The sequence below is a fragment of the Agelaius tricolor genome, unplaced genomic scaffold (assembly GCF_023055355.1).
Source record: "Agelaius tricolor isolate 1412-34295 unplaced genomic scaffold, bAgeTri1.0.p SCAF_31, whole genome shotgun sequence".
Taxonomy (NCBI): Eukaryota; Metazoa; Chordata; class Aves; order Passeriformes; family Icteridae; genus Agelaius; species Agelaius tricolor.
Window position 1 is genome coordinate 2799680 of NW_027269291.1, and position 66367 is coordinate 2866046.

At 56.7% G+C, this 66367-nt stretch overlaps 6 protein-coding genes across 7 annotated transcripts in view; 4 read left to right on the forward strand and 2 right to left on the reverse strand.

Moving 5' to 3' along the window:
• Positions 1-6716: 6716 nt before the first annotated feature.
• TNS4 (tensin 4) lies at positions 6717-17177 on the forward strand. Its single transcript, XM_071450571.1, has 12 exons — positions 6717-7209; positions 10555-10981; positions 11132-11541; positions 12349-12435; positions 12875-12994; positions 13244-13336; positions 13590-13667; positions 14060-14131; positions 15114-15282; positions 15579-15647; positions 15868-15894; positions 16422-17177. Exons 1-12 carry the CDS (start codon positions 6717-6719, stop codon positions 16549-16551), a joined length of 2175 nt encoding a protein of 724 aa, XP_071306672.1. The 3' UTR covers positions 16552-17177.
• A 1724-nt stretch (positions 17178-18901) lies between these two features.
• On the reverse strand, positions 18902-27668 carry IGFBP4 (insulin like growth factor binding protein 4). The gene is made up of 4 exons (XM_071450599.1): positions 27233-27668; positions 21457-21611; positions 21206-21340; positions 18902-20899 (listed from the first exon to the last, which is right to left on the reverse strand). The coding sequence occupies exons 1-4, from the start codon at positions 27606-27608 to the stop codon at positions 20771-20773; spliced, it is 795 nt and encodes a 264-aa protein (XP_071306700.1). The 5' UTR covers positions 27609-27668; the 3' UTR covers positions 18902-20770.
• A 2049-nt stretch (positions 27669-29717) lies between these two features.
• On the forward strand, positions 29718-35790 carry LOC139601534 (collagen alpha-1(XVIII) chain-like). Its single transcript, XM_071450660.1, has 21 exons — positions 29718-30030; positions 30186-30364; positions 30681-30749; positions 30928-30981; positions 31068-31133; positions 31350-31565; positions 31734-32096; positions 32299-32418; positions 32495-32548; positions 32700-32726; positions 32991-33092; positions 33268-33312; positions 33462-33542; positions 33648-33689; positions 34172-34306; positions 34435-34497; positions 34624-34692; positions 34775-34843; positions 34994-35188; positions 35369-35472; positions 35580-35790. Exons 1-21 carry the CDS (start codon positions 29718-29720, stop codon positions 35788-35790), a joined length of 2577 nt encoding a protein of 858 aa, XP_071306761.1.
• A 965-nt stretch (positions 35791-36755) lies between these two features.
• TOP2A (DNA topoisomerase II alpha) lies at positions 36756-54794 on the forward strand. Its single transcript, XM_071450873.1, has 35 exons — positions 36756-36842; positions 37147-37290; positions 37451-37541; positions 37966-38029; positions 38476-38621; positions 39196-39293; positions 39580-39792; positions 39995-40168; positions 40339-40440; positions 40911-41048; positions 41160-41298; positions 41579-41736; positions 42128-42253; positions 42686-42796; positions 42888-42993; positions 43375-43484; positions 44218-44310; positions 44786-44900; positions 45200-45321; positions 45894-46042; positions 46351-46582; positions 46712-46846; positions 46942-47142; positions 47698-47893; positions 49133-49224; positions 49411-49554; positions 49674-49757; positions 49860-50057; positions 50982-51087; positions 51383-51523; positions 51956-52100; positions 52229-52290; positions 52415-52534; positions 53504-53703; positions 54149-54794. Exons 1-35 carry the CDS (start codon positions 36810-36812, stop codon positions 54284-54286), a joined length of 4626 nt encoding a protein of 1541 aa, XP_071306974.1. The 5' UTR covers positions 36756-36809; the 3' UTR covers positions 54287-54794.
• Positions 54795-56445: 1651 nt separating this feature from the next.
• GJD3 (gap junction protein delta 3) lies at positions 56446-57339 on the forward strand. Its single transcript, XM_071450920.1, has one exon. The coding sequence runs from the start codon at positions 56446-56448 to the stop codon at positions 57145-57147; it is 702 nt and encodes a 233-aa protein (XP_071307021.1). The 3' UTR covers positions 57148-57339.
• A 759-nt stretch (positions 57340-58098) lies between these two features.
• Positions 58099-66367, reverse strand: part of RARA (retinoic acid receptor alpha) — a 22402-nt gene continuing 14133 nt past the window's right edge. For both annotated transcript variants that reach the window (XM_071450724.1, XM_071450726.1), the window contains 7 exons: positions 62435-62583; positions 62189-62330; positions 61179-61339; positions 60916-61092; positions 60019-60223; positions 59692-59850; positions 58099-58691 (listed from right to left, as the gene is read on the reverse strand). In XM_071450724.1, coding sequence (XP_071306825.1) covers positions 58480-58691; positions 59692-59850; positions 60019-60223; positions 60916-61092; positions 61179-61339; positions 62189-62330; positions 62435-62583 — 1205 coding nt within the window. In that variant the 3' untranslated portion in view covers positions 58099-58479. The remainder of the gene's footprint in view (positions 58692-59691; positions 59851-60018; positions 60224-60915; positions 61093-61178; positions 61340-62188; positions 62331-62434; positions 62584-66367) is intronic.

Sequence of the window (66367 nt, forward strand, 5' to 3'; positions counted from 1 at the left end):
GGCCCCTCTCCAGCCCCGGCTCCCACCCCAAACCCCGCGTCTGGGGCTTCCCTCTCGCACCACACCTGCGGGGCACGGAGGGGAGGCGAAGCTCGGCCCAGGTGGGAGGGACCGGGCTCCCGTTAAATCGCAGCTCCCGGAGGAGCCGCTCCTTGCACGGACCCACCCTTGTGGTTTATGAGCTCCAGGTGCTGGAGGTGCTGCAGAGGAGCTGCGCAGGAGTGGGGATAACGAGCCCAGGTACCTCCGAGTGCTGATTGCCAGGGCCAGCTCTGCCTTTGCCATGCCTCTTCCAAGTCCTTTTATTTCCCTTTCAGTTCTCATGCTAATGCTGCGTGCAACTCGTATCAATTCTTCCCTTCCATCGCTCCTCTTGCTGCTGCTTTGCATTTAGCTGGGGGTTATTCTCCTGCCTCGGGAGGAATCTGCTCCTCAGGCATCTCAAATAAGACAAGATGTGGTTGTTCCTGCCCCAGCAGTGCTGCCAGGGGGCAGAAACTGAGCTGTGGAGATCCAGGGTGGGGAAGGATGCTGGATAGTGCTGGGAGCAGTGGTGTGGAATTATGCATATTGCTCTAGCTGAGGTTCTGAGGTTTTCTCAGTAGTCCATGGGGTTTATGACATGAGCAATTACCTTTCTGACCCTTTGGAAGCCTATTTAAGATTTCCAGTGGTGTTTGTTGTCTGTGCATGTGTCCAAGTGCATGTTTCCTTCACTGCCTCAAGTGAGCTCAGCTGAGGTGAAGTGCCAGGAGTTGTGTGCTCCAGTGTCTCCTTCCTCCCCGTGGGAGGCTGTGGTGTGGGAATTGTGGAGAGTTCAAGGCAATAAAAGTGCCCTGTGGGGGCAGAGGTTTGTGTGGGGCTCTGAGTTGCTCAGGGCACTGTGGTGCCACTGAACCACAGCCAGGCAGGAAGGTCAAAGCACAGGGAATGGGGTCAGTAACCCCGTGCTGTGAAACCAAAAATGCTGTGAAACCAAAACCAGGTTCTGGGCCTCCATGCCTGTGTCAGAGGAGAGGGGATTATCAGGAGGATGGAATAGAAACTGTGCAGCCAGGGCTGCAGGTGGGAGTGCTTGGATCTGCTGCTGGTGTAGGTTGGGTGTATTGGGAGGAAAATGGAGTCTGAGGAGGGGAGGAAATTAATCTAGTCCCACCTCTACTGCTTGGACCCAAGGGGAGAGCCTGAAGCATGTTCTTCATGAGGTTTCCAGGCCTGGCTGCAGCCCCGTGCACTGCAGGGGATGTGCCCAGGCCAGCACAGATGTTCAGGGCCCTTCTGAAACACCTGCAGTGTGCAGAGCCCCCTGTGCAGCAGCTGCCACCCTCTCCCTCCCCCTGGCACCCCTGAAATGCAGGGAAAGAGCCTCTTACACTGCAGATTCCTCTGATGCTGCCCACTGAGTCCCACAAGGGCTGGAAGGAGATGTTCCCATGGTCTCAGAGAAGAAACATCCTGGCTTGTGCTCCGAGGAGCTCGTTAGTGTCTGTTCCTGTAACTCATCTCAAACATTCTTAGGATTTGCTAATTTAGCCTATTTTTAGACAGACACCCTGCTCTAAAGACTCTGTTGTCCCTGAGCCCCCCCATGTCAACTGCTCACCCACAAAGAGGGGAGGGGAAACTTCTCCTGCTGTGCTGGGACCTCTCTTGGAAAGGAAGACCAGGCTCTGTGCTGCTCTTGTACCCGGAGAAGCTCTTGCCAGAGGGGAAAGAGCTGTCCCAGGAGAGGAAAAGGCTGTAAGGCAGTGGGAGGGGGAGCTGCTGGAGCAGCGATTTCAACATTCCTGACAGCCCGCCTCCTCCAAAAGCCTGGAGACCCTTCCAGAAGTCTGAAGTGTTGCTAAACAAGAAGCATCTTGGGAGGGGGGAGGCAGGGGGGTCACTGGAGGTAGGTGGCTCCTGCTGGGGATGCTCTCGGCTTGCACTGGAAGGTTTCTCACTGCCCCACCAAATTCCTGCTCTGGCACTGCTCATGTGGATGCTGCCCCACGGTGCAGCTCCAGGGGCTGGGGAAGATACCGAGATGGTGGCTGGGATTTCACAGACGCTCCTTTTCCTTGCTGCTGAGGCTCCTAATCGCTCGTGTCTGAGAGAGGGAGGAGGCTTTGACAAACTCCCCCTCGGGCAGCCCCTCCTCGGGGCACCAGGTGCTGGAACCCCCCGGAGCTGGGCTATATTAATATCTGCCATGTGATACCGTGGCTCTCCCTGCTCTGCAGGGAAAACACAGCATAACCATGGGAACTTTCTTCCTCAGCCCCCTCAGCACGCCCCTCTAATCCAGGCAAGTCGCCCGCAGCCCTCGCAGCGATTAAACCGCGTGTAATGAGCTCTGGAAATCCTGGGTGTCCCAGCAGTTCCCTCTGCCCTTCCTGGCCAGGGGATGTGTTACAGCCTTGTCATCGGGAGGCTCCCAGGGCTCACGTTGCAAGGAAAAACAACCAGCCTTGGCAGCTGGCTGAGCTGTTTTGGGGTCTGCACAGACAGGGAGCGAGGCCGTGTCCCGGCTCGGATGTCTGAGCTCCAAATAACCGCGCTGGGACACCCAGCCCGCAGCTGCCGGCGATGCTGCGGGGCAGCGCTGCCAGCTCTGCCCTTTCCCTGGTGCCCAGAGCGGGGCTGGGGGGTTCCTGCAGAGGAAACAGGAGGGACTTTGCTCTGTGAGCATCCCCGCGCTCGGCCCGTGGCGGGGCTGAGCCGTGCCCGGCGGCTTTGGGAAGGGCGGGCGGTGATCGGGGTGTGCCCGCACAGCCCTGGCCCCGGGGCACCCGATCCTGGCAGCCGCGCCCAGCAGCGCCCTGCAGCCCCCCAGAGAGAGCCCCCCACCTCCTGCAGCCCCCCAAACAGAGCAGCGCCCCAAACAGAGCACCCTGTGCCCTGCAGCCCCCCAAACACAGCAGCCCCCCAAACACAGCCCCCCACCTCCTGCAGCCCCCCAAACAGAGCAGCCCCCCAAACCCAGCACCCTGTGCCCTGCAGCCCCCCAAAGACAGCACCCCACTGCCTGCAGCCCCCCAAACACAGCACCGCACCCCCTGCCCCACCTGGGTGCTCCAGTCCCAGTCTGACACCCCCAGCCCAGCTCATTTTCCTACCTCAGGGGTGCCTGCCAAGAACTGGGGTTACTGGGCTGAGCTGCAGCTCCAGGTCCCTCACTGAGGACATTTCTAAGAGTGTCCATCTGCCTGTGAAATCTGTGACTTGTCACCTTCAGCTTAGACAGAGTTCTGTTCCACAGTCTGCTTCCAGTAGCAGAAGTTCTGCCATTTCCAGTCTGGTTGTGTTTGTGCCATATTTCCATCTCTTTCTGTGCTAGCCTTGAGACAACAGAGCTCCTTCCCTGGAATTTCCATGCAGCCAGTGGATCTCCCAGGCCTGGCTGAACCAGCCAGTCTGGGTATGGCTGCACTGCTGGGGTTCCCTCTGATTCTGCCCCAGAATCAGGGCATGGCTCATGGCATGGTGTGGTACAGGCTCCTACCTGTGCCCATGCCTGGCTTCTCTTCCCTGCCCAGCCCTTGCCATTCCCTGTGGCTCTGGGGAGGTCCTGATCTCTGTGGGCAGTATTTGCCCACAGCTGGTGGCCAGCAGCCACCCTGTGATTCCTCCTTCACCTCAGCCCTTCCCCTTTGCTGCTCCAAGCACAAAACCCCACAGCCAAGGCTCAAAATTCCTCTGAGGAGCTTGGGAGACCTCTCACTTCAACTGAGAGAAGGGAAGGGAGGAGAAATGAGGTTTGGAGGCTAATTCTGGCAGCATCACACTTGAGAAAGATCAAAAACTCAGGGCAGGAGTACAAGAAAGGAGGGAAGCTGTTGCGTGCATGCTCCTGGAGGCCCCGACAGCCCTGGTTCATGCATCCTGCACGTTATTTCTGTACCTACTTAAATTAAAACCAGCCTTGTCTTGTGGATGCTGACTGGAGCCAGGCAGTTCTGCTCCCCAGGGGAGAATCCAATTTTCACTCCATCTCGCTTGTGTTTTTGACCTGGAATGACTCTGCTTTTTATATTTAACAAACGCTCCCTCCGAGCCTGGTACCACGCTGCGCTTCTCACGCAGAGCTGGCACTGCTGTGGCACACGGTGCCCCATGCCAGGAGACCTTGGGTGGTTACCCAAGGTGGGCATCTGCTTACCTGGGCTCTGACCTGCACCCCCTGGCAGAGCTGTGCTGTCACTCCTGAGGTGGCAAAAACTTTGTGGGCAGAGCCCTGGCATGGCCAGCTGGGAAAGGGGGAAAGGGGGCTGGGTGCCAGCCTGCTCCTGCACCCACTGTGCCCTGGGGCTGGGCTCTGGGAATGCCAAGGAAGAGCCAGGGGCTGGTGCTGGGCTCTGGGAATGCCAAGGAAGAGCCAGGGGCTGGTGCTGGGCTCTGGGAATGCCAAGGAAGAGCCAGGGGCTGGTGCTGGCCATGGCACAGCCAGCAGGGAGAGCACCGTGGGCTGTCCCCAGAGGAGGGACCCCGCTACCTGCAGCCCCCCACCCACCTGCCCCCCAGGTTCTGGCAGATCCCTTCCCAGCTGGTTCTCCACAGGGATAACCAGCTCCAGACTCAGTCCATCCCCTCGGGGAACTGTGGCAGACCTGGCTGCAACAGCACAGCCCCAAATTCCCAGAGGTTCCCACCTCTAGGAATAATTAGCAACAATTCAGAGCTGTCTAATTCAGGCTCCAGAGGTGCTTCCCTTCCTGCAGCACGGCCCTGCTCCCACTCCTGGGACTGGAAGCTCTCAGAGGCTCAGGAGACACGGCGGGGGCCGGGCTGACAGCGAGGTGAATGGGGTTGAGGTATTTATTCACTCCTGCAGCTCTCGGAAGCCCTGGAGAGGCTTTACCTGCCCCGACTCGCCCGGGGCCGGGTGCTGACAGCAGCAGCAGCGATGTTTTGCTTCGAATTCCCTACATTTGATGAGCGCGGGTGTCTCTCTAGCAAGATATGGGGCTTCTCCGGGGTTATATAACTCAGCCGGGGCAGAGCTGCCCTGTTTGGAGCCGTCCCCCGTTCCGGCTCTCGACACCTGGCAGGGTAATTAGTCACTGATTACGGGCGGTGACGCAGGGCACCAGCCCAGCTCCTGCCCGCGCCCACGGGGCTGAGGGATTGCCTGGGAGCAATGTGTCTGCTTCCTAATCCTGTGACTCCATCGTTAATCAGCCCGGGATAAGAGAGTAAATAAGTCTGTCATTGGAGGCTGGTGCAGGGCAGGACAAATATTTTACTAAGTGTAAAATGACCGTGCTCACAGGGGTCTGAGGATGAGGGAAGAGATGAGGATCTGACTCCACGTTCCAGAAGGCTTGTTTTATTATTTTATGATATAGATTATATTAAAACTATACTAAAAGAATAGAAGGAAGGATTTCATCAGAAGGCTGGCTAAGAATAGAATAGGAAGGAATGATAACAAAGGCAGCTCACTTTGATTGGCCATTAATTAGAAACAACTAACATGGGCTAATCAAAGACCCACCTGTTGCATTCCACAGCAGCAGATAACCATTGGTTACATTTTGTTCTTGAGACCTTTCAGCTTTTCAGTAAGAAAAATCCTAAGGAAAGGATTTTTCATAAAAGATGTCTGTGACAGTGTACCCCTCTGTTTGTGAGTGTCACACACCAGATCTGCACAGGTTGTGGAGAGCGAGCCCTGAGCTGGGGCATCAACTCCTGCCAGCAAAGCTTTGGCTCTGCAACTCTGCATCCCCCGTGGTCCCCGGCAGGGCTGCCCTCCCCAGGGCCAGAGAGGATGGTGTGGTGCTGACACAGGGACTGTGCTGGGCCTGGATGTCCCCAGCACAGAGATCTGGGCTGGCACAGTGGGCACAGAGGGGTGCAGGGTTATTGTCCTCATCCCAAGGCAAAGGAGTGAAGGTGGCAGAGGGACAGCTCCTGCCCAGCAGCAGGGGAGCAGCAGATGGGGGAACCCCTTTTGATTGCTGATGCAGCAAGACAACTTCCCCACCTCTAAACAGCATCCTAAGACCCTTTTTCCCAGACCTCTGAGGGAAGCCAACCTCATTCCATAAGGGTTTATAATGGGGAATAAAAAACCACTTTCTGCTTAAAGCAAAGTATTCAAAGCCTATCTGCAGTCAGAGTCCTCAAGCAGCACCACCACTGAGGCAGCAGCCACGTCCACAGGCCTCCAGACTTGTGTTGTACCAGGAAAATAAAATCCTGGATTAGCTGTACACCCTCTTGCAGGACACTGCCCTGGCAGGCAGCTCCAGCTCTCTGCCCCACAGGGCTCCAGCCTTGCTGGCTCCTGGGGGTCAGGCTCCCATGAGAAGGCTGCTAGAGCCTTCATTTCATTCTTAATCCAGAAAAATAAGCAAATAAAAGCAGGATTCCATTTTAGGCCTCTGTATCCTGAAAAGTTGCTGCCAACGAGCCTCTCATGTGCTTGCCCGGCTGCGCTGTGGCGCTGGGAGCAGAGGCTGGAGGGGCTGGAAAAGCAGCACAGGGGGACTTGATTTCATATGAGCTGAATTCCAGCTTTCACTTCAGTGGAAAAGTCCATAAAAACGGGGATTTGGAGTCTGCTCCTGCCCGGGGCATGCCTGTGTAACCACTCCTCTCTGCATTCCTCAGATTCCTATTCCGCTGGAGACTGGATTGGAGACGGGGTCTGAGGTCCCTGCTGGAGGGAGGAGAAGGAGAAGGAGGAGGTTTCCCTTGGCCTCTGAGCTGTGAAAGCGGAAAACCAAAGCATGTCACAGGTCATAGAATCCCACGTGCTGCGTGTTGGGCAGACTGTGTGCATTTCCTCGCCGGAGGAAAGCAAGAGCCTGCACCCAGCTGGGTACCCCAGGCTGCCGGGCAAGTACGTCTACTACTCCACGGAGAGCTGGACTAAGCCCCCCTCCATGGTGCACCCCAAGGCTCACCTGCTCCCCAGGTGTGGAGCCCAGCCCCTGCCAGAGCATGTGGCTGCTCACATGCAGGGGAAGGACGAGCAGAATTCCTCCTTGGAGAGACCCCCTGCACCGAGCCAGCCTAAGGAGGAAGAGAACAACAGCACGGACCCTGAGGACCAGCCAATGTCTCCCTCTCTGGATATAACCATAGAGACTCTCAACAAGATGATCCTAGAGATTGATCCCACCTTCCAGCCACTGCCATGCAGGCCAGTGAGGGCTGCAGGCCAGCCTGCTGCTCAGGGTGACGCTGCAGCCACCAAGAAGCAGGAGCAGGAGGCAATAGGTGAGGCAAAGGCAGCACTCGGGTCACCAAAGCTCCCATCTGGTGAAAATCAGAGCCTGGTTGGGCACACATCTGTCCCCTGGACCCACACAAGGTCCTGTGCTCCTGGGGAGGCTGGAAATGGGCACCAGGGACATTCCCTGCTGTCCCCCAGAGGATCAGTGTCCTGACATCAGGGCTCCATATTAAGGAGTAGCAGTTGTGTATCCAAGCTCTGCCTGACCCCAGTGCTTCCACAGCCCTTCTCTGATCACTGTTGATGTATCTCATGTCCAGGCAGCTCAAAGGGGTCCAGAAAGGAACAGGGAAAACAGCTTTTGGTTCTACCTGATGTTCATTTCCCTGTGTTTGAAGAAAACAATTCTCATTACAAATGGGACTTGCAGCTGTTGGAAAACTTCTAATCCCAGCTGTCACCACCAGTGACGGGCTCTGGGTGCCCAGTGAGGACCCTGCTCCCCTCAAGGGCAGAAGAACCTTTCCCAGGGTCACACTTGACCTGTGGGAGCACATGGGTTTGCAGCCAGATTTCCAGAGCCCTGGGCTAAGGTATCGGGTGTTGCACAACCATCCCATTTAAGTGTTCCCAACCCTTGTGCCAGGGCTTGTGCACTCCCTGGGCAGCATACCTGGCATAGGCAAGGCACCAGCAGCACATACCAGCCCTGTCTCTGCTCACAGTGCCTTATGTGACCCCTTGTGCAACTCTTCCCTGTCATCCCTGCAGCCCAAACTCTCATTTTTTATTCCTGCCTGGGCTCTCCTGCTCATTTTGGGTGTTCAACACCCTGTGCATGGGGCAGCCCCAGCACATGGGGAGCTGACACTGCTGACAGGACAGGTTCAGGGTGGTTCAGGTGCCTCAAGCCTCACTGCTTCCCAAAACCCTTACTGCCCATCCTTGTCTTTACACATGGAAATACCTCGACAATCAGTCCCCAGGCTTCTTTCCACAGCAAAGTCAAATGTGAGGATGTTAAAGACAGAAAAAAAATAATAAATTAAATTCTCTCTGAGCCCTCATGCAAACATAAGGAGAAGGATGAGGTGGGTGTGAGGGTGCTGGCGCTGCAGCAAGGCAGCAGCACTGCAGGAGCCAGGCAGTTCCAGAGCAGACAGTGTCTGCTTCCTGCTGGGATGGACAGGGTGGCCTTGCAGATAAAATACTGTGCCAAAGTGCAGATCCAGCTCTGGCTGCTCACTGCCTGACCCATTCCACTGCTCAGGGGCTGGAGCCCCAAGCAGCTCCAGAGGTAACGTGCGAATGGTCTGGAGAATCTAGAACTGAACATCTGGAAAGCTGGCCACGAGTTCAGTGGGGAAAGCCTCGCTCCAGCTTTCATTTTCTCTTAACAGCTCTTGGTTTTTTTACACAAACTTCCTCCCATAGTGCAGTGTTCACTCACCTGCTCCTGCTCCAGCCCTGCAACCTGTGCCCTGGTGTGAGGGTGGCAGGGACTGAGGGTGCCCAAGAGACGTGAGAGGGGCCTGTTCTTGTCTTTTTTAGTGGAGAACATGAGGAAGCTTTAGACATGGCACTCAGTCTTGATGGGCCCCTTCCAGCTCAGCACAATCTATGAAATGCTGCAGCAACAGGAGGCACTTTCATGAGAGGCTCTGTTCCCTCTGGATCCTCCTAGATCCTAGAGGAGAAAGGAGATCTCAGACCTCGGCTTGCGTGACATCTGGGCTCCGTGTTTGTGGCACTTTTGCCACTCCTTGATGCTGGAAAACTTGCCAAGGTCTTGAGCAAATATTTGAGGTTTAACCACAGGTGATAAGAGGAGCAAAGGCAGAGAAGTAGGAGGTAAAAGGCCTCCTGAGCCTGGTGTGCAGACTCTTGTCAGTTCTTTAAACAATTAAAATCCCCATTTCTTTCTCATTTTGGGGAGGTATTGACAAAAAGAATGTGGCCAGCTCACTGCAAGGGTTTGAGCACTGGTGCCAGGGCACATGGACACAGAGCTGCCCCCAGGCTGGGCACTGGAGGAGCTGCTGCTGGCAACAGGGCTGTGGAGGGGCAAGGCTCTGGCTCTGGCTCTGTTCTGCCCTGATCCAGCTGTGTCCCCACTGGGGACCAGCCCTCCTGACACACCCAGTGCCTCCTTGGCTGTGTTTATCCAATTTTCTGCTTGGATTGGCACAAAGGAGCTCAGGGAATCACTTCTGTACAGCCCTGTGCTTTTCCTGCTCATCCAGCTCCCTGCCCCAGAGTTCAGGTTGATGCTGTGAGCTGCTAACACAGCAGGTCCATCAGGACCTGTCACACCACAGGCAGGGAGCTCAGGGCTGTCAGAGCACTTTGTCTTTGCTGCAGCAAAAAGGATTTTCCCTCTCTGAGAAACACCTTTGAGAAGGGGAACTTTGCTGAACTCCATGGCAGGGCAAGAAGCAGGAGCTGAAAGCAAAGCTGGGCACGTCCAGGCTGGAAGGGAGGTGCACACCTCTGGCTCTGGAGTGATTAAGAGATTAACCACAGGAGCAGCTCCTCTGGGATGGGATGAATCTGCCATCGCTGCAAGCACTCAAATCAAGTCTGAGTTGCTAAAAGGGCTCTTCCAGCTCAGCCAGAAATGCTGGCTTTATCCAAGGAAGCCTGGATTTGATGTGCACCAGGCGCTCCTGGTGCTGGCTGTGAGGTTCCACTGATGCTGTTGGACAGGAGATGCTGTCAGGTGCGTTCCTGTGTCACTAATGGCAAGTGGAGGGGCTGGCTCTGAGCAGAAAGAATCCCAGAGCAGGACACAGGCACAGAGACTGCTCCAGAGACATCTGTGCAGGGTGGGAGAAAGGAGGAGGGAGCAGCCAGCCCCTGCCAGGTCTGTGCTTGCTGCCAGCAGGGCTGGTGCTGTACACCAGGATGTTGTATCTGCCCCTGTGCCACGTGGATTTGTCACTGCCTCACTGGCCCAGCTGTACCTGGGCCCAGGTGACATCCCCTCTGCCCAGGGTGTGCAGGGCCACCCTCCGAACCTGACGTCACCCCGGGGGGAGCAGCCAGGTGTTTTTCTCTTGAGTCAGGTACAAACAGAGCAGCTGCTGGAGGGAACACCCTCCTCTGGCTGCAGGTCTCAGCAGGCCCTGGCTGGGTAATGCTGGCGAGGGGGGTCTGAGCAGCCAGACGTGACCGCTCCCCTTCCCTGGGAGCCTGCCAGCACTGAGGGCATCGCTTCACCTTGGGCTCTGTGAGGAATCAGCCCCCACAGGGTCCCAACACGCTGCTGGACCCCCAGCCCTGCAGAGGGGGAGCCAAAATTCCCAGCAGGAAGAGCAGACACATGTTCCTCACAGAGCTTTGCACACACCAGACCCTTCATGAGCTCCTCTCACTCTCTCTCTCTGCAGACATCAAGTACATAGAGCTGACACCAGGCAGAGCCACGGGGCCTGACCTGCCACAGGGCTCCCCCAGCCCTTCAGGCACCCCCTTCTCCAGGTCCCCTCAGACCAACAGCTTCCTGCCCCAAAAAGGGCCACTGGGAGGCAAATACAGCTCCGGTGACAGCGTGGTTTTCTCCAGCCCACCCGGACCCCCGAGTCCCCAGCCAGCCACGCTGAGCTGCAGCAAAGCATCCGAGAGCAGCAGCGCTCCCTGGCAGTGCCTGGCAGGACACACGGACACAGCCTCCTGCAGCCCCGGGGCCCTCAGCAGCTCCCCAGGTGTTGAGAACCTGCTGAAGCCCGTGCAGGTGCTGAGGGCCCGGCAGAGGGGCAGCTGGGTGTCCCAGCTCTCCACCAGCCCTGGCTCTGACACCAGCTACATCCTGGGCAGGTAAGTGCCACCTGTGCCCGCTGGAAGGGCCACAGGGCAGTCCCTCATTCCTTGGGCTGGCAGATGATGCCCTGCAGGGTTGGTGCAGTGGCTGGCAGGGTTTCTGTGTGTGAACAACCCCCTGATCTGTGCTCTGTCTCCCTCCTGCAGCAGCACCCACTCGCTCCACAACGACGACTCTGATGCTTCGGCCGCTGCCTCCCTGTCCCCCTCCAGCTCCCTGGGCAGCCCCTGCTCCCCTTCCTCAGGCATCGTGGCTCACCCCAGGGAGGCTTTTGGCCAGAGCTCCCCCCAGCCCCGGGCAGGGAGCTCCCCCAGCACCTCCTTGGCCCAGAAGGGCCAGGCCAGCAGCTGCCCCCCCTCCATCCTCACCTCGGCCGCCGACATCCCAGTGCTGCTGGTGAACGGGTGCCTGGAACAAGGAGATGGACCCCCCCAGCTGGCCAGAGCCCCCCCAAGTTCTGCCAAACAGCCCCCCCTGGCTGGCTGCAGCCCGGCCTCGAGGCTCGGGGGCCTGAACAACGCGCAGTCAGCACCCACCCTCAGCTGCCTCTCAGACAGTGAGTCACGGGCAGGGTGGGGAGCAGTGCACAGCCCAAAACTGCTGGGAAACGGGGGGCAAACCCCGTTTTCCCTCTGCTTTAGCTGCTTATATTCCCTCTGCTTATAGACACAAAGGATGAGAGGTGCTTGCTGTGTTTCCCCATGGTCCGGGTGGTCTCCAGGCTGAGGGTGGTGACCCAGGATTAGGCACAGCTTTCTGCCCACCGGTGTCCTGGGACGTGGGCTCAGCAGTCAGGAATGCTCTGCTCCCTCCAGGAGATGCAGATGCACCTATTTATAGCACCTGAGAATGAGAAACATCATTCTGTGCTGTGCTGTCCTGTTTGCAGACCCAGAGCGGGTTGGGAGGAGGGGCTGGGGTTCCCGTTGGCTCTGAGGACACCAAAAGGTACCAGGGTTCACAAGGTCCCTCATTCAAGGGCAGACACTGGGGCTATTGTTCTCAGGAGGAGATGAGCAGAGGCAGCTCTCAGGGCAGAGGGTTTTAATTGGAATCTTTATGGGAATAGCAAGAGGGTCAGATCCTGGTGTAAATCCCATGGTCCAGGGGATTGTGCAGGGCTGGGCAGGCTGGCACTGCCAGGGGATTCCATGTGACCCTCTCAGCACTACATCACAGCCTGCCAAGAGAGATAATTACATGGAGAACGAGCTATTCTGAGGAGTGGGGAGGAAAGGATTCAAAAGGATTGAAAAGCCTTCAGCCCTGGCCACCCTGAGAGAGAAATGGCTTTACTGGGCTCTGCCACCTGGGGAAGTCCTTCAGGTTCCTGCTGGCCTTGACACCCTGTGGTCTCTTGCAGGTCCCCTGAAGGCTGGGCAGCCCACCATGAAGTTTGTGATGGACACGTCCAAATTCTGGTTCAAGCCAAGCATCAGCAGGGACCGAGGTGAGGCAGGAAAGGCTCTGTGGGTGTGACCCCACCTTGGGCTCTGGCCTGTTCCCAGAGCTCCCCAGTGTCCCTGTGGGGACTCAGTGGGGGCAAATCGAATCCTGCTGGGGGCTGATGGGTGTGGAGGGACCCTCTCAAGGGCTGTGTCACGGCCCCTCTGTGTCCTCCAAGCCCAGCAAAGCTTCTCCTGCCTGTCACACAGCATGGCCTGGGCAGGGTCTGAGTGTCCTGGGGACTGCAGGGACCCGTGGGACCCAGCCAGGGCCCTGCAGGGACGCTGCAGTTGGTGGCACACCAGGGATGTGTGTGTCCTTGGCACATGCTCCAGAGCTTTTCCTGCTGCTGCCAAGGAGGGACTCCCTGCAGAGCAGCAGGGCACAGGGCAGGGAGTTCCCACCTGTTGTGTTTGGCTGAGCCCCTGCCTGTGCTCTGACAGCAATCCAGCTGCTGAGGAACAAGGAGCCGGGCACGTTCCTGGTGAGGGACAGCACCTCCTTCCGGGGCTCCTTCGGGCTGGCCATGAAGGTTCCTGGCTCTCCCTCGGGCAGCCAGACAGGTAAGGGGGTCCATGGGGGGGGCTGCTTCAAGGGTTTAAACTGAAATTACTCAGAATAAACCCACAGAGAAGCCAACCACTCTGGTTTGTGGCAGAGAGCCTCTGTGTGTCCACTTCTCACAGGGGCTGGCACCATGATGGTGGCACAAAGCAGCTCCAGTGACGCCCTGGGACAGGACTCTGGGGTGGCCAGGGGTGACACAGTGGCACTGGGGCCGCTGCTGATGCTGATTGTGGTTCCTCTTGCAGGTGAGGAGAGCAGTGACCTCGTCCGGCACTTCCTCATCGAGTCCTCCACCAAAGGGGTTCACCTGAAGGGCGCCAGCGAGGAGCTGTACTTTGGTAAGGATGGTGCTGTGCCCACAGCAGCCCTGGCAGCCCCAGGAGCTGTTCCCAAAGCCCCTGGAAGCACCAGCCAGGACCAGGTGAATGTGCTGCACACCTGCCAGCACAGGAACCCCCCAGCCCCAGGTCCTGCCTGCCCTTTCCGTGCCTCCAAAGCAGGAACGTGATCTCGCTATGGGGACGCTGTTGCAGGGCTGTGGGTGGGGGGCTCCAGGCAGCAGCCCCCCCAAACTCACAATTCTGATTGCAGGGAGCCTCTCTGCCTTTGTGTACCAGCACTCCATCACCCCTCTGGCCCTGCCCTGCAAGCTCAGCATCCCCACCCGAGGTAGGAGATGCAGCAGGAGGGAGGCTCTGGGCGGCCCCTCCCGCTGCTCCGGGGAGGTGGGCGAGGTCCTGGCGTGGGGAGGGGTCTGAGCCCCGCTCCGGGTGCCTGCGAGGGGCCGCTCCCCTGGCTGCAGGTGGAGCAGGGACCTGCAGAGCTGGCCTGGGGACGGGAGGGCGGTGGCTCCTTCCCGCTGGGGGCAAGGGAAGTGGGAGTGGGAGATCAGAGGTGAATGGAGAGGGAAATGAAGCACAATTAAGTTAATTACTGCTCTAAACCCTTGCAATTAGAGTGGTCCTGTGCCTTTGAGCCTCTTGTGAGATAAGGAAAGGCCAAAGAGGTGAGGAGCTCAGCCTGGCCTGTGGCATCACTCCTCCTGCTTGTCCTTTGTGCAGATCTCGCTGATGGAGAGGACAGCCCTGACTGCGCTCCTGAACCTGCCCTGTCCCTGGCCAGGAAAACTGCAGGTGAGGACAGGAGCCAGCTGCTGGCCCTGGGGACAGCCTTGGGCACGCTGTGACAGCAGCAGGTCACCCCTGTGCAGGGGTGGGCACTGGTGGGACATCCCCCTCCAGCTTCCCATGGGGCTGGAGATAGCTGCAGTAAAATGAATTTTACTGAATTTTTACTGCAGGATTTCTGCAGATTTTTCCCTGGGTTGCAAGGAAACCTGATATTTTTAAGGAAGGGAAACCTTGAGTTCTCAAGTTGCTTGAAAACACAGCTCTTGAGGTCATGAGGCTGATAAAAGACCCCCGGGTTCCACGGTTTTAAAGAGTTCCTGATTTTTAAGCCTCTCTCCTGATGGGCTTCAATGGGGGTGGAACAGCTGGAGCTTTAGGAGAGGGATGGGCAGCCAGGGGCTGGTGAAATTCCCTTACAGGGCACGTGTGGGAAAGACAGAGCAGGATGGGGAAGGGTCTGTGCACCTCAGCCTGGGTGAGCTCCAGGTGAAAGCAAAGAATGAAGGGCAGGAGACCACACGGACGGGTCACAACGCAGGCTGGGGAGCTGGAGACTGCTTTGTTTTGCTGGAAATTCTGAAAAATCAGTTGGCAGGCTGGAAAGTTTAGTTTGACCCAGAACAGCCCTTTAAACAACTCAATCAGCCTGAAATGTCATGTTTTAGGTTGGCTGTCAGCCCTTCGTTAGCTTGGGGTATTTCTGCTTTTCATTAAAGGAAATATGTAATAAACAGAAAAAAAAAACCCAGCAAATGTGACATTTAGAAACGGGAAATTAAATACTTTGACTTTTACAACAATTAGTGCAAAGAATTAAAGCAAACCAAACTAAATTAGTGAAGAATTTCTGAGTCACCAAATCTTTTAATTTTCATCAAAACAAACCTGACCCGGGTCCATGTGAGGGATCTGCAGGATGACCCCTGGGACCCAGCCCTGCCTCTGGCCCGGGTCACATCCGTGCTGAGCTGTGCTGTCCTTGCAGTGTGCAACGTCCTGTACCTCAACTCAGTGAACGTGGAGACGCTGACAGGAGCCCCAGCCATCCTGAAGGGCATCTCCTGCACCTTGGAGCTGGAGACACTGCCCACCCCAACCCTGGTGCACTTCAGGGTGGCGGAGCAGGGCGTCACGCTGACCGACGTCCAGAGGAAGTAAGAGCTTGGATGGGCCAAAGGAGGGGGTTCACGGAGAGGCAGCTCCCTCCTCACTGCCCAGCCTCAGGAAAACCTGTCCTGGTTGGACAAATCCATGTCACCACCCAGGGATGGGTGTGGCCCTTTAGCAAGGGATGCTGTGTTTGGTGGCATGGCAGGGAACCAGCTGCACTCAGGGTTGGGGTTTTGGGATGCCTTGAGAGCCTCAGTCTTCCACAAGCACAACAGGATTTGAAAATTCGTGTCCTTTCCCAGGCCCTTCCCTTTCCTAACGATCCCCTCTCCTCTTCCAGGGTGTTTTTCAGACGACACTACCCCTTGGCTGCCATCAGGTTCTGTGGGATGGACCCTGAGAACAGAAAGTGAGTTTTGGGCAGCCGTGCCTGTCAGAACCACCCACCACTGCTGTGCTCCCTTCCCTGTGGTTCCCAGTGCCTCTGCACCACTTCAGATCCCAAATCCCATAAAACTGCCCTGGGCACACCGTGCTGGGGTGGATCTAAACACAACCCTTGGCTTTGCAGCTGATGGAATGAGTTAAACATCAGCCTCTGAGCAACTCCCATTCTGTTCTTCCCCCAGGTGGCAGAAGTACTGCAAGTCCTCCAGGTAAGAGCAGGGACCTCCTGCATGGAGTGGGGGGCTGGAATCCAGGGGAATGCTGCTGCTCTGGGAAGTGGCTGCATTGCAGAGCAGCAAAGAATGAGCTCAAAAATGAGGAGGGGATGTGATAGAAGTTACCATGGTGGCAGGATGAGGCGTGGGACTGATGGGTGAAGCTTTTAGGGGGGGGTTGCTCTGTAGGTTTGGATGAGAGGTTTGGCTGAGCCCAGTTTTCCACATCCCCTCATGCAGAACCCCTCATCCAAATCCCACAGCCTTCCCAGGGACTTGTGCTGGGTTCAGGAAGTGAGTTTATATCTGGCTCTACCTTGTGCTCAAGAATCTTTTCACAGCTGGGGAAGCCTTGCCAAAAATGCTCCTCCCGGCTGCTTGGCTTCCAAGGAAACGTGATTGGGGAGCGGGCCAAGGTGGAATTGCTGGAACTGGGATTTGGCTTTGTGGCTGGGCTGGTTTCAGCCTATTCCTTCAGATTCCTGGATGCAAACTGAATAAGCCTCTTTTCTTTCACAAAGAATCTTTGGGTTCGTGGCCAAAAGCCAGACAGACTCGGAGAACCTCTGTCACCTGTTTGCAGAGTACGACACCGTGCAGCCAGTGTCCCCTGTCATCGACCTGCTCCGCCAGCTCCTGCCCAGCCCGTAGGGACACAGCCCTGGGACACTCAGGGCCAGCAGCTGCCCACACACTGCTGAGCTTCTCCTGCTCCCCTTCTCCTGCTTCTGGGTTGCATTTTGGCAACAGCACGTATTTTGAAATTTTTTGTTATGCACCACCGCATCAGGAGCCTCAGCTAAAGACTTTCAGCTCTGGTGGGATGAGATGCCCCTCCAAGCCTCTCCATGGGGCACTGGCTGCCCTGGGAAAGGGATGGGAGCTGTGCTCTCAATGGAACCACTGTCCCTCAACTGGACTATCTGCTTTGAAGGACCACAATGCTCTGGCTGGGGTTTCCACCAGCCATGATATTCCCTGTTCTTGAGGTGTCTGGGCTGGGGGAGGTCTTGGAGCTGAACTGAGTTGGGGACTCAGCCCTGACACCCCAGTGTTGCAGGGAGGGAAAATCTGGGGGAGGAATCACCCCCTGAGCAGCACAAAGAGGCAGCTTTGCAAATCAAAGTGTATAAAATGACTAAGTCCTGCTGGAAACCTGCTTCCCTCGAGGAGCAAGCAGCATCCACAGGCAGGAATTGACAGAGCAGCGCATTTTTCCTGGTGCTGGGAAATTCTCCTGCCCTTTTACGCAGTGCAGGGTTGCGGGCGGGGCTCGACCTCCCAGCATTGGAGAGAGCTGGGAAATAAATGGTGACATTTCCATGACAGTGAAACATCATCGGGTTTTTGGAAATGACTTGCCTGAATTTGGGCCGGATTCTCAGATGACGTAAATTGGCAGGGCCTCGAGGAAGACGGTGCTGCCATGATCTGCAGCAGCTGAAGGGTCAGCTCGTGCTGTAGCTCAGAGCAGAAAGCAGCTCTGAGGCCACCACTCTCTTCTCTACCTTATTTCTCATTTGGTGCCTCTGCTTTGGTTTAATTTTGGCCCCCATGTTAACAAACCCTCGCAGGGGTGTTTTCAACAAAGCCATAGAATATTTTTCAACAACACCATGAGGATGGCAGCAATGGAGACACTTGCTCTGCTCCAGAGCAGCTGAACAGATGCACACAGGGCAGAGTCCCTGTGCTCCAGTCAGGCTGTAGAAGGGGTCCAGCTATGGCCTCTCTTGGCAATGACCAGAACAGATATTGGGGTCACTGCAGGGGGAGCACATGGGGCACCAGAAGGAGACAGCAGCAGCTTTGTCCCCCCAGTCCCTCTGCCCTGAGCTCTGCTCAGCCTCAACCCAGCACTGCAGGGTGGGCCTGGGAGCTGGTGCCCAAGGGATCCAGATGCCTCTGCTCTCCCCATCATGCTGCAGGGACCAAGGGGCTGCAGCTCCCCAAGGTCACAGGCAGTTTGGGCTGTGGGTCCTGAGCCCTGAGACCCTGGGGCAGTCCCAGGACCCCCAGAGCTGGACTCTGTTGTTATCATTTTGCTGGTCAGGACCAGCAACTGGGAATGGGGACGGGCAAAGGCTTTGGCTCCTCACGGTGCTTTGGGGGGTTGTGGTGCCCCACCGAGCCCAGCCAGCCCTGGTAGCCACCAGCACAGGGCCAGGGCATGGGACTGGGCTCCAGGAGGCCCATCTGCCGTGCCAGCAGATTTCTGGGCTGTCTGTATTGGCTGCAGCCCATCCCGGTGCTGTTTGCACAATGCCAGCACCACCCTCAGCCCAGCTCCGGTAACCGGAGCACCCAGCTGGCCACCCCAGCCACCCCAGGAGCCACCAAACACGGACTCAGCGACCTCCTGAGCCATGACCCTGGGCAGAACTGGCGGCAGACACTGGGGCAGAGCCGAGCCGTGACCGGGAAGTGCGCGGCTGTCGCAATTCCTGTGCCTGGGCATCTCCCGCCTGCATCCTGACACCTTCCCCAAACACCGAGCGGGGCTGGAGGTGCCCGGTGCGCCCTGGCACCAGCAGGAACCTGCTCATGGTGCCTCGGGCTGCAGCACTGCCTGGCCACGAGCCCATGTCCCCGGAGCAGCCGGTGCCTGTCCCTGTGTGCCCCTGAACTTTGAAGCCGGTCCAGGGTCCCCTCCCCAGGCTGGCGCCGTTGCCGCTGCTCGGTGGCGCTGCGTGGGGCGACAGTGACAATCCTCGCGGTGGCACCGGTGGAGACACTGAGCCGGGAGTCATGAGGAAGCAAGAAATTATTTGTTTCCCACCCCATCCCTGCTCAGGGAAGTTCTTCCTGCGGCTCGTGGGCTCCTGGGTTTGCAGGGCTGCTGAACCCCAAACCCAGAGCAGGTCCCTGGGCAGAGGTGGTGACCAGAGCCTGTCCCCACACCAGTGGGACCCCACAGCCCCCTCGTTCCTGCTCTGCCTCCCTCCCCTCCCATAATTTAAAACCATAAAAGATAAAACACACTGGACAGAAACACATCAAATAACGGGAAATTAAATACAGTAATTACCTTTTTTGAGGATACAAAGGTTCAAGTGTACTGTAAAAGGTCGGTGCTACACGGGAATCTGATGGGACGGGCTTGGCCTGGGAGGGACGGACAGGGACCCCTTGGGCTCCAGGGGACACGCTGGGGGTGAGGGACACTGGTACATGGTGGTGTGTAAATACAGCCCTAAACTACAGGAGAGACGCTACGAGACGCTGGAGCCCTCCGAGCGGGACACAGAATGTGCCCTGGGGCATTGCCAGGAGCCCCCAGACCAGGAAAGGCCCTGCTGGACCCGCCCTGGTGCAGATGGGGAGCGGCCAAGGCCACCAGGCTGGCGCTGTCACTGCACTGTGTCCTGCTGTGGTGCTGCCACAGGGGACTGGCACTGGGACTGGCACTGGGACTGGCACTGGGACTGGCCCCAGGAGTCCCTTCCTTGGTGCGGGGGCTCTGAGGGGTGGCAGGGACAGGGATCCCTCTCCCCACCAAGGACCATCCTGGTAAATGGACTCAGTTTAGAAGCTGTGTGTGAGCAGGGCCACGGGCAGCCAGGGCAGGCAGGGATCTGGCAGGCACAGGGCAGGCAGGGATCAGGAGGGCAGAGGGTGTTTCACTAAAACTGAAACGCTTCGTTCCCATCGGGGGGCCTCGGACAGGACAAATCCACATGGAAAACCAAAACCGACCACTGAGGCCATGATGGAGCCAGAGGGTGGGTCAGGAGGGGATTGGGGAAGTCCCCTCTGTCTTTAGCACACTTTCCATGGCATTTTTATGTGAAAAATTTCCATCCCAGAAGAAAAACCAGGTACAAAACCAGTGACAATTTCTCAGCTGAGAACATTGTGCTGGTGAAATCAGATCACATCACGGAGACATTCCAGAATCCATCCCAGTTTTGTCACATTGGCCAAGAAGAGAAGACAGGAGCCATCACTGCAGTGCCCCAGTCCCTGGGGATGGAGAATTCCAGCCTTGGGGCCACACAGTCACTTATCAAATCCCACCAACAACATTTTTTAAATACTAAAAAATTTGGGGAAGAAAGAAAAAACTCAAACCAAAAGAAGCTCTTCCCCCTGGGATGTGTTTCCTGGGCATCCCTCACCCCTCCACCTTCCCTTCAATGCTGCTTGCCTGGGGATCCCGACCCCCTCACCCCAGGAGGGAGGAGGGGGAGACAGGATGGATGAGAGGCTTTGTCCCTGCACAGGGAGTGGGATGGGGCTGGGCCATGGGGAGGAGGACCTGGGCTGGGGGGCTGGGGGGCTGCAGCAGGGTGGGGGAAGGTCTCTTATTGCTCTGAGTGGCCACACTGCCCTTCACACACACACACTCGGGGTGGGATGCAGGCAGGGGGGTCTCTCCAGGCCCCCCAGTCCTTGCCTGGGCAGCCTCTCGCCACCAGGGAGGGCAGGATGAGGCACTTCTGCTGCTGCCCCTGCAGAGGTGTGGCATGGAGGGCACTGAGCCGCAAATGCGCTGCTGCCACCGCGCCCCCCGAGCTGCCAGGTGTCCGAGGTTACCTGCGGGGCCAGGCTGAACGCCGGGGGCACCACGGGGCAGCAGCAGCAGCAGCATCAGGGGTGCCCCCCACCCACTCCACCCAGGCAGCCCGGGCAGCATCATCCAAGCCGTGTCCGTGCGGGATGGAGGCGCGGCCGGCGCTCGCCGGGGTGGATCCCTGGCGGTGGCTGTAGTGGTCATGGCGGTGCCGCGGGCGCGGAGCGCGGCGCCATCCCAGGCGCATCCCGGGCTCCCCCGGCACTGCTCAGCAGTCACGTCCCCTCTCCTTCTCTCTCCTGGGCAGCCCCGGCGGGGGTCCTGGCCCTGCACGGCGCGGGGCCACCGCGGTCACGCTCACATGCTGTCGGCCAGCTGGTGACAGTCCAAGTCCCCCTTCAGCTCCAGGAAGCCCGGCAGCTTCACCCCCGTCTTGCGGTCCACGCACCAGCACTTGCCCCGCTGCCCGTCCAGCGCCGGGTGACACTGTGGGGATGGCTTTGGTCATAAACTGTGGGGATGGCTTCGGTCAAGGACACCCAGCCTGGACCCCACGGGCTGCCTGGCAACCCAACCAGGAGCTCTCTTTGGGGCTTTACCACCCCCATCCCACCTGGGGTTTTTAAGAAGGGCCCCCAGCACCCAAAGGGTGATTCCCACCAAAGCCAGGAGCCAGGCAGGCTCTGCCGTGCCTTGTCACTGTCCCCTCCATCCACGCCCCCCTCCCAGTCTCACCTTGGCTCTACAAAATGCCCCTCCCAGCCCCCTGTGACAGGTCAGAGCCCATCCTACCTGCTTGGGGTGGAAGTTGCCGTTGCGGTCGCAGTTGGGGATGGGGATGACGTAGAGATCCTCGTGCGTGCGGGTCTGCGAGGCCGCCAGCCGCTCCAGCGCCCGGTGCAGCTCACTCTGGCACGAGCCCTGTGCCTGGGGAAAGGGAAGGCTGAGCTGGTCGCAGGGCTGGCACATGCTCCAGGCCCTGAGCCACAGGACCCTGACCCTGCAGCACCCTCCCTGCCCTCCCCAGCCCTCCTGGGGCTCACCATGACCCGCGTGTCCTCGCGGTGGTGAGGGCTCCCGCTGCTGCGCATCTTGTTGCCGTTGTTGACCCTCTTGGCCTGCTGCTTCTGCAGGCACTTGCGGTCGTGGATGCTGCAGGGGCTGAAGCTGTTGTTGGGGTGGTCGATCTCCTCCTTCTCTGCAAAGACACAGACCAAGGGGGCTCAGTGCCACAGAGCCCCCACGGTGTCCCAGTGTCCACAGTGCCACTTGCACCCTGAGGAACAACATGCAGTGGCTTCTGGCAGGTGCCACGTCACTGCCTCTGGTCCCTACAAGTGTCACTCACAGCCCTGGGTCCATCCTGCCCCTTCCACTGCACTGGGCTGGGCTCCTTGCAGCACTGGGAAAGACTCCTGGGAGTTTTTCCTACTGATTAGCCACAGCTAACAACTTCTTGCCGTGTGTGTGTTATTGTAGGGTCACAAATGCCCGCTGCAAGTGCTGGGCAGTGGCTCCAGTGTGCTGGGTCTGGCTGTGCCCTTGCCAGCCACACGTCACCAGGTGCTCACCCACAGCGCTGGAGCGACAGGCTTGGAAGCTGAGACACGAACAGTGAGCTCCAGGACACCTCAGCGCCTCCCAAAATCTGCCTGTAGGAGCTGCAGTGGCAGTGGAGGCACCGGGGCGGAGCTGAGCCCCCGCCAGGCCCGGGGCGGCACCGGGCGCCACGGCCGGGAGTGGAGCCGTGCTCTGCTGCGGGGAACGGCCCTCGCCAAGACATGAAAGAAGAAATTCCTGGAATAAGAAAGTTAATCTCCCGCGGGGCCGATCCCAAAAGGCGGCACTTGGCATCCCCGCCTGCGCCAGGAGCGCAGCCAAGCTGCCGGCCCAGATGTTGGCAGCTGGACAGAGCGTCATGAGACGAGTGCTCGGCGTGACTTTAGCTTTTTAAAAAGCTGCCGGTTCCTCTGGTTTGGGGCCCGTGAAGACTCTGTGGAGGGGGGACACCCCAAGAACCAGGGTTCTTCCTGTGCTCAGAGCTGCGTCAGGCACAGCCCAGGCAGTGTTTTGCCCCCCAGTCCACCTGGGCTGTACAGGGAAGTGGCTGAGGTTATCATGGGGTTGGGCTTAAACAAATCAATATTGCAGCTGGCAGCAGGGAACACCTTCCAAACAGGCAGGGGGTGGTCACTGTCCAGGGTCACACCCAGGGGCTCACAGTGCCAGCACAGGGGCTGTTGGGTGACACCCGGCGCTGGCCCTTCCCACAGGCAGGCAGAGGGCTTAGAGCCACAGCTTCCTGCCCACTGTATCCCCACGGCATCCCGGTCCTGATCTCCCACCAGCACCTCTTGCCTCGGTCCCTGCAGTGCAGGGCTCCTGGCCCAGTTCCTGGGGGCCCGGTTAAAGTCCAGAGCGAAGCCCCAATCAAAGCCCCCTCCCTCGTGGGTGTTATTTGCTTTTTGCTTAATCTGTCCATTTTTTTTTTCCAGGAAATAGCTCATGCCCTTGAAATTTGAAACACGAACCCAAAGCCTCCAGGACCCTGCACAGAGCAGTGCCAGCGCCAGCCCCCGGCGGCACCAACCACGAGGCTGTGGCGCAATGGGGGCGCTGGTGGCAGAGCCCCGCCGGGAGCTCGGTGACTCTGGCAAGGATGCTCCTCCCCTGTATCCCTGTGGGGAGACACACAGCAAGAGCTGGGCAGATTTGGCACCCGTGGGGGACCACCGTGCCGAAGTTCCTGCACCTCCATGCGCTGCTCCCACGCCGTGGAAAGGCAGCACCGGGAGGCAGCGGCGCTGCCCCCGCAGGGGAAGCCCTCACCGGTGGCCGGCACAGCCAAACCCCCTTCTTCCCCCCGCCAGCCGCCTCCAGAGCATCAAATCTCCCGGCTTAAATAAAACCAGATGCCAATAACATTTTCATAAGGTCACATGAAACGCCGGTGCCTCCGGGCAGCGAGGCGGCTCCTGACAGCGCTCGCTCGGGACCCGCGGTCCCCGGCTCTCACGGCAGCTCCAGCATCCCTCCCTCCCTGCCCTTGGGGTTACTGTCCCCCTGCTAAGTGACACACAGCAGCTCAGGGGACCTCTCGCCTCCCTGGAAATCCGAAAACTCACCCTCAGCACAAAGACTCGGGAAAAGCAACGCGTGTGGAGCCCAGAGCTGCCACACCCCACACTGCCCTGATGCCACCCAGTCTGCCGCTTCTGCATGGGCACCACCACCCTGGAGGCATGGAGGGTAGGGGGGTCCCGATTTGGCCAAGGAAAGCCTCTCTGGTCACTGCGGTGCCAAGAGGATGGGAGCGGGGGCTGACCTCGCTGGACACATAAACCAACCGCCTGTCCCGGGAGGAGGAGGAGGAGGATTCCTGCCGGCCTGTGGACAGGGCACACAAACGAGTCATTCAGCATCGCCTTCAATTAACGGGAGCTGCAAATGAGGTTGGTCACGTGCCGAGTCTGTGATTCACAGCGCTGAGCCCGAGGGAGCGGGAAGGGCTCCGGCTCCACCGCGCGGATCCCGTGGGAGCAGAGCCTGGGGCAGCCAGCAAAGCCCTGCGACCTCGCGTGTGTGTCCTTGGGGACAGACAAGTGTCACTGACCCCCACAGCTCCAGCCCCGCTCCCCCCTGTGCCACCAGCCCCAGCACCAAGGACCTCATATGCCTCAAAGGGCACAAGGGACATCCACATGTGTGTGGCCAGCGTGGCACAAGCCACAGTGAGCCCCAGCACCCTCCATGTCCCTTTCCAGCGCCCCCAGTGTCACCTGTGGGTGGTCCTGGCCGGACTGTGGCAGTGCTGGCTCTTGGCTTCCTGGGCTCTGGACTTGGCAGGCGCCAGCACTGGGAGGGCCGTGCTCTTTGTGCCAAGTGCTGGTTGTGGCAGAACGTGGGGAGCCAGGGATGGGGGTGGCAGAGGTGCAGACCCAGGCACCTACTGCCCATTGGCCTGGGATGCCAGCTGGGAGCTTGGCCCGTCCCCATGCCGTGCTCAAACACGGCTGAGCACCTCCCACCTCAGTGCCCAATGTGGGACCGAGGGAGGGGAGGTCAGGATGCAGCAGAGGGAGTGAGGAATGCAGGTGCAGGTGATTCCCCAGAGGGACCAGAACCTTGCCAGGAGCAGCACCCAGCCTGGAGAAACCCAAGTGTTGGTGAGCCCCCAGCCCAGGGGACAGCTGGGACATGGCTGAGCCTTGCCTGGCAGAACCCAGCCTGTCCTCCCTGCCTGTGCACTGTCCAGCCATGGCTCAGCCACCACCATTCCTCCCTGTGAGTGCACACAGAAAGGAAACAGGATCTGTCCCAGCTTACAGAGACCACACGGGATGAACGCAGCTCCCATGGGTCAGGTTTTCCCAGACATAATCATTTACCCAACACTAAATCACTCATCGTGTGTGCTGGGGAATATGTCCTCACCTCCTCCTGGCTGCCACACATGGGCTCAGCCACCACCACCCGCCAGCTGTGACAGAAACACGGGGCTGGCACCTTCTGGAGCCGGCCCTGCACAGGGTTCTGGCTGAGGAGTGGGATCCCAAAGCCAGCCATGAGCTGGCAGGGCCAGGGTCCAGCACGAGGTGCCCAGACCCGCTCGAGTAAGGTGAGCAGCCACTGCTCCCTCACCTCCTTGGAGTCACATCCCGTGGGTGCCGCAGGTCCCAGCTGAGTAGAGAGGCTCTTCCTGGCTGTGGAGCCGGGAGCCATGTCCGACTGCTCACAAAGCCCAGCCCCCTGATCCCAGCCTCTTCCCTGGAATGCGGAGCCCCCCGGCCAGAGCCCCCAGACAAAATGTTTACTGTACGAGTTAACCGCTTCCCAGCCGCCGGCACCGCTCAGCCCCGCGGGCACAGCCGGGGGCACCTGCTCCGTACAGCCCTGCCCCTCAACGGGCACTTAATTCCCTTCTGCTGGTCCCCAGGGGCATCAGAGACACCAGCCATGCCAGGGTGCCCTCGCTGTGCCAGGCAGGGCTGTGTGGGAGCCTGCAGCCCTCAGCCCCACGCTCCCACCATGCCTGGGATGTACCACTGGGACAGCATCGATTTCTGTGGGTGTCCTGCCCACATCCTGTCCGGGACACAGGGGCTCCTGCTGCCCTCTGGCCCATCCTGCTGCCTGTGAGGCTGCTGGCTAGCACGGTGCCCGGCGGGCGACCCGGCTGCCATAGCCACCCACCCATCCCCAGCCAAGCCAAAACACCGCGGGAAGGAAGGGAAAAAATGCAAGGCTGTTTCCTAAAGGCTCTGGGAAAAAATGTTGCATTACACGGGGCACGGCCAAAACCAACAGGGCTTGGCAGCACGGCGCAGCCCCGGGCCAGGGAGCCCAGACAGCTCCTGCAGGATGTGGGATGAGGACAGACAGGCAGGACAGGGGGGTTCTGAGCACTCCCAGCCAGCTCCTGTCCCAGCAGGGGTGGCCAGAGGGGCCTATCCATGAATGGCACTCATCACAACGGGGACACCAGAGGAGCTGCCATGGATCAGACATGCAAGGAGGGAGTGGAAGTGGGATCCAGCCCCCCGGATGGGCAGGGACAAACATTGCTCCAGTCCCTTCTGCCCCTCAAGGAGCTCTAAGTGACCCCACGTGGGGACCCAGGGTCAGGCCAGATGTGGATTGTTCTGGGCTGATACTCCCCAGCTTCAGGGGACATGGTCCTGGTCACAGCCTGCAGGATGGGAAAGGGGAACCACCAATGGACCAGGTCCCCACACTGATTCCCTGGAAGCAGCTTCATTGCCATGGTGTGACCTGCACAGCTCTGGGGTGGCTTCCCACTGCTGGCTTCCCTCTCAGATCCCAAATCCTGCCCAAGCACCAGGGGTCACCACCACCACCTGCAAGGCAGACAGAGCACACGGGCAGCAGCTCCTCCAGCCTGGCAGGGCAGACACAGCTCACACACAGCTCCCAGCTGGCCCTGCCTGGAGGGAAGCAGGTGCCCCATGCCCTCTTTCCTGTTTCCCCCCAGGAAAACAGGGGGAAACAGATCTGGTGCAGCCAGACCTGCCAGCAGCATCCCAGAGGTCACAGAGCAACAGGAGCTTCCCTGGCAGCTGGGATGTGTCCCCAAGGGCTGCAGGTGCTTGCAGGACACTGTCCCACTGTCCCATGGTCCAGGGCCACATTGCAGCCAGGGCACAGCAGGTGAAGGTTCACCTCTCCAGCACATGTGGTGCCAGTGGCTGTGACACTGCTGTGCCCTCGGTGGGTAAGGATGGCACAAATGTGAGCCACTTGTGCCAGGTCTCCTGCAGCCTGCCTCTGCTCCCTCCCTGGAACATGCTCCCTGCATTCCCATCCTGTGCTGTCCCATCCCATCCTGCCTCTCAGAGTCATGGAATTGTTTGGGCTGGAAGGGACCTTAAAGACCACCCAGTTCTACCCTCCTGCCGTGGGCAGGGACACTTTCAACCAGATGAGGTTGATCCAAACCTCATCCCACCTGGCCTTGAACACTTCCAGGAATGGGGCACCCAGAAATATTCTGGGCAACCTGTGCCAGAGCCTCACCACCCTCACAGGGAGGAATCTAAATCTTCCCTTTTTAGTTTAAAATCCTTCCCCTTGCCCTGTCACAATCTATCCGTGTAAAAGTCACTCCTCATCATTTTTCTCAGCTCCCTCTAAGTATGGGAAGGTCCCTGATGAGTCCACAGCTCTTGCCGAGTGAGCAGGGAGTGGGTTGGTGCCAACAGGGGTCATGCCACTGCCCCTGCGAGGGACAAGGACCCCCAGGCACCCACCCAGGGTACCCACCCTGGGCACCCACCCTCTGCCGCCCCTCCGCCGCCTCACCTGGGGGCTGGAGGCTCTCCTGGATGGCCTCGACGTCGGCCAGGTCTGTGCAGATGCCCTGGCCGTGCATGAGGGTGCGGAGGGGCCGGGGCTCGCCGCGGGGGGGGTAGCAGCGCAGCCCCGCTCCGCAGCGCGCGGTGTAGACGCCGCAGGCGGTGCCGCGGGGCAGCGCGCAGGTCGCGCAGCACCCGCAGCCCGGCTCCCGCACCAGCTCCGCGCAGCCCTGCGGAGCCTTGCACCGCGCCAGCCGCTCCTCCGAGCACGGCGGGCACTGGATCGCCTCCTCGCCGCTGCCCGGCCGCGCCGCCGCCGCCAGCAGCGCCAGCACCACCGGCAGCACCGGCAGCCCCAGCGGCAGCCCCGGCCCCGGGCGCATGGCGGCCCCGCTCCGGCCCCGCTCCGCGGCGCTCGGCTGGCGGCGGGCGCGGGGCGGCGGCGGCGGCTTTATGCGGCTTTATGCGGCCCCTGGCCACACCTCCCGCCGCCGCCACCGGGGCCACCGGCGGGGCCGCCCCCGTCGCCACCGGGAACCCACCGGGCAGCGACGCTCCCCCCGGCGGCGGCCACACCGGCACCGGCACCGCCGGTGGCTTCAGCGGCCAGGCCACCGGCGGGGCGGCCCCGGCGGCGGGCAGCACCGAGAGCCGGCCCGGAGCCCCCGGCCCCGCGGCGCCCACCCGAACCACCCGCCTCCTCCACCCCGCTCAGTCCCGAGAGCAACCGGGATGAACGGGGGTCACACCGTGCGGGACTGCAGCGCGGGGAACGCGGCCAAGACCCCCGGGGTGGGCTCCGGGCTCCGGGTGTGGGGGGTCCCGGAGGGAGGAGAAGTGCTGCTGATAACGGAGCATCTCGCACGGCTCGGCCTCGGTGTGTCCGGGACGGCCCAGGGCGGCCCCGCCGGGCCCCCGAGCCCACCTGGCCCCGGTCCCGCAGCCCCCCGCGCCCCCCGCCCCGCACAGCCCGGGATAGGTTGAAGGCTGCCGGCACCTAGTGGCTACTCGGGAAAAGCGGGAGCGGGCGGAAGCCCCGGCTGCCTCCTGGGACCCCGGCCCCGCCAGTCCCCGCTGCACCGGGCGAGGGCGGGAGCCCAGAGACGCGGGGAGCAGCCCCTGTGCCCGCGGGACAGTGCCCGAGCATCACCCGGGGCTGGTGACCCCCGAGCTGCGCCCTGGGGCATCGCAGTCAAAATCGGGTTTGGGACAACTGGGGGGACCTGTCCGGATGTGGGGAGGGGGGCGTGGGCACAGCACGGGGGTCTTGGATGTGGCAGGGGGGCCCTGGTGTGGGGGTCAGTGCAGTGGGTGGGACCAGAGGAGCAGAGCTGCCTGTCATACAGGCTGAGAAGCCCAAACTCACCTCATGGGTGAGTACATCCAGTGCTCAAAGTGGCATTTTGAGGCTTGAATGACAGCACTGGTGGCATTGCCACCAGGGCTCTCAAGACCAGCTTCTCTCTCCCGTGCAGGTGAGTTGGGCATCAGCAAGTGCAGGCAAGGACAGGGGCAAGCAGGGTCTGTGTCCCCCACACCCTCCAGCCCCAGGCCCCACAAAGTATCCTCACAAAGCACCACTCTGAGCCCCTGCCCTGCCTGGCACTGCTGCACAGTGGCCCTGACTCGGGGCAGAGGCACCAGCCTTGACTCAGTGTCCCAGCAGAGACCAAACCCAAACAGGTGCCCAGTCCTGCTCGGGCTGTGGCACCTTATCAGGCCCTGGCAGCACTGAGTGCCTGCCAGGGAGACTGTTGTGTCTGCAGGCAGTGGGGGCACGCAGGGGAGGACAGCGTTCCCTCACCTCTGCCCAGACACTGCTCCTCCAGGTCCCTGTCCCAGCACCATCCCAGCACCATCCTGTAAAACTGAGTGGGGCTGGGCTGGTGCCCCCCACAGTTGTGCTGCCCCCACCCAACACAGCTCTGAGTCCATGCAGGGGCTCAGTGCTGGTGTTTGGTGCTCAGGTCCTTGCTGGGACAGCCCCATGCCCCCAGTCCTTGATGGGGGCTCTTTGGGACTCCTGAGGCTGTGGGGGCCCAAACTGGCTGCAGCTCCTCAGCCACACACCCAGCAGGGTCTGGAGCTGCCACAGCCCTGGGGAGAGGTTGCAGACCAGCAAAAGGCAGGAGCAGGAGGGGCTGAGGGTCAGAAAGGGCTGTAGGTCCCACCTGAGGGTGGCTCTGATGAAACCAGTGAGACCCCAGGCCCTTTGAATGTATTTTGGGACATGGTGCCTGCACAGCTGCTGCAGGACTCCAATACCAGCAGCAGGACAGACCTCAGGGAGGACCCGCAGCCAATGCCCCCTGCTCTCAGCCCGCCCCCTCCTCCACTGCATTTACTCCCCATTTCCAGGCAGCTTCTCCTCCCCAGCCCTCCCTCGCATCCATTCTGGCATCTCCTCCCTTCCTGCGGCTCCCACTGCCCCCTCTCCCCGGGCTGGCAGCACAGACGGTGTCCCGGCTCCGTGGGTGCTCAGCACCCGCCGGATGCGGTCCGTGGGTGCGGGTGCGGGTGCGGGGCGGGCCGGGGGCGTGGCGGGGCCGCCGATAACAGCGGGCGCCGAGCCGGGGCCGCGGGACCAGACGGCGCAGGGAGTGGGACGAGCCCAGGACCCCCCGATCCTGGGCACCCGGGGCAGCGCAATGGGGTCCAGCCGCCTCCTGAGACTCCTCTGCATGGTCTCGGTGCTGGCCAGGTGCCTGCACCCTGCCACGGCCCAGTGGTTTTCCCTGGGCTCAGAGGACACCACCCCGGATCCAGGCACCAGCCCCGTGCCCCGCAGCCTGGATGGGGAGGAAGGTAGGCATGGTGGGATGGGGACGTGGCTCTCCCAGCACCCCAAATTCCTGCTTCTCAGCATGGAGGGGGCATGTGGAGGGTGGCGTGTGGGTCTAGGGCTGCTGGTGGCACCTCTGTGGCCATGGGAGTGTTATGGCACCCTGGTCCCCCTCCAGCCCTGCCACCTCCATCCCAGCGCTCCTTTGCTCCTGCAGACACAGACGCCAGCGTGGAGCCCGTGGGGAAGGTGCTGCTGAGCAAACCTCCCCTGGTAACAGCCCCTAAACGCCGGGACCATCTCTCCAGGGGGGCAGCAAAGGGGTCAGGCCGTGCCCAGCCACGCACACGAGGCCAGGTGGGTGCTTTTTCCTGGGCAGCAGCGCCCCTCCGGCTCCTCCAGCCCTCCCAAAATTCCCCAGCTGCTGCCACACTCCTTGCTATGTCTTTCCCCTTACCCATGCCCTGCTTGCACCACGTCCTGCCCCAACCCCAGCTCAGCTCTCTGTGCCCCCTTGGAAAGCAGTCGGGGCAGCTCCCAGTGTCCCCTCACTGCAGCTCTGGGTTGGGCTCCCACGCCGGGCTGAGGGCAGCCCCGGCTGGGGGAGGGTCCCACCGGCCCCCCAGAACCCCCCCAAGCCCTGCCCTGAGTCGTCCCTGTCTGTCCCAAGCAGCACCGACCCACGGCCGCCCCGGAGATCTTGGAGGGCAGCGCAGTGGAGGAGGAGTTCCTGCAGATCCAGGTGATGGAGGGGTCCCGGTCCCCGGGGAGGTCCCCTGGGATGGACAGCGGGACAAGGGGCTCTGGAAAACACGGGCGGGACGGGATGGGGACGGTGGGAGCGGGGAATGGGGACGGTGGGAGTGGGGAATGGGGACGGTGCTCAGGGATCTTGCTCTCAGCCCCTCTCCCCCGCACAGACCACGGCCAAGGGGCTGCCCCGGCGGCTCCCGGACACGGACCCTGCCCTCCAGGTGAGAAGTGGGCGCGGGGCACCTGTGTCGGACCCGTCCATCGGGGCTCCCGCCCCGCTGCTCACGGCTGCTCTCTCCCTCTGCAGGTGCACAACACCTCCGGCTGTGTCTGCCCCGTGCGCCCCGGCCCTCCCGGCCCTCCCGGCCCAAAGGTGCGCTGCTCCTCCCGCAGGGACCCAGAGGGACTCACCGTGATGGTCTTTGTCTGAGCTAAACCCTTTTTGCTCGTGATTTGGACTCTAACTTTGGGGTCTGGGTGGAGAAGCGACTCAGGTGGCCCCAGGGGGGGAAGTCAGCGGGTGCCCATGGTGGGCTCCAGTGGAGAAAAGTGCCAGAAGGTGGAGCCAGGCTCTGAATTTCCCCGACAGGGGGAGAGAGGTGACCGAGGGTTCCCCGGAGAGAGAGGCCAGCCCGGATTCTTAGGGGAGAGGGGGAAGTCCGGCAGCCCAGGACAGCCAGGTCACCAGGGTCCCCGGGGCCCTCCGGGTCCTCCGGGACCACCGGGGCCCCCGGGACCCCCGGGCGCCTGGGGAGCCCGGGGCTCACCCGCGCCTGCTGCACTTCCTGAGAGATCAGAGAACGAGGTGAGCACAGGAACAAGGGCCGGTGATGCCGGTGCTGGCCGCAGGGTCCGCCCCCGGCGGGACTGGCGGGGTGGGGAGGGCAAGGACATGCGGCTGGGCAGGGGGACCAGGGGATGCCACACGGCAGCTCATTGACTCTGCTCCCTCTCCCTCCAACCTGACAAGCAGCTGGCAGTCTCCAGCCCTGCAGGAAACCCAGGACCCCCAGGTCCCCCCGGGCTGCCCGGCATGCCCGGACCCCCCGGGTACCCAGGCCACGACGGCCCCCAGGGGGCCCCTGGGCGGGAGGGAAAGCCAGGACCCCCAGGGCCTCCAGGAGCCGTGGGGCCGCCCGGTTTCCCTGGGGCTGAAGGACTTCCAGGGTCTCCAGGCTCAGCTGGGCCAGATGGACCCCCAGGGGCACCCGGACTCCCAGGGCCCCAGGGTCCCCCCGGGGTGCCTGGGCACGAAGGACCCCCTGGTCCTCCGGGATCTGCATCACACCCTGGCAAACCAGGGCTGCGAGGGGAGCCAGGATTCCCAGGACCAAAGGTAAGGGGGTCCCAGCACTGTCCATGGCCCTGGGGTGGGATGGGGTACCCAGGCTCACCAGCTCCTCTCACTGCCCTGGGGGAGCAAGGGCATTACCAAGCCCTCAGAGCACTCCAGGGCTGCCCCAGTCCTGCCACAGTGGGGCCTGGGGGAGCCCAGGGGCTGAACTCCACACTCACCACCCTGTGCCATCTGCCCTCAGGGTGAGAAGGGCGAGTATGGGCTGCCAGGCATGCCAGGGAGCCCTGGCCGGACAGGAGAACCAGGGTCCCCGGGCATGCCCGGTCCCGTGGGGCCACCAGGACCACCAGGGGACTACAGGGTGAGTAGGGGGTCCCAAGCTGTGGGTCCTGGGTGGGAGGAACCCCAGTGTCACCCCACACACCCTCTCTTTGCAGTGTGACTCACGCCACGCTGGACACCGTGGGTTGGCCGGGCTGCAGGGCCCCAAGGTGAGCTGGGCACCATGGGCAGGGGTCCTGGCACCATGACCAACCATCACCATGGCGGGTGGTACCCTGGTTGTGAGGCACAGCACTGCCTGGGGGGGGCCTGGGGACCCCCAGAGCTGGGAACTGACAGCATCTCTCACTTCCCTTCCAGGGAGAAAAGGGCGACCCTGGAGAGCCGGTTTGTAGCCACCATCAGCAGTGTGGGGGGAGAGCAGCAGGCTGGGGGGTCCCATCCCCACCCCTGAGCCCTCCATGCTGCCTTTGCTCCCCCAAACCCTTCACCTCCCCTCGGGGCACAGGGTGGGGGTCAGGGACACCACGGCACACGCATGCACACACGTGTGCTCACCTGTGCCACCCCTAAACATGCCCAGCACACCCCAGAGGCACCCCCCAGCCTCAGCACAGCCTCTAACCCTGCCTCTCTCTGTGGCTCACCCAGGGGTGCTGCTATGGGGAGCACGGGTGCAAACCAGGGCACCTCCCCTTCGCCAGCACTGGCAGCCAGCCTGGCTCGTGGGGGTCCATCAACAGGTACCAGACGGTGAGTGGCCAGGGGAAGGGGTGCCCAGGGACCCCAGCCCAGCCTTGGGGACGTGGTTCATCCCACTGGCAACCCCACAGGACCCAGATGGGGTGGAGGAAGGAGAGGGGGAGAAGGGAAAATGGAGAATGGGAAGATGGAGATCAGTCTCAGTCTTCTCCCTCTCCTTTTGCAGGATGGCAAAGAGGAAGCAGAGATTTATGGAGCGATCATCCCCCATGTGAGAGTCCCTTCCTGGCCTGTGTCTGTGCTGCCCCAGCCAGGGACACTCAGCCCTGGGAGGGGACAGGAATGGGAACGTGGGGGGCATCAATTGGGTGTCACAGCACCAAACCAGCCCAGTCCCACCTCCACACTGCTCCACTGCAGGGTCTTCGAGGTCCCCCCGGGAACCCCGGCCCCCCTGGGCCCCCCGGCCCCCCTGGCCCACCAGGTCTCCTCTACCTCAACGTAAGGCCCAGCACTGGTGTGCACACGCCTGTGCCAGAGCACACACACACGTGTGAGCGTGCACAGCACCAGGGCCCCCCCAAACCTGCCTGTCTTTGGTTGCAGAGGGTGCACCCCGTGCATGCCCAGTCGCCCTGCAAGCAGCCGGTAAGCCACAGCCTCGCTGTCCCCAAGAGTGTCCCCGTCCCCTCCCTGTGCCCAGCAGCAGACACAGGCTCTGTTTGCCCTCACAGGCATCCACAGACCGCAGCTGGCCATCAGGTGAGGGCGTTTCCCAGGTGTTTGGGGGGTCCAGCCTCCTTGGAGACACCTTTCCTGAAGTCTTCCCCCCTTCCTTGGGTGCTGGGACCGTGCCAGCACGGCTCCCTGGCACCACTGCTGGCTCTCCCACCCACTCCCACCACATCCCTGTGGGGCCAGCTCCCATAGGAGCATCCAGGCCCTATTCTGGGACACCTTGTGACCCCCCACCATCTCTGGGCTCTCCAGATGCTGGTGTCCCTCAGGCAGAGCCATCGGACTCCCACACTGATCTCCGGGTGCGTCCAGGCTGCACCCCCAGGCAAACCCCCCCAGCTGCCCCAGGCAGACCCCCCCCAGCAGGACCCTCACCCTCTGCCTCCCCCCAGCGCCAGACGTGGGTTTTCAAGTCCAAGGAGCTGATGGTGAAGGCGAGCAGTGCTGTGCCTGAGGGGAGCCTGGTCTATGTGAGGGAAGGGAGCAACGCCTTCCTCCGGACCCCCGCTGGCTGGAGCCGCCTCCTGGTACCGTGTGGGGTTCCTGGCAGGGCTGGGGGAGCAGGATCCAGGGCTGGGTTTGGCACTAGGGCAGCAGATCCCCAGGAAGGTGAGGATTCCTCCTAACCTGTCCCTCTGTTTGTGTCATTGAGCAGCTGGAGGACACCAAGTCGTTCCTGGCTGGTGATGACCCCTCTGCCTCTACCCCACAGTACCAGGTGAGGAGTGCAGCAGCTGTAGGGCCCACTCAAGTCCCTGTAAGGGGACAGAGCCCTCCTCTGCATGATGGAGTGGACAGACCTCACAGGACTGTTCTCTCCTTCTTCTTCCACCTCTCCATCCAGGAGGTGAAGAGGATGCAGCCAAGAGGTCCCCACACGCTGTCACCCATGCAGTCTCCAACAGACTCACAGGTGAGCCCTGCTGAGGGTCTGGCCATGCTGGGAGGGCACACAGATGGGTGTCCCCAGAGTGACCTGAGCTGTGTTTTTGCAGATCCAGAAGGAGGAGGAACAAGGGTTGCCCCAGATTCTGCCCACCACCACGGCCCCACGGATCCCATCTGTAAGGAATGCCTGGCCCCAGGGTGGGGATGAGCAGCCAGACATGGGGAGAGGTGCCCAGGGGACCCCCAGTCCTGGCCAGCACTGCCAGGGGCTCACACCCCCTGGAATGGGGGGAGCAGAGACCTCAATTCCTCCCTGCCACCCCCAGCTCCGCCTGGCTGCCCTCAACGTGCCCCTGTGGGGCGACATGAGCGGGATCCGGGGCGCTGACCTGCAGTGCTACCGGCAGTCCCAGGAGGCCGGGCTCTACGGAACCTTCCGGGCCTTCCTGTCAGCCCCCAGCCAGCAGCTGCTGTCCATCGTCAAGAGGACAGACAGGACCCTCCCCATCACCAATCTGAAGGCAGGTACCCCCTCCCCAGGCAAAGCCGCACAGCCCTCATGAGCTGCAGTGGGTGGGGGACCCCCACCCAGCCCTGAGGCTGTGCTCAGGGATTTGGGGAGCTGCCAGAACCCAGAGGATGGGGATTAGGGCTGGGGATTAGGGCATCCCCTGGCTCAGCAGAGTGGCTCGTGCCCACAGGGGCAGCTGCTGGCCAAGTCCTGGAGCTCCCTCTTTGGGGGTGCTGCCCTGCGGGGTCCCATCTACTCCTTCAACGGGCGCAACGTCCTGGCAGATCCCCTCTGGTGAGTGTGGACAGGGTCCTGGAAGGATGGCCCTGTGTGGCTCCCTCCTTGCAGAAATGCAGGAGCAAAGAGCAGGGATGCCCCTCTCACGCCATCCCCACCCACAGGCCCCGCCGGCTAGCCTGGCACGGCTCCACGCCACGGGGTGGCCATGCCCGCCAGTGGGACTGCCAGGGCTGGCGCAGCTCTGGCACAGCCCAGGGCATGGCCAGTGCCCTGGGGGAGGGCAGGCTGCTGGCTGGGCAGAGGCACAACTGCTCCACACCGCTGGCCGTGCTCTGCATCGAGGTGGCTTTTCCTTACCGGCACATGTGGTGACAAGGGTGACACCCAAGCAGGAGCTCCAGGCATTCCTGTGTGGCTGGGGAATGTCCTTGGGAGCACCACGAGCTGTGCCAGAGCTCAGCTGAGGGGACACCAGGTCCACAGCCAGGCTGTGCCATGCCCAGCCCCAGCTGTGCCATCCCACAGATTCCTGTGCCATGGGGCAATGCTGGGCTGTGCCTGCAGCCTCCTACCTCCACTGGAGCCATCACCACCCAGAAATAAAGATACAAAAATGTTGTTTTTTATGACACTATGCTTTGTTTTTGGGGGGACGTGGCCAGCTGCAGCAAGGAGCTGAGGGAACACACCCAGGAATGGGAGCAGGGACAGGGAACGGGCTCCAGTCCCCTTGGGGTTGGCAGTAACTGGGAGGGGACACCCTGGCACAGATCTCCATGTCAGTGAGGTCTGTGTTTTGGTCCCAGAACACAGTGTGGCCAGTATATCCCAGTGCCAGGTCTTGCTCAGTGTATTCCTGTGGGTTCCTGAGTGTATCCCAGTGGGTGTCCAATGTCTGTCCAGTGTACCCCAGTGCGTGTCCAAGCTCCGTCCAGTGTCCCAGTCCAACGGGTCCCAGTGAATCCCTGGGGCTTGCACAGTGTATAGCAGTACTTCAGTGGGTTCACAGGGTCTGTCCAGTGTATCCCAGTATGTCCCAGTGTGTCCCAGTGTTTCCCACTATGTCCCATCGCCAACGGCAAACGGGCAGCCTCGGCGCCCTCCCTTTCGCTCCTCTATTGGTCAATTCCGCTGCCAATCTCACCGCTCGCCCTCCCGACTGGCCGGTTTGAACGCGCGGTGCGGCCTCTGATTGGTTGGAGGGCGGGCAGAGCGCTAGCCGTGTGCCCGCCCTCGCGCTGCGATTGGCAGAGCGCAGGGAGCCGCGGGCGCGGATTGGCTGCGCGTTTCGGCGGGACGAGCGGAGGTTTGAAGGGAACGTTGGCACCGCCATCACCGCCTCAGCCGCTATCGCCGCTGCCACCGCCGCTGCCACCGCCACTACCACCGCCATGGAGCTCTCGCAGCCCCAGTCGCCCCTCCGCGTACGTCCTGCGACCGCTGCCCGCGACCCTGCGGGACTTCGTGGTCCCCCGCCACGCCGTCCCCTCAGGGTCTCGGGCACCCGCAAGTTCTCCCGGGTCCCCCTCAGCATCTCCCCGGGTCCTTCACAGCCCCCCTTGGGTCTCCTCAGGGTCTCACCGGGCTCCTCTCTCTGCCCTTTCCCCAGCCCTCACTCTCCTCAGATTCTCCGCCCCTCTGCGATTGCTGTTCTCTTCCATTCCCCGGCCTGGCCCCCTCTTGTTCCCCCGGTGCTCCCCCTCACCGCCGCTGCCTTTCCCCCCACAGCCCGCCAACGAGAACATCGTGGTGGGCAAGCCCGATGGCCCCAAGAAGCTCTCGGTGGAGCACATCTACCAGAAGAAGACGCAGCTGGAGCACATCCTGCTCCGGCCAGACACCTACATCGGCTCCGTGGAGCTCGTCACCCAGGTAGGAGCAGGGGGCAGCGGGGCTGAGCCCCCCGAGCACCTCGGGGCAGGCGGGGAGTCTTTAGCAGCTGTTTACAAAGCACAAAACATCTGCTTATCAATCACAAATGGCACAGAGGAGGGGCTGTACTTGGGCACTTACAAATTCCTTTTTTTTTCAGCAAATGTGGGTTTATGATGAAGGCATTGGCCTCAACTGCAGAGATGTGACCTTTGTGCCTGGCTTGTACAAAATCTTTGATGAGATTCTGGGTAAGCTGACAGATCCATTGAGTCCGTGAGTGACGGGTTATTAACGGGGGTTGAATGGAAGAAACTGGAGCTAAACATAAATTATCAAGAACTTATTGGCAGTGCTTAATAGCAAGCCATTCATGGGAAACAAATGAAAAGAAAAAATTCTAAAATCTAATTACAAACCTGATTTCGTTCTGCCCAAAATTCTCCCTTTTATGTCAATGGTTGCACTGGAGAAATTCAGAGGTCATTTCCAACCTTCCTAATTCCATGATAACTTGTACTCCTCTTTGTAATTTGCAAAATGTTTTCATGCTGAGGTGATTATTAGTAACACTGTAGTGAGTTTTCGTGTTCATTCTACTGGAACACTTCAGAGTTCATAGTTTTCCCTTGATTGAGACTGTAATAAAAAACCAATATTCCCTTTCCTTTACAGTCAATGCCGCAGACAACAAGCAGAGGGATAAAAACATGTCGTGCATTAAAGTCACAATTGATGTGTAAGTTTGGTTTCCTTGTTTTTGGTTGCCTCCAGCTGTTCTGCAAAGCTGAGGTGGCACTGCAGGGCTGTGGGGCTGATCCAAGATAGACCAAATTTCATTCACCAGTTGTGAAAGCCTTTCTCTCTGCTTAGTGCCCTGGTCTCTTACAGAGGGCTGACTGGGGAAACAGCTCTTTTGTTGCTGTGGTTTTCCACCTCTTCCTCTCCCTGTTTATCTTGATTGAGCACAGACAGGGGTTTGGTGTGTGGGTCCATTTCAGAGCCAGCATGTGCAGATCTGGGCATTTCTGTGTTGCCTGTCCCCCCTCTGCTGGCAGCTGCTGCACTTGCTGAGCACAGATTTGTTCCTGGTGAAATGGTGCCTTTCCCCAGAGCCTTTTGGTGACTTCTTTCTTATCTCAGCCATTTGCAGCCTTAAAAACAATCTTTTCTTTCCCTCCCCAGAGAGAATAACACAATCAGTGTGTGGAACAATGGGAAAGGCATCCCAGTTGTTGAACACAAAGTGGAGAAGGTCTATGTGCCTGCTCTGATCTTTGGACAGCTGCTGACATCCAGCAACTACGATGACAATGAGAAGAAAGTCACAGGTGAGGAAGGCTCAGATATGCACTAATTTCTCTTGAGCAGCTCCAAGTGTGTGACCTGAACTAGAAAGGACAGGAAGGGGATCCTTGATACAGCATGAAAACTGAAAGAGGGGAAATTTAGGTGAGATATATGGAAAAAATTCCTCTCTGTGAGTGTGGTGAGGCCCCCCTGGCAGAGGTTACCCAGAGAAGCTGTGGCTGCCTCATCCCTGCAATTGTCTAAAGCCAGGTTGGACAGGGCTTGAAGCAATCTGGGCTTTAAGGTCCCTTCCAACACTAACCATTCTGTGATTCTATGAAAATGACATTCTGAATTTATCAGAGAAGTCTCTGTGCTCTGTTTAATCATAACAACAGTGCAAACATGGGAACAGGGAAAATTGTCTTTGAATATTCTCTTAAACCCTAATTAAATCAAAGTTTGTAGTTGCATACTGAGCTTGTTGAATATTGTTGCTTGTTGACAGTTGTCTTTGGATTGGGTGGACATTGACAAACTCCAGTCAGTCTTGGATCCTTTTAGATGGTTTTGGACAAAGAGAATAACACAAGTCTGTGTTCCTTCTAATTCCAGGGGGGAGAAATGGTTATGGAGCCAAACTGTGCAACATATTCAGCACAAAATTTACTGTGGAAACTGGATGTCGTGAATACAAAAAGTTATTCAAGCAGGTAGGAGCACTTTTCTTTCCAGGGAGTTTATACCTGAGGTTTTCAAATGAGACCCTCAGGTTTTGCTTCAAAATTCTAGTTCAGTGTGATTAGAGTAAATTTGACCCACAAAATGTAATTCAAAGGAATAATGAAATTAGCAGACAGCATGAGAATCTGGTTTTTAACCAGAGTTTTTGTTTAATTAAAGATATCTAAAACACATAAACCATCTTACTGTTTTTAAAAACTAAGGTAGTTATGTGTGTGTGTTTGACTTGCAACTCACCAAAGCTCCTTTCCTCAGACCTGGACAGACAACATGGGAAAGGCTGGAGAAATGAAGCTGAAATACTTTGATGGAGATGATTACACCTGTGTCACTTTCCAACCTGATCTGTCCAAATTCAAAATGACTGTTCTGGATAAGGACATTGTAGCACTGATGTCTAGAAGAGCTTATGATATTGCTGGATCCACAAAGGATGTCAAAGTTTTCCTGAATGGACAGAGGCTTCCTGTAAGTGAGCATTGAAAAGAAACACAAATATCTGCTTTTTTTTTTTCCATGCCATTTAACCAGTGAGATTCTTTTGAGGCCATTCCTCTCATCACACAGAGCAAAGGAACACATGCAGGAGGGATTTTTTTTGCAGGAGGATGTGAATTAAGGATTTATAGGAGCTATTATCAACCAGTTGTCTGCTGTCATCTGCGTGCAGGTGAAAGGATTCCGCAGCTATGTGGATCTCTATCTGAAGGACAAGGTCGATGAAACTGGGAATGCACTTAAAGTTATCCATGAGGAAGTCAATTCCCGATGGGAAGTGTGCTTGACTTTGAGTGAAAAAGGCTTCCAGCAAGTCAGCTTTGTTAACAGCATTGCCACCACAAAGGTAACCCCTTAGTATGTTTGATCAAACTTGAATATTCTTGGTTATTTGTAAGTGTACACATGTTAGTGAAAAATAACGTTGCAAAGGATGTGCTTAAAGTTTTAAATAGATATTTCTATTTTTGTGGGTTTAGTGGCCTCAGTCTCAGATCCTTGTCCCATTCTCCTCAGGGTGGCAGGCACGTTGATTATGTGGCTGACCAGCTCGTGACAAAAATCATTGATGTTGTGAAAAAGAAGAACAAAAACGGAGTTGGAGTGAAGCCTTTCCAGGTACAATGTCAGAATTTTCCAAGTGGGAAGCACAACTTGAGCATTACTGCAAATTGTAACTTCAGCTTAATGCATAGCTGCATTAATTAATAACACATTTTCATTGTGCAGACATTTCATTGTGCAAATTGTAACTTCAGCTTAATGCATAGGTGCATTAATTAATAACACATTTTCATTGTGCAGACAATATGTAGAAGATTGCTAATTATAGAAGTCTCATATTGTCCAATTTAAGCCAATTAACTTCCCTTTGCAAGTCAGTGTAGATGCACTAAACCTCACTATCTGTTAGATTACACCTATTGAGGTGCAGAGATGCCAATTCTTGACATTCCAAATCGTCTAACGTTTCATGAATGTTCATTAGCTGTTCAAAATTAACAAAATATCTGTGAAAATTCCAAACTTTACAGTGCTGAGTGTTCCCTCACTGTACAGTGTGTGATCCTTGTTGTATTTAACTACAGGTGAAGAACCACATGTGGATTTTTGTGAATGCCTTAATTGAAAATCCAACCTTTGACTCTCAGACTAAGGAGAACATGACTCTGCAGGCAAAGAACTTCGGCTCTACCTGTAAACTGAGTGAAAAATTCATTAAGGGTGTAAGTCCTGATGTGCATGGGCAGTCAAGATGGCTGTAAAAAACACGTAACAAAAGTTTCTGTCACTGCTGAGGCTTTTCCCACAACTTTGGATTGGGTTTTGTGTTGCAGGCAGTTGGCTGTGGCATTGTTGAAAGTATCCTAAATTGGGTAAAATTTAAAGCTCAGAACCAGCTGAATAAGAAATGTTCAGCTGTGAAACACTCCAAGATTAAGGGTGTTCCAAAACTGGATGATGCCAACGATGCTGGTAAGTGTTTGACATCCTTTGTAACCAGTTCATTGAAAAACAGTTAAAACTTGTTCCTTGAACAAAAGCTTTGTCTCCTAAGGAGAAGTGAGAAGAGAAAACCTGTCATTATAGTTTTACTCCCATTTTGCAGTCCCATTTACTATGATTATCCCCACTTACTGTGTGCAGTGCCAAAAAAACTGCCTTAAAAGATTATTTATACTTGTTCAGTCGTGAATGTGCAGCCTTGGATTTCATTTTATAAGTAGAGAACTGACTCAATTTTCTTCTTTTTTAGGCAGCAAGAATTCTTTAGATTGTACACTGATCCTGACTGAGGGAGACTCAGCCAAAACTCTGGCTGTCTCTGGTCTGGGAGTGGTTGGTAGAGACAAATATGGAGTATTTCCTCTCCGTGGGAAAATCCTCAATGTCAGGGAAGCTTCTCACAAGCAGGTTGGTTGGAAAATGGTTACAGTTAGGTGGTGGAAGGTGTGGTGTGATTTGTGCAATGGGTCGGTGCAGCTGCACCTGAAGCACTGGAACTCCAAGGAGCAGTGTCTGAAACACTTCCCTCAGCTTGAGCCTGCCTCACTGGTTAAGTGGGAATATTGATTAAGTCCTGTTCAGTGATTTGCCTGAGGGGATAATATTCATGTTGTGCATTGGGAAATGTTTTGAATTATCTAGAGTAATTTAATCATTAGAAATTATACATTTCTAAACAGCAAAAAAACCCCAGCAGGACAGAACTCAGCCAATGATTCACTTATGGATAACTTTATACTTTCTTGAGCTACATTTTGAGTCTGAAAGACAAGTTTTTATTCTGTGTGATCTCTTTCAGATTATGGAAAATGCTGAAATCAACAACATCATCAAGATTGTGGGTTTGCAGTATAAAAAGAACTATGAAGATCAAGAATCTTTAAAAAGTCTTCGCTATGGAAAGATTATGATCATGACAGATCAGGTTAGGTTCATTAAAATTGAAAGTTGGGAGAGGATAACAATTAGTACTTAAATAAAGAGATAGGAAGAAAACATTTCTCTAACTGCTGCTATTGTTGTACCTAATTCTCTGGGTTTCTTATTCCTATTTTACATTTTTGTGGGTGAAAATGTCTTTTCAGCCATAAAAAAAGTAAAATGCTGAGTTACATCAATCAGCCAAACACTGTCTCTCCATTCTGCTGATTCAAAGTCTTTGACCAGTCCTTGACACCTTTTTTCACCTTTTCTGTTTCTCTTCATTTTCAGCAATTAACACATGGCCACCTTTTTAGAGGTGAAAGTTAATAGGGTCAGCTGGAATTACAGAGTCACTTACTATTAAGCCAACAATTGTCATTTCCATCATTCTATTATAAAATATGGTTTGTTTTTTTTTTATTTTAAAATTCAGGATCAGGATGGATCACACATCAAAGGTTTGCTGATTAACTTCATCCATCACAATTGGCCATCTCTTCTAAGACACAATTTTTTGGAGGAATTCATTACTCCCATCATAAAGGTGAGGGCTGGGGGAGGATGAGGTGAATGACTGAGGATCTGTTGCCCCAAAATGCCTTTCATTTCACAGTTAAAATGTTTGTCCACTGTAGGCCTTTAAAAATAAAGAAGAAATTGCATTCTACAGCATTCCTGAGTTTGAAGAATGGAAAGCCAATACACAGAACTACAACTCATGGAAAATCAAGTACTACAAAGGTTTGTAAAACTTAATATGGGGAAACTGATCCAAGTGAGAGCATTTATGATTTGCTGCAGTCAATCCTGCTTTGCAGAAAGGATTTGGACTGGGTGTCCTCCAAGTCTCTTCCCTCCTATGATATTCCAATTAGATTTCAGATATCTACAGGAATTACAGACAAAATCCAAAACTACTACATGCCACTGCTCACTTAGTTGTAATTCTTATGGCTTTTGTGATACATCTCGTTTTGAAATAACTTAAGTTTTCAGCAAGTCATCTTCACACTGCATGTTCATATGATGCATCACAAAAACTGGGCATAGCAAAATATTTCTTTGAATTGGAACTTAATTTAAGCAGAAAAGTCATTAGGATTACTTCTCCTGTCCCTGCAGGTTTGGGTACCAGCACGTCAAAGGAGGCCAAAGAATACTTTGCAGATATGGCAAAACACCGAATTGGCTTCAAATATTCTGGGCCTGAAGATGATGCTGCGATCACCCTGGTAACAAACACTTGATTTAATTGCTGACTTACTACCTTTGGTATTTCACCTTGTAGAGTGCTCTGTATTTTCTCTTAAAATGCTCTTGGAAGCCTTTGGGCTGGAGACAATGTCTGTGTTACCAAGGCTACAGCTTTAGTTGAACCAGGAGCGGCGAATCTGCCCCTCAACCTCAGGGCAAAAGTACCCTTTTAGTGATGGGCTTTAAATATAGCTTGGAACAAACTGATCACTACAAACCAATTGACATTTTCAGACACAATAGTAAATATTCCTTCAACATTTTTCTGTGTATTCTGCTGCAGTTTTTTTCCAAGTTAGATCTCCCCTTCTTCCCCCAGTGCAAAGCAGTGGGTTAAATTAGTCCTTGTTTCTGTGAACTTCACCTTAGCTGGTCTTTGATTCTTAAATATTCAGAGTTGTTAGGCAATGTCAAAAAATCAAGTTTTTCCCCAAAATATTAATTTCCCCTCAAATCTGCTTTAGTCTTTTGTTATTGTATTAAAAATCTGTAAATTTAAACCTAACTACTCTGTCTTCTACAGAGTGGTGGAAATTATACTCTTAATATGTTTAGCTCCAGAAAGCTTTTATTGCATTTCTTGGGCTCTTAAATCAGCCTGTTTAGCATGTTGTTCTCCTGGGTAAGCTCTTCCTTTTTCTCAAGTGATCCAATAGTGCACAACCACAGAATGTTCTGGAATTGAGTTACTTTTCATTTTGTAACATGCAGGCCTTTAGCAAGAAGAAGATAGAAGAGCGAAAGGAGTGGCTGACTAATTTCATGGAGGATAGAAGACAACGGAAGCTGCACGGTCTACCAGAGGTAAAAGGTTTATGTTTATAAGGCAACTGGTTTCCAGTCTCTGCCTGGGGCTGTTCTCAGCTTCATCCCAGCACACCAGAGCTGCACACAGCTCAGTCAGTGAGTCAGGTCCGGATTAAAGGACGTTGAAAATGTGTCAGGATTTTGCAGAGCAGCTTCTTCTCTCGTCTTATCAGTGTAGCCTCATTGTCAATTATCCAACTGTCAGCTTCATTTTTAACTCTCATCTTTCAAGTTGCTGTATCAATAGGAAAATGATAACTCAAGCAGAGGAAAATAAAGTCTTTATTTCCACCAAAATGGTGGAAATAATGCATCCTGGGAAGTGTTTCCCTTTGCCATGCAAAGAGTGTCATCACTTGAACTGTATTTAGCTGGTCTTACAAGGGGTTCCCATTTCAGTGAAACCAGCCAAGAAACTGATTAGGCCCTGTTAAAATTAAGGCAATCTTCTCTCTGCTTTTTTTTTTGTCAGGAATACCTGTATGGGAAAAACACTGATTACCTGACATACAATGACTTCATCAACAAGGAATTAGTGCTGTTCTCAAACTCAGATAATGAAAGATCAATCCCATCACTGGTTGATGGTAAGTGATTGATAAGTTGTGATTCTGCATGGTGTATCCCCAGAACTGAGGAAATGGGTGTTTGATGTCCCATCAGAGCCAGGAGACCTGCTGAGGTGTCAGGGTCAGCATCCTGAAGTCTGTTTTCTGCTTAAGAGTTCTTTCATCATTGGATGAGATGTCTTGTCCATTTTGTAGTATATTAATGCCAGTACCTTACTCAGCTGGTACAGAATCTTTAAGTAGTTCTTGCATCTCTAGAGAGCCAAATGCATCACATCACATGTTCTAACCACGAGGTCTTCTCTATTTTCACACAGGTTTGAAGCCAGGCCAGAGGAAGGTTTTGTTCACCTGTTTCAAACGGAACGATAAGCGGGAGGTGAAGGTTGCTCAGCTGGCTGGTTCTGTAGCTGAGATGTCCTCATACCATCATGGTGAGGTAAGAACCTGCCTGGGTGTGCAAAACACTCTAAAGGAAAGGCAAAAAGCCCTTCTGTTGATGTGAGTTACAATGCCTCTAAAGCAGAATTAGGTGTTTGAGTGTGCACACCAAAGGGAAGTTGCTGTTCAGCTGTTTCCACAATTAATTCTTCAGTATTAATTTAATCTGATGTTTGTCACTCTGCCTGTCCTGTCTGGACATCATGGGAGCATAGTTCATTCAAAAAGTGGAACAAGAAAACTCTACTTAATTTGTGATGGACTTAGGCAAATGTTAATAACCTTTCTGCTTGGGTCAGGAAAAGTTAAGCACTACCACAAGGTTCTCTGTGGAGACTGACAGAATCTTTCACTGGAGGTTTCAGAGCAGGTAGACAGCAATAGATAGAGACATGGATCACTAGAACATTTCAGATGGTCTTGGGATGCATTTTCCTTGAATTTCCTCCAGTATTTCATCAATGGAGTTTATCCTCTGTATCAGTTAAGTTCTTGGTGTGAATGTTGCCTTACTCTGTCCGTCCCCTGAACCATTCTGCATTGCACAGCTTTGCACCTCCTTTATTGCAGGCTGCACTGATGATGACCATCATTAACTTGGCTCAAAACTTTGTGGGCAGTAACAACCTCAACTTGCTCCAGCCCATTGGTCAGTTTGGCACAAGGCTGCATGGGGGCAAAGACTCTGCCAGCCCTCGATACATCTTCACCATGCTCAGGTCAGCATTCTAAAGTTCTTACTGTACTAAAGGACTCCATTTTACAGCAATTAAAATGGAAAAGAAATTGGATTTTTCCCTTTAAAACTTTGGGCTATACTTGCATGCTCAGAGTAGCAACAATTGAAATGATTCAGGTGCTAGGTTTCATTATGGAAACGTGGCTATCAGCACAGAGAATATGGAAATGGAAGCAGAACTAAAGGGAGACATTTGGGTGGGATAATAAAAATTAAGGAGGTTTCTTTTTGCATGGCAGTCATGTTCTGTAGCAAGAATTTGGGCTTAAATTCCCTTCTCTGTTCCAGTCCCCTGGCACGCCTGGTGTTCCCACCAATGGATGACAACATCCTGAGGTTCCTCTATGATGACAACCAGCGTGTGGAGCCAGAGTGGTACATGCCCATCATTCCAATGGTGCTGGTCAATGGAGCTGAAGGGATTGGCACTGGCTGGGCCTGTAAAATCCCCAACTTTGATATCAGGGAAGTTGTTAACAATATCCGTCGGCTGATGGATGGAGAAGAGCCACTGCCAATGGTAAATAATATAATTAAAAAAACAAATGTCTTGCTTGTTAGTTTATTGAACTCATATTGAGTATTTTATGGGCATTCTTAAAAAAAGAGGCATCCACACAAAGCTGAATCCGGTGTTTTTGCTCCTCAGCTTCCCAGTTACAAGAATTTCAAGGGCACCATAGATGAGCTGGGGCCTAATCAGTATGTGATAAGTGGTGAAGTGTCCATCCTTGATTCTACAACCATCGAGATCACTGAGCTGCCAGTCAGAACATGGACACAGGTAATAAACAGGGAATCTGCTCTGGAATATACACTTTGCTCTTTAAAGCAAAAAGTGAGTAGTGGGTTTAGATCTGACTTTGTTTCTTTCCTCAGACATATAAAGAGCAGGTTCTGGAGCCGATGTTGAATGGCACTGAGAAGACCCCCCCTCTAATCACAGACTACAAAGAATATCACACAGACACCACGGTGAGGTTTGTGGTGAAGATGACTGAAGATAAACTAGCAGAAGCCGAAGCTGTGGGGCTGCATAAGGTCTTCAAACTCCAAACAAGTTTAACGTGCAACTCCATGGTACGTGACAGATTTTGCTGAAGGAATTTCTTGGTTTAACTCAGACACTGTGGACAGCTGCAGTCGTTGCGTGAAACAAAAATCCTCTTTGGCAGTAACCTATTCACTTCGATTTTTCTGCTGTTACTGGTTTTAAATCAGCTTTCAAAGGTCAAGAGCCTGGCTTAGGAGTGAGTCCAGAGTGGATGGTTTGCCTGAAGGAGGCAAAATGATCTGAAGTCACAGTTTGCAGAGCTCTGTGAGCCAGCAGCAGGGGCACTGAACGTCTGGTTCCTGACAATGTGCGAAGCTTTGATGCGAGATGTTTGTCCTGCACAGAGCTCTAAGATTGAAGTAACCTTAACTCTACTGCTTGTATTCAAGAACACTGAAATTCTAAAATTGTCTCTGCTGCTGTGCTCACAAACTGAAGTAGTTTCTAGAACAACACTGAGATTTGATAATTTGTTGGTTACTAATTCGGTGGTACCATCACACCTGTGTTACAGGTGACTTTCAGTGGGTTTGGAATCAGTTTTATCATCATAACACCCGTGTTCTTTCATTTTCCTCCAGGTTCTTTTTGACCATGTTGGCTTTCTCAAGAAATACGACTCTCCCCAGGATATTCTTAAGGAGTTCTTTGAACTCCGGCTCCGATATTACAACCTGAGGAAGGAATGGCTCATTGGGATGCTGGGTGCTGAGTCTGCAAAGCTGAGCAACCAGGCTCGCTTCATCCTGGAGAAAATAGATGGCAAAATTGTGATTGGTATGTTGTTCTTGGTGACTGGGATTGGAACTGGGAGAACTGGGTGATCTCTTGAGCTCTGTCAGCACCCCCTCAGCCCCAGGCTGGTTTTTACAAACCACACCAGGGCTTATCTCTGTTCTTGTGACATCTAAGAGGAAAATGCTTCACAGAGTATCCTTGGTCTGTGTATTATATACATAATAATGACAATGGGATACTTATGTAGCTTTCCTGCTCTGTGTTTGAGAATTTTTGAGAGAATTTTTAAATAGTTTAGCAATCATTCCCATTTATTTCTGACTTGGGAGGAGTAAGAGTTAATTATTTGTGGGTTTAGAAAGGGGCAGTGTTTGCTGTTAAATGCATTCTTAAGAATCTGTATCTCTCTCCATTATCTTTGTGAACCTCTGCAAAAATACTCCAAATCACGTTCTCAGTGGACTGGGGGTTTCAAACTTAGATGATACTCAAGCAGCAGCATCTGAGAATCATGAGCTGGAAAAAGAAGCAGATCTTTGTTCCCAACATTCACATTTTTCAATCAACTTTTCCCCCTCGGTGTAAAAGCCGGGCTGTGTTCCGCTGCCTTCACGGCCAGACAACGTGTCATAAGATGCTTTGTGGTTTGTGTCTGAAGGCAGCCCAGTAATCCCAGCAGCTCTAGTCTGTCTGACTGAACTCAGGAAGAGAAATAATTCCCTTGAAATGCATTTTCTTGGGTTTTTTTGTAATAAGTAGTTCCAAGGCTGCCAGAGCTGGTTTCATTTGTATTTGTGTCTCATGGTTGATGGTTTCTGATACCTTAAAAAGGAGCAAATTCCAGCTGAAGCATTTCCAGTGGTTGAGCACTTAGAGCATAAATTTCCTGGGTGATGTCTAATGAGGTGCAAGCTATACCAAGCTATCAAGGATTTCTTTCTCCACCTGATGTCTGTACCATCATACCTTTTTTCCCCAAGTTCAAAAACTACTTAAAACAGGGGAAATGCATGTATGGAAACAAAGACAAATATTAAAACTGTTTTGGCTGGTACAGGAGCAATGCTTCCCTGACAAATCTCCTGCTAAACAGGAGTTTTTCAGGTGTTGTTCAGGCTCTTCCACATGTCCCAGCTGTGATGTGGAAAGGCTGGTTTGGAGCTCTGTAGGATGCTGAGCAGCTTCAGCCACAGCATCCAAACTGTAAAGCTCATCTGTCACTCCTAACAGCCACTGGTAGTGGGCATTGAGTGACAATCCTGAAACGTCTGTTTGCAGAAAACAAACCCAAGAAAGAGCTGATTCAAGTTCTCATCCAAAGAGGGTACGAGTCTGATCCAGTGAAGGCTTGGAAGGAGGCTCAGAACAAGGTAATGCCTCAGTCATCCTCTGAATATGCCCAAACTGGCCCTGAGCTCTGAGGCTCTGTAATCCTCAGAGAGGCCCAAGTTGCTTTTCAGTTAGCAGGATTCCAAGAGCTTCCATGTTTGATCAGTAGCCCTACCCATGTGTGTCAGGGTTTTTGTTGACTGTGTTTGTTTCAAATCCACTTTTAGGATGAAGAGGAGGAAGAGGAGGAAGAGAGTGACAAAGAATCAGCTGCAGCCTCTGGCCCTGACTTCAACTACCTGCTGAACATGCCCCTGTGGTATCTGACCAAGGAGAAGAAAGATGAGCTCTGCAAGCAGAGGGATAACAAAGTATGTGCCTTCCTTTCCTTATAAAAGCATTATATTTACAATATATTATGTGTTATACGGGTTATTTTTGGCTGGTGGATTGCAATGTGTTATTGATGATTATCTGGGATTCCCTTTAGGAAAAGGAGCTGGAAAACCTGAAGAGGAAGAGTCCCTCTGACCTGTGGAAGGAAGACCTTGCTGCCTTCATTGAAGAACTCGATGTATGTCAATGCTCAGTGCAGAAAATCAACTCCCTCATCTTATCCAGCAGCCCTTTATTGACTTTTGTATTTCTTTGTGTTATTTTATGCTCCCCTCTGCAGGTAGTGGAGGCCAAGCAAGCACAGGATGAGAGTGCAGGGATTGTTGGCAAACCTCTGAAGGTGAAAGGAGGGAAAGCAAAGGTGAAGAAGGCCCAGCTGGCAGAAGTGATGCCATCCCCTCATGGCATCAGGGTTGTTCCTCGGATCACTGCTGAGATGAAGGCAGAGGCAGAGAAGAAAACTAAGAAGAAAGTAAAGGTAAAAAGGAATATTCCAAATGCTCCATCTTCTTTTACACCCTCTTCAATACAGTCCTAAAAATGTGAGTCCTTGTTAGCTGGACTTGTCCTGTTGAAGCTGTTATTCAAGGAGAGGGACAGGACCCAGTCCTGAGGATTTGGGAACCACTGGGAATAGGGGTATCTCAGTCTGAAGGAGAACAGACTCACATATCAGGAGGTGGCTTAGAGGGAAATTTTTGGCACATTGCACTGCCAGGGATGGGCTGGTAGCTCAGAAAGGGGGGTGGATGTAAGTAAGGTTGTTCCAGGTGTCTTGGGAATTTGATAAACCCTCTAGCAGGCGGGAAGCACAGCCAGCACATTCCCTTCTCCAGAACAGCCTTTACATATCCTGCAATGCTTTCACCCACTTAATGCCATCATTGTTCTCTCTATCAAGGAGATAAAAAAGATTGAACTCTTTTTATAGGACTAGTTGAAATTGTGTCATTCAGCCATTTCCAACAGAGAGATATAACCCATCCCTTCACCTGTTTGACCCTGGAAGCCACACAGGTCTCTCTTTTCCTCCACATGATTCCACCCAACAGTTTTTCCAAATAATTTTTGCTTTTGTTTTGATCCCACCCTGTCCTGTCCTGTGTCCCCATCCCCCCCAGAGCCAGCACACAGCAGCAGGACCAGAGTGCTCAGGAGTGGGGCCAGAGTTCCTGTTTTTGTTCATGTTGGATTTTGCCTTTTAAGTCACCTGATTTGGGGGCAGACCCTGTCCAATTTACAGATCTGTCTGTAATCAATTCTACACATAGTTTATTTTACAGACTTAGATTTCTTGTACCACTACTTTAAATTGCTAAAATAAGCAGCTCCTTCCTCCATTACCCCATGTGCCTCTTCTCTGTGAGCTGACTCACTGTTTGGTATCTGCTTGCATCTGCAGAGTGAAAAAACTGAATTTGATGAGAATCAGGATGAAAACACATCCGGAGAGAAGGAGACTGCAGGCCTGAAGAAGAGATTAGCACAGAAGCTGAAGACTGAGCAAGGTAAATGCTTTGATTTTATTCCCTCCAAGGAAAAGAGGGAAAGGGTTGTCAGTTTGGTTATCTGACCTCTTCCTGAAGGTGGTGAGTAACACCTAGGATCAGTAATTTTGGAAAAACTGGCTGAGAAAGTGATCCTGGATGACAGTCAAGCAGGATAGATTCCTATTTCTCTTTGTTTAAGCCAGAATCCTCTGAATTCAGTGTATTTCTAAGCTGAGCTTGAACTGCTGAGCCTGAACTAGATCTACATGGAAGTTTGCTGGTTCATCCTGCACTGCCTCCCAATCTTTTTCAGGAGCTAAGAGACAGGCCACTCTGCCTTTCAAGCCATTAAAGAAAACCAAGAAACGAAACCCTTGGTCTGACTCAGGGTCTGATTCAGAGTCTGACTTTGAAGCACCTCCTCAAAGAGAGCGAGTGGTTCGCCAGGCAGCAGGTGAGTGAGGACATGGATGCAGGAGAAGGATGGTCCTCCTTGTGGAGACTAGATAGGGACCTCCCAGAGCCTCAGATCACATTGAGAAATCATCTTTAAAAGGCTTCTTTATTTTACTGTCTGAAACTATTAAATATTTCTACCGTTTGTGCACATTTTCAAGGAAAAGCAGAAATGGGCAACTAGAGAAATATGGCTATTTGGTTTAATTACACAACTGTCTTGGCACATAAAATGTGTTGTGGGTGAGGTTGGAAGACTCCAAATGACAGAACACATTTGTCATTTGGAGTCTTCTCCCTGGCAGACTCAGCATCTGCTTGTTTTTATTCAGATCTTTATTTTTTAATAACTGTAGCTAAAATATTGAAAAATAAACAGAGCTGCATATTGCCAAATGTGTAAAATAACACATCTGTGTTCTTCCATCAGCCAAAGTCAAGCCCATGGTCATTTCGGACTCGAATCACTCCAGCTCAGATGAGGGCTCTGAATTCCACGGTGACAGTGAAGGCAACTCTGAATCGGACACAAACTCTAAGAAAAAGGCTCCTCCCAAGCCTAAACCTGCTCCCAAGTGAGTATTTTTCCATAATCACTGGAAATTGTGCTTAATGCTACACAGAAGTTAAAAGCTTTTTTTTTTTTATTCCCCTATTTAGTGCCTCATAAACTGAATTAAAATCTTGGGGTTTTGTTTTCCAGGGAAACCACTGAAAAAGCAGCAAAAGCTCCCAAGCAAAAGGCAGTGCCAAGTGCTGTTCCTGGTGAGTGTGAGACCTCTTAAACCACGTGGATTGCTCTATAATCCCTCAGCAGTGCACAGGGAAGAGCAGAGGGGATAATTTGGCTGTTTCAGGCTGACTTTCTGCTTTCCTTATCCCCTTCCAGTCCAAGATGTCCCTGAGGACAAGGTGAGCCAGGCTCCTGCAGCTCCATCCGTCCCAGTGCCGAGCACCAAGGCTGTGCCCAAAAAAACTGTAGCAGCCAAGAAGGCTGGAGCCACCAAGGGTAAGGGCAGCTCAGCAACATCAGGTTTTGAGAACAATTATAATTCCTGTGGGAAACAGTCCCGGTGATTTCGCTTGGCATTCCAGGGCCTGGGCAACCGGAGTTTGCATTTCAGCAAAGATCTGAGGTTTGTGGCAGAGGTTCTCTGGTTGTCATGTTTGAGGTCTGTTTCCAAACATATCGTGTTCTAGTTCATGTTGGACATGCTAGGAGGGAGGGAATTTTAGTTTGGGAACAGGAAAAGTGAATGCTTCCTACAGTGCTATGTAATACTTGGCAGGGATAATCCGAGTGGAATTTGTGTCTTGCAGTCAATGTCCTACTTCGTGTCTTTTTGGGAAGAAAGCAGGCAAGCTTTTGGGGGTAGTTTGATCTATTCAATGCTGGATCCATCTCATCCATCTCCAGCATTTGACTCAGAGATTTTTAAACCCCAGGCTTTGACACGATTTTGTATATTCCAAATGGAATCAACTCGGTGTTGATCCCAGCAGGAAAATAGTGTTACTTCCATTCCTAAACTGAGAAAGCATGTTATCACTCAGAAATGGCCTGAAATGAGCTGAACTGGAAGCTGTGCTTCAAGTTGCTCTTTTAAAAAGTGAAAATATAGGTAAGAAGGAATGAGTTGAGTGTTTGGGAAATTCCTTCCTTGCTGTGCAGGATTTTGAAGGTCTGAGATGGGTTATGGAGCCTTGAGAGATCAGGACTTTTCAATCTGAAATAGTCTGTGAATTGCTTTGGGCACTCTTTAATTTGATCCTCTAAATGTAGCGGAACTGAGCAGATAAACAACCTCATTCCTCACCATCTGTGGAAGAAAGATCTTTCTAGAAAACCCAGCTTCAAACGGAGCCGACCTGCGCGCTGACCCCGCGGCAGCACGGAGCCTGTTGCTGTTGGAAGTAATTCCCAAAGTGGGAATGAGAGAGCAGTGAAACAGGGGTTTAACAGCGTGTTCTGTTCCAGACAACCAGCCCTCCATCATGGATATCCTGGCCAAGAAAAAGGCGGCACCCAAAGCCAAGCCAGCAGCCAAGGAGGGAGCCCTGCACGCCGGGGGTGACAACGCCAAGGGGAGGAAGGCTGTGAAGAGGCAGCCAAGCTCTTTGGATTCGGATTCCGATTCAGATTTTGGCTCAAAGCCTGCCAAATCTGTTGTATCAAAGGTTTGTGCAATGAGGGAACCTCAGAGTGTGGGGTGGGTTCTCCTGTCAGGAAAAGCTGGTGGAGGTTGAGCCTCTACCTGGGAGTGGGGAATGGGGAAGAGGAGGGTCGTAGAATCATGGACTATTCTGAGCTGGAAGTGACCCACAAGGATCATTGAGTACAAGTCCCAGCCCTGCACAGGAGACCCCAGCAATCCCACCCTGTGCCTGAGAGCATTTTCCAAACACTCCTGGAGCTGTGTCAGCCTTGGGGCTGTGACCATTCCCTGGGGAGCCTGGGCAGTGCCTGAGCACCCTCTGGGATAAGAACCTTTCCCCCATAAGGGTCAGACACCCCAGATCCTTGGCCTGCTCCCACTGTCCCCATGGCACAGCAGGCGTGTGGTACTCATCATGTTCCCTGTGGGTGCTCAGATCCATGATTCCTTTCCTGCTTTCCCTCCAGAAATCCAAGGTACAGGAAGACACCTTCACCATTGACTCTGGTGATGAAAGCCCTGCACCTCAGCCCCGTGCCAGGCCTGGCCGTGCCAAAAAACCCGTCCAGTACCTGGAGGAGTCCTCTGAGGACGACCTGTTTTGAGTTCTTAGGAAAATTTTAAACTCCAGATCCACAACAAGCCTTCAGCAGCGCTCCAGAGCTCCCACCAAAGACCATCTCAGCCTAGGAAATCTTCTCCAAATGTGAGCCACTCCAAAACTGTTCATTACTGGTGAACACAGCTGGTTTTTTCTTTGGTTTTAGATAAGTTAGATTTGTTTAAACAGGAACATCCCCTTTTTGGTGAACACTGGAGCCACGTGCCCAGCAAGTGCTGCCACACTTCCCTCTTCCCCATTATTTGACACTTTGTGGTCATTTTAGTGTTAAAGTTGACTTTAGAACATGCAAAATCCTTTAAAATTTATACATCCCTCTTGAAATATCTTATAGTACTAAAATACATTAATTTTTAATTCTACTACCCAACTCAGGTGAGCTGGAGTCATGTTTCCAGCACTATTCCTTCACTATGTAAATATTTCTGTGTTTGTTCTTGTGCCGAGTTTGTTTGTTTAAGTATTTGTCTAATAAAAGTGTTTGTACTTATTTTCTTCACTTCACCGTGGGTTTTTTGGGAAATAACAACTTCAGAGCTTGTGCTAAGCCCTCCCTCTGTCAGAGCAAAGGGCTTGGCACGAGCTCTGGGGGGTGCTGGGCTGGTTGGCCACTTCCCCACTGGCTGTGGCCACTGTGGCTCCACAGCTGAATTCTTGTGAACACCCCTGTGGTCCCCAGCACGGAGGGAGCTGCTTGCCCAGAGCAGCTGTGGTTGCCCCATCCCTGGAAGTGTCCAATGCCAGGTTGGAACAGCCTGGTCCAGTGGAAGGTGTCCCTGCCTATGGAAGGGGATGGGACTGGATGAGCTCTAAGCTCCCTTCCCATCCAAACCATTCCATGAAAGCCCAGGGCCCCCCGTGCTATCGGTGCTTTGCTGGAACCCAGTCAAGTGTGGAAAGCTCTGTCAGATTTTCCACTGGCTCTGGAGAGCGTCTCCAGCACGTCCCCTCCACAGGCCGGGCTATTTACAGCTCCTCTTGCTGCACAACACCCATGACAGAGCCATGGGTGGGCTGTGGGGCTGCTCTCTGAGCTCTGGCATCACCCTCATGTGCATGGAGAGCTCTGGGAACACAGAGTGGAGCAGAGAGTCCATACCAGGAGTTTCCCATCCCAAATCTTTGGATGGGATGCTGGGGATGTTGTTGGATGGGAGCTGGGCTCTGGGGCATCAGGCACTTGCCCACCCTGGCATTGCATGAGGGGGGTCTGAGGGTGACCTGTGCTGTCCTGAGCTCTGCTCCCTTTACTGGAAAGGGGATTTGAGGGCTCACCAAATGCTGCCAGCACTGGGCAAGGGCTGGCAGGAGCCCTGGCTGTGCCACACAGGATTTTGTAGGAATTACTCTACACGTGCCAGAGCTGGGGACAACCTGGGAAGATCCATGGGACCCCCCAACAACCCTGGCACAGCGTCCTGGGGCAGAGAGGGCTGGTGCCAGCTGTGAGCATCCCCCAGGCACAGCAGGGCACGGGTGTACCCAGGCTCTGATGCATCAGGGGGTCATGGGGGGTTTTTTGGGGGCCGAGTGCTGTAGCCTGGGGACCCTGAGGCCCTGTGGGTTTGGGAAGGACAAAGTTTGGGGGCATTTCTGCACTGGGGGAAGCCACCGCCCCTCTCAACCTGGGCAGGGCAGCTTTTGTCCTTGAGCCCCACCGGCAGCGCTGAGCCCTTCCCTCCCTCCAGGCGCCCCTGCGGGCGCTCTGTCCCTTTAAAAGGACTCCAGGCGTGGCTGTGGGACCATTATCCCATCCCAGCTGGACAAAGAGACCGGACAGTCCTGGACGGCCCTGGACAGCCGCTGCCAGCAGCGCTGGCACACCGTGGACCGCAGCCCACGCAGGTACGGGGCTCTTGTGGGGGGCCACAGCTCAGCCAGGCCGAGCTGGGCAGGGGGCCGGGGATGGGGAACCTGCTGGTCCTGCCCTGCTGGACCCATCCCTGGGGCAGCGAGTCCCGGGCACAGCGAGTGCTGGGGACACTCCTGGCAGTGCCTGGGCACCCTCCCGGGAGCGGGCACGCCGTGGTGCCTTTGGGAATGGTGGGATGATGTAGAGCTGGAGGGGCCGCGCTGCCACCAGGGTCCGACCCGGCGGTCACTGCGTCCCCCCAGCGCTGACCCCGCTCCCGCAGCGCGGCCATGGGCGAGTGGGGCTTCCTGAGCTCGCTGCTGGACGCCGTGCAGGAGCACTCGCCCATGGTGGGCCGCTTCTGGCTGGTGGTGATGCTCCTGTTCCGCATCCTGGTCCTCGCCACCGTGGGCAGCGACGTCTTCGAGGACGAGCAGGAGGAGTTCGTGTGTAACACGCAGCAGCCGGGCTGCAAACCCGTGTGCTACGACGCCGCCTTCCCCATCTCCCACTATCGCTTCCTCGTCTTCCACGTCGTCGTGCTCTCGGCGCCCGCCGCTCTCTTCGTCATCTTCGCCGTGCACCAGGCGGCCAAGCCGGGGCGCGGGGGGGCTCCGGGTCAGCGCGCCCGCCGCCTCCAGCCCTTCTACGTGGGCAGCGTGGTGGCTCGGATCGCCGCCGAGCTGGGCTTCCTGCTGGGCCAGGCGCTGCTCTACGGCTTCAGGGTGCAGCCGCTCTTCGTGTGCCGCCGCCGGCCCTGCCCGCACCGCGTCGACTGCTTCGTCTCCCGCCCCACCGAGAAAACCGTCTTCATCCACTTCTACTTCGTGGTGGGACTGGTCTCGGCGCTGCTCAGCCTGGCCGAGCTCGCCCATCTCCTGCGCAAGGGGCCCCCGGCCCGGCCCGGCTGCTGCCACCGCCCGCAGGAGCGGGGCCCGGCTCCCGGGGGGGCTGCGGAGGGACCCCACCCGCGCGGGGACCTCACTGTGTGAGCTGGGATGAGCCGGGGCCGGGGTCAGCCCGGCGGTGCCAGCGCATCTCTCGGCCCCAGAGGGGTCTCGGCCCTCGCCGGGCCGGGCTGGGCCGTGCCCCGGTGCCCCCGGTGCCCCCCGGTTCCTGTTGTGGGCGGCGGACACAGGGCTCCCCCGGCAGCTGCTGGAAAAAAAAAAAAAAAACGGACAAAAAGAAAATAAACAGGTCCCATCCCTGCGCAGTGGCAGGAACACCCCTGACCCCCCAGCCCGGCATGGGAGGGCCAGGGCTGCCCCCAAACCCTGTGCTGGGAGTGTCACAAATGCATCAGGGCTGGCCCCTGGCATAGAGGGACATGACTGCGGCCTCAGGGGTGGGAAGATCAGAGCTTTAGGGTACTGGGGGGGGACCCCAAAGGGTTCTGTCCCAGTCTTTGGGGATGAGGAGACAGGGAGAGCAATATGGGGGGCCCTGGGCTGCCCTCCTGCAGCACAGAACACCCCCCCTCAAACAGGGCTTGGGGTGCCACAGCCTGATCATCTCCTCGCCACCCCGGCTCCCCCTCCTCCCCTGGTACCCCCACAAGAATAACGAGCCAGGCACTAGAATAAATAAACTTTATTCTGGAGCCAGCCCCCCACCCCGTCCCCCCTCCCCGTCCTCCCCGTGCCGGCAGGGCCGGGCCCCCCATCCCCGCGAGGCCGGGACTGGCACCACCCTGTGCCCCCCACAGTCCCCTCCCCGCCTGGGGGGCCGGGGCAGGGCCCGCCCGGTGCCCCCCGACTCTAAATCCACTAAAATCTCAACAACAACAACAAAAAAAAAAGGAATTTAATAATAATAAACCGTGTGCCCCCCCCCTCCCCACCCTCCCCCGGCAGCGCCCGCCGTGCCCCCTCCACCTGCACAGGCCTAAAAACCCCTCCAAACTTTTACAAAGGTTTTAAAACGTATTTATAGATATTTATAGATATTTATATATATATACTTTGCTTTCTTTTCTCTTTTAAATGACTCTGCTTCCTCGGCGTGCGGGGCTGGCCGGGCCCCCCCCCCCCGCAGACGGCCGGGGCGGGGCGGGGGGGGGGGGGGGTGGCTCGGTGGTCGCGATCCCGTGGGTGCTGGTGCTGGTGGGGCCGGGGCATCCCCGAGGTCCCCGCGCCCCTGAAATGTGACACAACCAACGCGCTGGGCCCGGGGCTGCTGCGGGGGGGATCCGCTCCGGCGGGGGCTGCCGAGGAGTCCGCCCCGGGGGGGGGGGGGGGGGGGGGCTGCAGCCGGGCCGGGCCGGGCCGGGCGCGGGGGCTCCCCCCGGTGCCGGCGGCTCTGTCCTGGTGCGCGCCGGGCGCGGGTCACGGCGAGTGCGTGGCCGGGCTGCTGCGGTTGGAGCTGGGGGAAAGGCTGGGGCTGCAGCTGCCCGGGGGAGGGCCCAGGCTGCCCCCGCGAGGGCCGCCCGCCTGCCCCCCCAGCGTGTCCATGCCCTCCGAGTTCTCCAGCATCTCCTGGATGAGCGGCGGCATCGAGCCCGGGATCTCCATCTTCAGCGTGATCACCCGCTCGGCGCCTGCGGGAGGGTCAGGGTCAGCAGGGGGCTGCCACAAAGTGGCACTCACAGAATTGGCAAGCTGAAAGTGGCACCCCCAAATGGAAGCCAAAAAAACCCCAAAATGGCACACAAAAACTGGCACTCCCCTCAAATGAGCACCCAAAAGCTGGCACCCAAAAAATGGCATGCCCAAAACAGCCCCCTGAAAGTGGCACCCTCAAATGGTACCCAATAAAACCCCAAAATGGCACCACCAAAATGGCACACTAAAAAATGGCACACTAAAACTGGCATCCCTCCAAATGGGTGCCCAAAAGCTGGCACCCAAAAATGGCACACCCAAAACAGCACCCTGAATGTGGCACCCTCAAATGGTACCCAATAAAACCCCAAAACGACACCACCAAAATGGCACACTAAAAAATGGCACACTAAAACTGGCATCCCTCCAAATGGGTGCCCAAAAACTGGCAGCCAAAAAATGGCATGCCCAAAACAGCACCCTGAAAGTGGCACCCCCAAATGGTACCCAAAAAAGTCTCAAAATGGCACCACCAAAATGGCATCCTGAAACTGGCACCCCCCAAATGGTACCCAAAAAAGTCTCAAAATGGCACCACCAAAATGGCACACTAAAACTGGCACCCCTCCAAATGGGCACCCAAAAACTGGCACCCTGAAAATGGCATGCCCAAAACCGCACCCTGAAAGTCGCCCCAAAAAACCCAAAATTGCACCACAAAAAGGCACCCAAAAAAACCCCAAATTGCACCATCAAAATGGCATCCAAAAAGTGACACTGCCAAAACAGCAGCCTGAAAGCACCACCCTCAAACTGACACCCTCAGCTTTGCTTCTCCCTGGGCACTGAGGACAAGGGACATGGTCACATCTCCAGCATCCCTGGAAGATGCAGTGCTGGGTGTGTCCTTCATCCCCTCTGGAGGATGCTGAGTGACCCGGACCCCCCATTGTCCCCTGGATGCTCCCTCAGGACCCAAAGCCACAGGAGCCTCACCCTTGGCGCTGATGCTGCGCAGGTCTGTGATCTTCATGAGCATCTTGGGGAACATGTGGGGCTTGTTGGGCCTCCTCTTCCGCACATAGATCTTCAGTGCCTCCAGCAGTGGCTCCTGCAGCTTGTCCACCTTGTCAGGCTGCTCCAGGTCCTGGCGGTCTGGGGAGGGGGCACACAGTGGTTGAGGGGAACAGCACATCCTGTGGATTCCCAGCTCCCACCGCTTGGGCTTCATTTGGGCTCTCCTCGCTCAGCCATTGCGGGGAGCACAACCAGGCTGAACCAGGGGCCCGTGGGCACTGGGCAGGCGCCCACCCCTGCACGCACCTCCGCAGATGAGGCAGATGGCACTGAGCAGCCCCGTCTCGGCGTCGTCCATCTCCAGCGGCAGCAGTTGGTTGGCGAAGGCGAACACCAGGTCGGTGAGGGGCCCGAACCCCGCGTTGTGCATCTGCGTGCGGTTCAGCGTCAGCCCGTCCGAGAAGGTCATGGTGTCCTGCTCCGGCGTGTAGCGCGTGCAGATCCGCAGGATCTGGTGTGCACAGAGGGTGGGGAGCTCAGCCTGGTGTCCCCTCCTCATCCCTGTCCCCATCCCTGTCCCCGTGTGTGTCAGAACTCAGTGCATCCCTCTGGGTGTCCAGAATTGCCAAGGACCCCGCCAGGGGGCTCGGAGACCCTGGTATGCAGCCCAGAACACCTGGGGATTTGATTTTGACCCCTGGAGCAAGTTGCCAGCTTTGTATGAAGACCTGAAAGTCACAGAGGTTTGAATGGTGTAATAATAAAATTATCACAGGGTGGAAATGTAGATTTTAGGATTTTTGGTATGGGGGTTATGGGGACAAGATGGAGACACTTGGGCGTGTCCAGCCTTTCTTCTTCTTGCTCTCCATTTTCTGCAGTGATGTTGGCACTCTGGGACTGGTTTAGAGTAGAAGTGCACTGTCTGGCATGGGTGATAGGTATTGGGAATTAAGTGTAGATATGTTGTACATGGTTTGTGGTGCAGAGGGACGGCACCGCCTCGGGGGCGGTCAGAGTGCCTGTGGCTGCCCTGCTGAGCAGATCTCAGCTGGGCAGAAAGAAAATTTTATAGATAAGAATTGATAAACAACCTCAAGACTGAAAACTGAAGAGTCCAGACTCGTTCTTCAGCTGAAGCAGAGACATCCTGCACATCCCAGGGCAGCAATTCACAACCAACAACCCGAGACCCGTGCTCACCAGGATGTCGAGGCAGGCGGCTTTGAGGAGGGTGATCTGGTCAGCGATGGTGAGCGTGGTGAAGCCGGGGAGCTGCTTGGCAAACTCCACCGTCTTGATGATGCACTTGGTGGACAACTCGCTGAACTTGTCCCACAGGTCGATGTCCAGGGACACGCGCTGCTCCGAGCTGTTGTTCTGTGGCGGGAGGTGGGGGATGAGGGCACGAGGGGGGTGCCACCCTCCCCAGCCCCCCAGGACCCCCCAGACCCCGTGCCACTCACCGTAGTGTATTTGCCGAGCTGGCAGAGCGCGGGGAAGGTCTCCTGGTGGGCTTTGCGCACCTTCTCGATGAGCTCCTCCACCTCAGGTGTGATGATGTAGCTCTCCGAGCACTCCGGCTTGGGCACGTCCTTCTTCTTCTTGTTGCGGTCATTGCGGACGGCTGCAAGAATGGCAGGGTCAGTGTCACCTGGCCCCGGTGCCACCCAGCCCCTGCCCCACCCCGCTCTGCCCCTCAGGGCAGGATGGGGACCTGCCACCAGCAATGGGCTCAGCTGTAGTGACAACTCCATCAGCCCCACAGACTCCTTTAAACAACCCCCCAAGTCCTTAGGGGTACAGTTAGACCCTGCACCCTTAGGGGGCCCACACTCCTTGCCAAGAGGACGGTGCTCTGCAAAGCAACACATCAGAGAGGGACCCTGGGGACAGAGAATGGCAGCTGAGCCACCACGCTGGGTGAAGGGCATGGGAGGGACCCTGGGGGTGGCAGCTGGGAAGGGGGGAACAGCTGGGAGGAGCCCCAGCCCTGCAGGGATCAGCCTCTGTAGGCTGAGAGAACCAGGACCCCTCTCAGGTGCAGGGTGAGCCCTTGGGATGCTGAACCCCTCTGGCAGCTCCTGGCCCCCCAGGCTCTGCCAGCTCCTCCCAGGGGTCCCGGTCCCCCAGGGGTTGGCAGATGGGGCAGGACTCAGCTGTGCCTCAGCAGCCCTATCCCCCCAAGCACCACCGTGGGGGCACAGCCGGGCACCATGACAACTGCCAGCAGAGCCGGGAGGCCTCCTCAGCGTCATTTATCTCTGACATTATCAATCACGTGTTGCCCAGGCAACTGCCAGGCTGTGACACAATCCCAGGGGGTCCCCATCCCCCTTGAGCCTTGCTGGGCACACAGTGAGGGCTGCTGGGATGGCCCAGCACACCCAGAACCCTCTGATGAGGACACCAAGCACGGTGTCCCTTCATCCCTGCTCTTCATCCCTTCCCCATCCCCATCCCCATCCCCACTCACACTCCTTGGACATTCCGACTTCAAAGCACTTCTGGAGCCGGCAGTACTGGCACCGGTTGCGTGTCACCTTGTTGATGATGCAGTTCTTGTCCCGGTGGCACGTGTACACCATGTTCTTCTGGATGCTGCGGCGGAAGAAGCCCTGGGGACCCCGCACGGCCCCGTCAGCGCCCGCCACGGGGACCCCGAGCACCCCGAGGAGCCCGGGGAGCCCTGGTGGCATTCAGGGCTGGTGGCAGCGCTCACCTTGCAGCCCTCACAGGCGCTGACCCCATAGTGGTACCCCGAGGACTTGTCCTGGCACACGAAGCAGGGCTTGTAGATGCGGGGTAGGGGTGGGGGCGAGGGGGGGCTGGGCACGATCTCCTCCGAGCTGGTGCTCTGCGTCTCCACGGCTGTGGGGAAGGGGAAACACTCAAAACACGGAGCCCCCCGGGCAGGGAGCCCCCCCATCCTGCACCCCAGCTCCAGGGGTCCTGGCAGCCCCAGCCCAGCACTGCCCAGCCCGGCCCTAGCGCCAGGTCGAGCGGGGCCAGCGGGGAGAGGACGCGTGCTGGGAAGATGCAACGTGACATTTCCAGGTCACAGAGACGATGTGGAATTCAGGCAGACAAAAAAAAAAAAAAAAAAAAGGGAAAAAAAAAAAAAAACTCCAAAGAAAAGAAAAGAAAAGGGCCAGGATCCCAGGAGCCCCCAGCCCAAGCAGCACTGCCAGTGGATGAGGGGATGGAGGGTGCAGCGCCAGCCTGGCGCTGGTGCCACATACTCAGTCACACGTGTGGGCACACGTACAGTGTGACACTGCACATACAGGGTGACCCCCACAGCCCCAGGGTCACCCACCACCCCCAGACAAAGCATGGCCCCCCAGGAGAGGACAGGCATGGTGGCACCCAGCTGGCACCCCGAGGTCCCCCACTGGAGGACATCCCCAAGGGCAGTGCCACCTTTGTCCCTGTAACAAGCACAGGGGACAGGCCCTGACAGCACAGGGGACACAGCCAGTACACCCCTGCACCCCAAAACCTCATGGAATATCCCACTCATGGAATATGCCTGTTCCCCTCCTGCACCCCAAAACCTGGAGGGATGTGCCTCTTGCACCCCAGAAGCACCCCCATCCCCTGCAGGATTGTGCCCAAGTCCCCCAGGTCAAGCCTCGGCCCTGTTTGGGCAGGGAGGGGTTCGGTGCACTTGGAGTTCACCCCTGGAGCTGGGGGGACTCAGAACAGTTGGGGTGCACCCCTGGCACGGAGGGGGGGCTCAGCACGGTCAGGGTGCACCCCTGGAGCTGGGGAGGGGCTCAGCACAGTTGGGGTGCAGCCCCAGCGCGGGGCACAGCCAGGCAGGGGTTAAACGCTCCCCGGCTGCTCCGGGATGTTTGCGAATGTTTTTCTGCAGCAGAGCCAAGCGAACCAGTCAAACAGGATATTAAAGGCCAGGCCCGGCGGGGGAGCCTGGGCCCCCCCCTGCCCCGCCGGCCCCTGCACCCCAAAAAGGGCCCCAGGGCCGCCGGAGCCCCCCCCGGGGCCGGGGAGCTGCGGGGAGCCCCGGCCGGGGACACCTGGACCCGAGAAGGGGCCCCAAAGGAGTGGGGGGGTTTGGGGGTGAGGGGTGGGGGTCCCCAGGCCGGCAGTGCCACGGGACCCTCGCCAAAGGGCACGGGATGGGGCCAGGGAGGGGACAACAGGACAAAGCCAGCCCTGACGCTTGTCCCCAGGCACCAACGGGGACAGGGAAAGTGCGGGGTGTGACAGGAGCGTGTGGGGCAGGGTGGGGAGCACCTGGGGTGGGATAGGAGCGTGTAGGGTGGGATGTGGGTGTGTGGGGTGGGATATGGGTGTGTGGGGTGGGATGTGAATGTAGAGGGTGGGATATGAGTGTGTGGGGCACCGGGGGAATGTGTGAGGTGGGATCTGAGGGCACGGAGGTGATGGCGCAGGGTGGGATATGAGTGTTTGGGGTGGGATATGAGTGTGTGGGGTGGGATATGAGTGTGGGGTGGATATGAGTGTGTGGGGTGGATATGAGTGTGTGTGGGGCACCGGGGGAATGTGTGAGGTGGGATCTGAGGGCACGGAGGTGATGGTGTAGGGTGGGATATGAGAGTGTAGAGCAGTGGGGGAGTGTGCAAGGAAGGAAACGAGCGTGCAAGGCGGGACACAAGCGTGTGTGGGGGGCTGGGAGGGTGCAGGGTGGGACTCAGGGCTGCGAGGTGGGATGTGGGTGTGCGGGGTGGGACACCAGGGTGCGGGTGGGACACGGGCGCGGGGGCGAGCGCCGGGCAGAGCTCCCGGGCTGAATAAATCACCGCTGCCACTCGAGGGAGCGGAGCCATTAAAGTGACTGAGAGAACGTCGTCTATAATTTATCGCCTCTTTTATATAATTTAAGAACTTCCTCGTGGAGAGCTGCACTCACAAAACGCGGATTTGACAAGATTTTGATGTGCTGGATGCGGAGGGGGGGAGGGGACCCGGCTCCCTCCGCGTCCCTGCGCTGGCAGAGCTGCACCAGCACCCCGGGAATCCCCTGCCACCGCCGTCACCAGCGCGGTGCCACCGCGGAGGGGACACGGACACAGCCGCCAGCCCGGCCAGCTCCCCAGGAGCCCCCCCATGGCAGCATCGGGCCTGGGTGGGCACAGAGCAGCACCCAAAGGCGCTGAGCGGGGCAGGATGGGTGCCAGCCTGGGTGCCGGGGTGCAGCCGGGGACACGGCGGACCCCAATGCCCAGGCTCAGCCCGCAGCAGGGAGGACCCCGCTGTCCCCCCCGGCCGAGGCAGCGCAGCCCGGCTCCAGCTGCAGACCAGATGCTGCGGCTCCGCCAGATCCCGGGTGAACGCCGAACGCGCCGCCCCCGCCCGCGGCCCCGCCGGCTGCTTCCTGCCCGCGCCGGGGGACCCCGGGGCACCCCGACACCCGCACCCCCGCCCTGGCGTGGGAAAGCGCCTGCGGGGACACCCCGTGTGCCAGGGCCCGAGGGGACACCGGCCCCCGCGCCGCCGCCACCCCGCCGTGGCTCCGGGACACAGCCCGGCCGGCGGAGCGGAGCGGGGAGGATGAGGATGGGGGGATCAGAGGGGGAAACCCAGGCGGGGGTCACCGGGGGTCCCCGCAGGGCGGGGCGGTGGCAGGGCCGTGCCAGGGGTCACAGCCCCCCACACAGGAGGGTGGAGGCCCACCCAGGGCTTCCCTGCGGATGAGAATCCCACGTGCCCCGAATTCCTGCGCCTCTGCAGGAGAAGGGGGAGGGAGAGGGGGAGGGAAGAGGGCGCCGGGAACCCAGAGCCGTGGGGTGCCCGGAGCGGCCAGGGAAACCGCCTGGTCCCCACGGGCATCCTGCCCAGGACCCCGTGTCTGCCCCCTGCCAGAACCAAGGGTCCGGCGTCCCCAAAACCCCGACACACCCACAGCTTTCACAAGGCCATGTGAGGCCACCCTGTGCCCGGCAGGGGGGGTGCCATGCACAATCCAGCCCCACGTACCCCTCTCACACGCCCAGAGCACTCCAAAAACCCCCAACGGCTCACGGCTCCACAGGGCAGGGGGCTCCCACTGTCTCGGTGGGCTCCTACAACATTTCCCACCACCCTCAGGAGCTGCCTCGTGCCTCTGCTTCCCCATGGTGGCAGCCCCACTCCTCTCTGGGGGCGTGGGTGGGCTCCCCGTGCCCCCCGAGCAGCTCTGGCTCCTTTGCCAACACAACACACCCCGCCGGGCAGGGCAGTGCCACGCTGGGCCAGCTGCCAGCACCACGGGGCCAGCGGGCACAGCCGCAGCTGGCTCTGAGGAAACTGAGGCACGGCACGGCACGGCTGAGCCCTGCCCGGGCTGGCACCCCCGGCCTGGGGAGACACGGGCACCTCGAGTGACGTCGGGAGCGGGGCACGGAGCCAGGGAATGCCGCCAGCGCCCGCCGCCCACACGCTCGCCAGGTCATGGTCACCGTGACCAGAGCCCCGAGGTGCCCCAGCCAGGGCAGGGGACGCACGGCCAGCAGCGCTGCGACCCACAGGGAGCCCCCGCAGGACTGGGGGGCACAGAGAAGGGACAATATCCCCCAGCGACCCTGCTCAGAGACAGAGCCGGGGGGGCAGCGCTGAGGGTGGCACTGGAGCTGGGGACCCCCGTGCCCACCCTGCCCCAGTGAGGCCTCGGGGGGCAGCCCCCACCCGT

Excerpts from the sequence above, each read along its gene's own strand:
- TNS4 (XM_071450571.1), top strand. The coding sequence starts at position 6,717 with ATGTCACAGGTCATAGAATCCCACGTGCTGCGTGTTGGGCAGACTGTG. Across the intron at positions 10,982-11,131 it reads ACCAGCTACATCCTGGGCAG|CAGCACCCACTCGCTCCACA; the intron begins GTAAGTGCCACC and ends TCCCTCCTGCAG. Across the intron at positions 15,895-16,421 it reads AAGTACTGCAAGTCCTCCAG|AATCTTTGGGTTCGTGGCCA; the intron begins GTAAGAGCAGGG and ends TCTTTCACAAAG.
- IGFBP4 (XM_071450599.1), bottom strand. The coding sequence starts at position 27,608 with ATGCGCCCGGGGCCGGGGCTGCCGCTGGGGCTGCCGGTGCTGCCGGTG. Across the intron at positions 21,341-21,456 it reads GCGAGGACACGCGGGTCATG|GCACAGGGCTCGTGCCAGAG; the intron begins GTGAGCCCCAGG and ends CCCTTTCCCCAG. Across the intron at positions 20,900-21,205 it reads GCAACTTCCACCCCAAGCAG|TGTCACCCGGCGCTGGACGG; the intron begins GTAGGATGGGCT and ends CCATCCCCACAG.
- LOC139601534 (XM_071450660.1), top strand. The coding sequence starts at position 29,718 with ATGCGGTCCGTGGGTGCGGGTGCGGGTGCGGGGCGGGCCGGGGGCGTG. Across the intron at positions 31,134-31,349 it reads CCGGCCCTCCCGGCCCAAAG|GGGGAGAGAGGTGACCGAGG; the intron begins GTGCGCTGCTCC and ends TTTCCCCGACAG. Across the intron at positions 33,690-34,171 it reads AGTCGCCCTGCAAGCAGCCG|CGCCAGACGTGGGTTTTCAA; the intron begins GTAAGCCACAGC and ends GCCTCCCCCCAG.
- TOP2A (XM_071450873.1), top strand. The coding sequence starts at position 36,810 with ATGGAGCTCTCGCAGCCCCAGTCGCCCCTCCGC. Across the intron at positions 49,225-49,410 it reads GGAAGGAGGCTCAGAACAAG|GATGAAGAGGAGGAAGAGGA; the intron begins GTAATGCCTCAG and ends ATCCACTTTTAG. Across the intron at positions 52,101-52,228 it reads AAGCCTAAACCTGCTCCCAA|GGAAACCACTGAAAAAGCAG; the intron begins GTGAGTATTTTT and ends TTTGTTTTCCAG.
- GJD3 (XM_071450920.1), top strand. The coding sequence starts at position 56,446 with ATGGGCGAGTGGGGCTTCCTGAGCTCGCTGCTGGACGCCGTGCAGGAG.